General features: G+C 35.1%; 5 protein-coding genes across 7 annotated transcripts in view; 1 reads left to right on the top strand and 4 right to left on the bottom strand.

The window, feature by feature from the left end:
• Positions 1 to 13,431: 13,431 nt before the first annotated feature.
• Positions 13,432 to 19,307, bottom strand: LOC110790503 (ubiquitin-conjugating enzyme E2 2). Of its 3 annotated transcripts, none has more exons than XM_021995292.2 (6): positions 19,109 to 19,307; positions 18,349 to 18,482; positions 18,219 to 18,244; positions 14,774 to 14,863; positions 14,588 to 14,676; positions 13,432 to 13,939 (listed from the first exon to the last, which is right to left on the bottom strand). In XM_021995292.2, the coding sequence occupies exons 2-6, from the start codon at positions 18,471 to 18,473 to the stop codon at positions 13,811 to 13,813; spliced, it is 459 nt and encodes a 152-aa protein (XP_021850984.1). In that variant the 5' UTR covers positions 18,474 to 18,482; positions 19,109 to 19,307; the 3' UTR covers positions 13,432 to 13,810. The 3 variants fall into 3 exon arrangements, with proteins under 3 accessions (XP_021850984.1, XP_056684449.1, XP_056684448.1); XM_056828471.1 differs by having other exon boundaries at positions 18,349 to 18,497; positions 19,109 to 19,265; XM_056828470.1 differs by having other exon boundaries at positions 19,105 to 19,263.
• Positions 19,308 to 21,460: 2,153 nt separating this feature from the next.
• LOC110790478 (WRKY transcription factor 72A-like) lies at positions 21,461 to 27,250 on the bottom strand. Its single transcript, XM_021995269.2, has 5 exons — positions 26,970 to 27,250; positions 26,777 to 26,887; positions 24,331 to 24,927; positions 24,073 to 24,186; positions 21,461 to 22,571 (listed from the first exon to the last, which is right to left on the bottom strand). Exons 1-5 carry the CDS (start codon positions 27,132 to 27,134, stop codon positions 21,585 to 21,587), a joined length of 1,974 nt encoding a protein of 657 aa, XP_021850961.2. The 5' UTR covers positions 27,135 to 27,250; the 3' UTR covers positions 21,461 to 21,584.
• Positions 27,251 to 36,714: 9,464 nt separating this feature from the next.
• Positions 36,715 to 46,662, bottom strand: LOC110790502 (uncharacterized). Its single transcript, XM_021995291.2, has 8 exons — positions 46,617 to 46,662; positions 40,828 to 41,064; positions 40,657 to 40,728; positions 39,523 to 39,708; positions 39,346 to 39,417; positions 37,959 to 38,452; positions 37,207 to 37,590; positions 36,715 to 37,109 (listed from the first exon to the last, which is right to left on the bottom strand). The coding sequence occupies exons 1-8, from the start codon at positions 46,652 to 46,654 to the stop codon at positions 37,006 to 37,008; spliced, it is 1,587 nt and encodes a 528-aa protein (XP_021850983.2). The 5' UTR covers positions 46,655 to 46,662; the 3' UTR covers positions 36,715 to 37,005.
• Positions 46,663 to 55,357: 8,695 nt separating this feature from the next.
• Positions 55,358 to 58,713, bottom strand: LOC110790481 (uncharacterized). The gene is made up of 5 exons (XM_056829348.1): positions 58,490 to 58,713; positions 58,313 to 58,387; positions 56,921 to 57,414; positions 56,175 to 56,554; positions 55,358 to 56,071 (listed from the first exon to the last, which is right to left on the bottom strand). Exons 1-4 carry the CDS (start codon positions 58,711 to 58,713, stop codon positions 56,463 to 56,465), a joined length of 885 nt encoding a protein of 294 aa, XP_056685326.1. The 3' UTR covers positions 55,358 to 56,071; positions 56,175 to 56,462.
• A 157-nt stretch (positions 58,714 to 58,870) lies between these two features.
• Positions 58,871 to 60,948, top strand: part of LOC110790512 (uncharacterized) — a 4,200-nt gene continuing 2,122 nt past the window's right edge. The window contains exons 1-2 of the mRNA XM_056829347.1: positions 58,871 to 58,878; positions 59,853 to 59,910. Coding sequence (XP_056685325.1) covers positions 58,871 to 58,878; positions 59,853 to 59,910 — 66 coding nt within the window. The remainder of the gene's footprint in view (positions 58,879 to 59,852; positions 59,911 to 60,948) is intronic.

The following is a 60,948-nucleotide window of genomic DNA, read 5'->3' as shown; positions in this document are numbered from 1 at the left end:
AGAGAATGATATATAAATCTAGAAGATCTCAATCAACCAAAAATACAACACAATGGGGTAGAATACAGATCCACACCTAACTACAAACCCAAAAAAGTGCATAATAGTTCACTTCCACAATTTAAGCCTTCAAGGTAAATGACTGAAATCTATGGAAACATGAAGTTCACTTCTACCAGTTATAAATACAAGATTCTCAAACTTATTTGGAAATTTATAATAATTCACTTCCACAATTCAAGCCTCGTTGTGCGCTCGTTCCCCCTCGCCCTTGCTGCCTCGTGCTCGTGCATCACCGCACAACACCGCACACCCCTTGTGCTCTCTCTCGCCTCTTGTCGCACAGCCCTCGCACACTCGCCCTTGTGAGTGCTGCTGCTTGGTGTTGCTTTATCGCTGCACTCGACGCACACCCTCGTGCTCTCTCTCTCTTGCTCGCGCCCCTGCCGAGCCTTGTTTCCCCTATGTTGCTGTCCGTCTCACCTCACACACGCACACACAAGGTCGTGTGTTGCCGTGTGTTATACTCCGTTTATTTTTGATCTATTTTTGCCCAATGACATCTAATTCGTGATTTTACCGTGCTATATGCCGGTTTGGTATAGTTCTCTTCTTTCTTACCTATTCTATTTCAATTCCGTATTTTATATTATATTATTATTATTGGTTTTTGGATTGATTAAAATTGTTGGGATCGGTTATGAACACCGAATTTTGAGGATTTGTATGTTTGGATTATTGAGAATGATTTTAATTATAGTAGTTATAATTTTCAGATATGAAATATATATTAAAACTTCATTTTTTATTAGTTTTAATGATTTTAATTAAAAACTATGATTAGGGTTTTAATCTAAGCCTTTTGAGCGATTGATTAGCATAATTAGATGATGAATTTAATTATGGTGATCAATTATATTTTTCAGAATATTTTAAAGACTTAAAGTGTCAATTTATAGTGGTTTTAACATGAAAATAAATTAATTTCATGCTATGATTTTAACCGTTCAATTGAGACTAATATTTTATTAATAAACGAATGATTTATAATTAATTCAAGCGTTTTAAGAGTTAATAAAGTTGCTGGAAATTTAATGAACATGAATAATAATTAAATTTTTATTATTTTAATGATTGGAGGTGATTTCTAATCTAAAGCCTTGATTCACAAAGTGGCCCCGTACTTAGATATTCGAGGTACGTACATGTCTAGGGTGACCACCATTTCCATGAGGATGCTTGTGATACTTTATTATTGTGAATCATGTGATTTGGATTATTATGGATTCATGTTTGATGCTGTGAACAAACATGTTATGGATTATTGAATTTATGAATTCTATGTGAACAAGCATGTTGTGATTATGTAACACCCCCAATTTCCATACCTGTTTAAGACTTATAGCGGAAGCATAAAATAATGAATTAAGGGTATTACCGCCACATTTAGGCTACAACCCAAATGTAAGGCTATATTATCTATCAATAATCCAACCTTTATAATTAAACCAACATTGTCACAATTAGATAACTTAAACCAACTACCCAAAATGTCGTTACAAACTGAATTAAATAAAACTCAACTGATTGTCTTTAGTTGATCTACGTTATTAATAACTTGCTACTAATGTTGTGAAACGGTCGCTCATGATGTGCCATGCATACCTGTAAATTGGAAAAAAACATATACAGAAAAGAAACCACAAATCAGTGGAAATTGAGTAAGTACTACTTCACCATGTAAAACAATTTTCGAAAACCTTTTTCTTACTTTGGAAAACATTTTATCTTAAAAACATTTCATGCACAACTAGCACGTAACAAGCACACGCACTCAGTCCATAATTAACAGTTAATTAATTACTTAGAGGTAAGAGAACAAGATAATTCCACCATAATTGTAGTTCGAGACTACCACCCTAATGGGTGTAACCACCAAAATAGGTCTTAGTCCTTAAGTGTGCACACCCCCCAGTGAGTGTTTTTAACTCAAAGGAGTAGAATAAGCCTAGGTCGTGCTAGTTAGTTCCGACTAAAATATTAAGACACGTTGTGTCGTACCACCAATATGTTCATCACCTTAGGGGATCCCGCCTAAGATGTCTTACCAACCAAGTGTATTCCACTTTACGTAGTTACTTTTTAATTAGTCCCGGCGTGATCAGACACCCATACACCCATACACATATCATATATATATATATATATATATATATATATATATATATATATATATATATATATATATATATATATATATATATATATATATATATATATATATATATATATATATATATATATATAAGCAGCTCATTTACGTATTTATTTCGACATTTATGCAAAACTATTTTCATCAGACTCCCCTTACATTATTAGAGCCAAATGAATTTTGCTATTAACCAACTGTCAACTCCACCAACTATCTCATCATCATGATTTATATCGAATAAGCCAATAAACACGAGTAAACCATATATACTAGTTATCTTGGTTACTTCCATTGTTTATCCAACTAAAACCAACAAAATTAAACATGGCTATGATTCATGGAAGGACATATATACGAAGTGTAAAGAATCTAAATAAGGCATGGTCAAAGTTAGTTTCCAAAACATGTCGTACAATCATAACACACGTAAGGCACATCAAAACCATATTTTTTTACACGGTTTAACGAAACGGTGAACATAGTAACTTACCTTATTAAGCTTAGCTTCACAAATCAAACACACGAACACTATTAGAGATCTTCCCGCTCTACGGACTCTACAAACATGTATACATTGTATATTAGTAACTATCTGTCTAGGATTTCTAGTGTACTAAACTTTCGTATATTATCAATATTAGCGTCACATACCGTATAGTATGTATTTGCTAACATAATAATTCATACTGTAAACAACTTTGAACATCCTTTGTAATACCCAATATTTTATGATTTCGTAAAATATATTTTATGGGAACAAAAAGAAGTTATAAGTATTATTAAATCATTTTCCATTTTATTTAGTCTCTTTTAATATTTTTGGAAAGTTTAAAAACGCTATTTTAAAATTAGTAGGACTCTTATTACGAGCACCTATATATAACCCGTTAACCCTAATTATTTTTGAAAGCTTTGCCGTTGTTTTTCTTTATACTCTCTTGCGCTGCTCATATACAAAATGTTTACTTGGTTATGCAAATTATCATCATCACCTATTTCTCCATTTGCGTAAACCATGGATATATACCCCATGATCTTCATATATATGCTTGATAATCATTATCACCCAACCAAATTAACAAGCAGCAAATCGCTCTGGGTTTTTGCGACCAAGAATGTTGTCGATCAATTCGTTTCTTGGCTGCTATCATGATTATTTTTACTTTTGTTTTCCGAGAAGGTAATCACCCTTGTCCCTTTGAGATGCTAGTCTATATTAGGCCATTAGCTAGTTGTAATTAAGCTCAGTTATATTGAAATAGTAAACTACTTGATGTTTATGTGTTTATATGTATTCACGTCATTATATTACCATTATTGTAGTTGCGTGTTGTAATTGCTTTACGTGGCTTTATAATTACTTTTTGCTATGCTTGATCGTATTAGATCACAGTGGTTATATAAATTAGTTAATAGTAGTAGCAAATTTCAAGTGTTATTTCTTGTAGATTATATTCGCAGATGGATATACAAATTCAGTTATTAGCATGGTTTTCGTGTTTGTATTGGGAAATTCAATACTGGTATTATAATTAAGCTTGATCGTATCATATTATAGGATTGATAGATAGTTATATTTGGGTACTAGTTTACTGCAGTAGAGGAGTGAAATTATTATAGAATGAGTTACTCCGTATATGATTTTGGGATCTTGTGCCATTATTGATAAGTTTATTTTGAAATCCATTGTGGGTATATTGAACAAATTATGAGAAGGTTGATAAATTATCATATTTTTGGTTTGAGGCTCAGCGTTATAGACCTTAGTCCTTGGCATGTTGGTAATGAGATAATAACCATTAGTAGAGGAGCAAGATACAATCTTTATTATTTTCTTTATATCTCCAAAGTGGGATTTGGTGCAAAAGTGGCCTTGACTCAGAGAGTCTTTCTAGTAGCTATTGAGAGTTTCAAGTTTTTATACTTGTTGGTTTATTTATTCGAATTACCCATGTCCAAGGCTAGGTATAAAACAAAGAGCAAACATGGCACCTATTGGTTGAAGTAAGTTTAGTGGACGAAAGGATCATATTAAATATATTTGAGGTTCAACTGAAGAGAAGACTTATAGTATTTATAGAGTTTGGAGTTAGTTTCATCTTTGGGATCATACTTGAAATGTAGTTTCATACTACATTGTTTATATGAGCCTTTATTATTCTATATTAGTATGTTTCTGTTTGAAACAGGTGATTACTCAGCTTTTGCTGACGTGTGTGTTTATTTGCTATGTGTGTTTGCGGCCATGTCTTTTTCTTGTGGTGGCCCTGCGACGATCCTTTTGGAATTTGTCCTCTATGGTGAGCAGTCAAGATGACTGGAGCAGATTGATCGTGAAGGATTGCAGTTAGAAGTTAAAGGAGCTCAAGTTTTACCATTTAGTCTTTTATAACAGTTGTATAGTTGTAAATAGATCACCTAGTAATTGAGTTGTAATAGTTTGAGTTTTGTAAGCCTTAGCACTTGACAATGTGATCAAGTGTGGCGGTGATACCTCCGATTTAGGTGTAAGCTTCTGCAATTTATTATAAAGTCTTTTATATTCTTATTTATTTCTAGTTAGTAAATCGGGGGTGTTACAGATTATTTATAATCGTTGAATTTAATATACATCAAGCATGTTGTTCAAGTATTATTATGCATGTATGGTTGTTTCACATGTAAGGGATGATTATTATGCTATTGTACGTAATGTCTAGCATATTTTGAGCCAAGTATTCGTGCCTCGTTGCACTATTTATTCTACCCCGTCTGTAGGGTATGTTTGGGAAGTATATGTGAATTGAACTAAGAATTTTTCGTGCCTTGTGCACACCCCGCTTGTTAACTGGCATGTCGGGTTATCTCAATAGTATATTGAGAAGGAACAATGGTAGTAATATCATTTGAGTCTTGTATGTTGGTCACAAGTCTTAATGGATTAAAAAGAGTGTTGCTGGGTTGCTTTATTTTATGTCATGTTGCTGTGTTTGGAGTTCACCCTGTGAATAAAATATTAATTAACGTAAATTGCAACCAGAACAAGCTTCAAAACTCTTGGAACGTATATACCTTGAGTATGAACAATGGAGGGAGTCTTACCGGAAAACTTGTACTCCTACGAATGATCCAAGACGTTGTTTCATTCTTTCTTTTTATGCATCGGAATTCTGTCGGTATGGTCCGACAATTATTTACTTTTATTTTTTTTGGTGTTTGGTTGGCTCCCAACACCCTTCCTTTTATGGATATTTCTTTTGGGCCCGTTCGAAGCTTATTCTTAATTAATCTATGAGTCAAGAGTCGTGCCAAGAGTCGATTCTTGTCTCCATGATTAATTGTTTATTTATATGACTTTAATTGTTTATTTACATGGCTTTTTGACAGGCTAAATCGCACTCCTATCAAAGATAAACCTAACGTTCACCAACTAAAAATATAGCAAGGGAAGCAAGGATCGTATCCACAGGGAAACAATGTTCTTTTTACTATTAATCGGCAATTCTAGACTATTGGGAAACAAGAATATAGGTTGATTTGTATAATGAAACTAGGTTGATAATAAAATAGGGAAAAATCAGATATTAAAAGGTCTAGGGCACAGGTTCACCGATGAACAACATTCCAGGATGACAACAATCGATAATAATCAATAAAACAGTTAATTAGACTAGCATGCTCTCTCGAATCGATACTAATCATAGACTTAGAATTAACGGGCTCTCGCTACGTATTAATCCCAATTCTACCTATTGAAACAAGCCTAAACATCAAATTGCATCTCTCGAATCTTAATTTGATATTGCGAAACTAATACAATCAAACCTGCGCAAATCTAATTGCAAAGTAGATAAGGGCAATCAATAGGAATTAACAGCTAAACCAACAATCAACAACAATTAATCATCCTTTCACATTCGTTCATGGATTCCCAAAACCCTAGAAAATCAACTACTCACACATATTAACAATAAGCAAAGCAATTGGCATGATTGAAAACATAATTAAAGCTTAAACAAAGAATTGAAATAAGGAATAATACCTAATTGAAGAACAATGGCAAATGAAAGCTTCGATTTTTCTTTGATTGAAAATAAACTAAGTGTTTAGAACAAATTAGAGAGAGAAAATTAAACTTGGAAAAATAAACTAAGGGTTTAGTGCTGGAAAATAAGATATCCCTAAAAAATAAAACAAGTTTGCTTATATAGTTTTGCCAAAATAAGGCCTAAAAACGGAATTAAAAACGCGAAAAACTGCTGGAGGTTGGCGTCGCCCGATCGGGCGACGCTTCGCCCGATCGGGCTAATCACTCGATAGTCGGCCCGATCGGGCCAAAATCCGCCCGATCGGGCGGGTTGCGAAATCTCCACAAAGCCTCCAGATTGACCGCCCGATCCGGATCGGGCGAGCTGCGCCCGATCGGGCGCGCGTTGATGAACTTGGCTTGCTTATACTTCCGCCCGATGGTTGCATTTCGCCCTCAGCTTCCAGGGCGATTTGCAATCTTCAATGTATCTCGCCCGTATCACCAAGTCTAACTCCCGGGGCTCAACCATAAGCATCTCAGGCTCCCGAAAGTCGACGATGGAGGTCCCGAACTTCTCGGACTCATATAGTGGCCTTGATCAACAATGAAACGGGTCTAAAACGACCAATTTCTCATAATCAAACCTGAAACTCAAGGCACACTCAATAACACACATTAGTACTAGAAACGGCTCCTAAGAGCACGTTTGATACATAAAAGTACTAAGGGACGGGGGTAAAAATTCTATATAAAACGCATATATCACTTTTGCATGTGGATTAATTATAGTGAGTGAAGCATGTTAGACTAGGATTTCATTCTAGCTTGTTCGTACTCAGCTTTTGATGACTTCGTGATTCGTGTTTCTTTTGGTCATGGCCTTTGCCTTAATGACCATACGATGATCCACAATTGCATTTGCGTTGTTGGGGAATATATTTTAAATAATAGGTTTGTAGAGATAACTTGCGGGAGAAGTTATCGAGCATGGGATTGAGTTTGAGAGTTGTTTTCTCCTGCATTATTTCTCTATTTATTTAATTAGTCTAGACTATAATGATTTCAAGTTAGTTAATGCATTTTGATTTAAAGTATATTGGTGGGCCGTTATGGTTCCAACTTGTAGTAAGACCATTAACTATTATTTATTGTTTTGAAAGTTAGTTAATTCCGCTGCGTAATTCTGATATTAGTCTTATCCGTTATCACGGTGGCGGTAATACTTTGATAATTCCTTCATTTTAAGTTGGAAGTTAGTTTTATAAAGGCAAAGAAATATTAGGGTGTTACAAAACGGTATTTGCAGAGCTCTAGTTTAGAATTGTATACCAAGTCAGTTTTGATAAAGGATTAATAAAGTGTTTTTAATTTTTTTTGTAGAGAATTTAAAATAAATAATATAAGCTAAAAGAAAAAAGTTAAATAATAATAATAATAAAAATCATTTAACCCAAAAAAAAGTCAAAATAAATAAGTGGCCGATATTTAAACAAAAAATGAATCAATAAAATCACTTTAAATTTAGTGTTGTCGACGGCACGCTAGAAGCTTTGCTTAGCTCACCCTCACCGGTGACTCATTACTCAAAAAAACCGTTATCAACATGCATTGTTTTAGTAAGGTACGTACAAATTGAATAACATAATAGAGGTATTTAGAAGCACATGATACTTACTACATTAGCAGTATATAGCGATACATGTCATTTACTGTGTACGAAGTACATTTTTTTCTCTTTAATTTTTCCTCCATTTTCAGATAATTCCACTTAGAACCCCAATGCTCTTAAACTAAATTCATTGACAAATATGTTTTCCACCCATCTTAGTGAATAACGAACCTTTCCTTAGAACAAACATTGAATTTACTCACGAGCCCAAAAATCCAATTAGAAACATTCAACACTCACATTAACAATAAGCCATTTGTTTTTAAATAGTACATTAATTAATTGAGATAAAATAATGCAAATGACAACTCCTACTTCGTATTCCATGATTGGAAGGAAAGTCTTGATACAAGACAATTGGACATGTTTGTTCACATTGGTAAACGTTGACGTGCAATGGTGAGAGAAACGGTCATCAGTGGCTCGCTTCTATTTTTTTTTTATTTTTTTATATAAAAAAACAAACAAAAAGCAATAACATACTTTCTCGATCCCAAAACATTTATATTTGTATCATTTTGAGTAGTTTGTATGTTAATACATAACTTTAATTATCAATATTTATAATTATAAAAAATTTATATATTTAAAATATATATTGAGACAAACTCAAAAATACTTGACATAATATTTGTTTTTATTTATTGGTAGAAATTGCTTTCAAAGTGAGATAATGAATAGTGTCAAAAGTAAAATAGTACAACTATTTGGAAACTGAGGTAGTACATGACACAACTGAAATGAGTATTTTTTTTGTTTGGAGTGCGAGCCATGAGAAGTAAAGGTGTTCATAAATTTTTATTTATAATGTTCGAAGCAGGTTGTCATCGTTTTTGGAGTGGCTATTTGGGATTCACAACATGATTACCGAGTCACTTTTATTTATATTTTTGGTGATTAACAAGTCACTTTATGACTCTGGGTCTTGTGCGCTATTCACAAGTAGTTTGCAGTCAGCTCGTGTCATTTCTTCTCTTATATTCCTTTCTTTGTTATCTAAATTTCACTTGTTTTCAAGGAAATCCTCTGACGCTTACGAACCTAACCGTGACTCAATCTTTGTTAAGGAAATTACAAGCAAAAATGGATTTGACACTCGCTTCAATATGACGTTCTAAATAAAGTCATAACAAGCGAACAAGTGCGTAACGCGTGGGAATCTGCCGAACTCACGAGCGGTAGACGAAGACCGTGTTACCCCTTCGACTTTTAGGGGCTTGTTGGTAGTATGTTGTATTGAAATTAGAAAGTATGGGGTTTTTTTTTTTTTTTTTTTTTTTTTTTTTGGCAGTAATTTCAAACATTGCATTATAAAACAAAGATACAACTTCCCCCATTATTATCAGCCAACAACTGATTTATGGGAGATACAACGAACTCTATCAGATTCCCCGACCTTACTAGTATACGACATACAATAAGACTCTACACTACTTGCACCCGACTTGACAACACTAGAACAAGACTCAATACAACTATTTAGAGACAAAGAGGACTCAACACTATTACAAAAAGACACAGACTTATGCTTCTTCTTTGGTCGATTAGGGGCTTCCAACATAGGGGTGACAAACTTCCTCTTCATTCCCATTAGAAAGTATGGGTTATGTAAGGGGTTTTAATGACCTTAGTTTGTTTTGTTTTGTTGTATTATGTAACCTTTATTTTATGTGTTACTAATATACTACGTATGTCGGTCAATTTTTATGAAATCATTTTTTTTTGGATTTTTTTAAATGTTTATGTGGTTCCCTTTTTTTGGATTTTTCTAAATGGTTATGTGGTTCTCTTTTTTTTGGATTTTTTTAAATGGTTATGCGGTTCCCTTTATACATATGATTGATTTTAAATGGATAACTTTTATTAAAAGAAAACTTATCACTAAAAAGTAAATATTTTAAGCATTATATCATGGTAATTTTTAAGTAATTTGGAATAAATTTACATTCGACTTACACTATTTTATTATATAACGGGTGTAATTAAGAGTTCATGGATATTAGTTAGGATTGTGAATTTTGTGATACACTAGGATTTCGATTCTAATTTTAGACTAGAGTTGACTGATGACTTTGCTAATAGAAGTCAACAATTACCACTGAAAGTAAGTTTTGGTTGTCCATGTCAATATATGTGATGCCGCGTACAATATTTATTTATTCCACAAATGTTTTGCACTATATATATATTCTCTCATCAAACAACTTTAAATCCATCCCATTTTAACTTCATTACAAGTCTCCCATTACCCTTTACGTCTACAAGCCCTCTATTACCACTTATCTTTAAATTTCCTCCCACGACCACGTCCACGACCACGACCACAACCACGATAACAATGGACTCGAGTATGGATGCAAACTCGACCACCACACGGTCTGATAGAAGACGAGAGAGGTTCCTAGCCAAGGCGGAAGGCTACCTCCTTAAATATAAATCTTCACACTCAACTCCGGCGGCCATCGAATTGCCCCCACCAACAAATGGTGGCGGTGTTGGTGGTGGTGGTGATGGTGATGGAACCCGTCATCTTGACTTTTTGAAAAAGGCACAAGGGTTTTTGAACAAAAAGGATAAGAAGAATAAGGAGGATAATGGTGGGGATGAAGTTAGTCATGGAGATTCGAATAATGATACCGGTGATCATCAGAACTATAAAGAACATATAACATTGGTTCATGCCATGTTGAATAAAATAAAAAAGCATAAAGGAAAACATGGTAAAGGAAGTAGTGGTAATAATAATGAGGAAGAACAAGTCGAGGAGGAAGAGGAAGAGATCGAGGAAGAGGAAGAAGAAGAGAGTGGTTGGTTTAGTGAATTAATGGAAGGGATTCAAGAGTTCCTTGAAGAATTGAATGAAGGATGAAGAAATATGATAAGATTGACTATTTTATGGTTGTGTTTTGTGTTATTACTTTTTGTTATCTTGATTTGATTACAAGAATAGAAGTTTACAAATTTGTTAATTTTATATATACTTCACAATTTATGTTTAGGATTATGTTGGGATATATGAGTAACAAAAAGAGTTGCTATTTTGCATTGATCTAAATTGGTAATTTAGTTTAGCATTTGGGTTATCACTTACCACAATGCCATCTTGTTGAAGGGTCGTCAAATAGAGAAATTAGGTGAATAGTCAAGAAACCGATTTTACTAATAATCACCAAAAAAAAGTCAATATTTTTAATGTGTATGTAAGACCATTCAAACCACAATTATTTGAAAGCAAAGTCATACTCAAAGTGCACAAATTCTTATTTATTTGAAAACTTTGAGTGACTATAAATTGTCTAACAACGTAAGTGACTAAATTGCAAGTAAAGAATTGCACAAATTCTTATTTATAAGTGGTGTACAATAAGTATTGTACATCGGATTAAAAGTTGACTCAAAATGCTTAAAAGTTACATTTATATATGTAAAAGTTATCTACTCCCTCTATCCCTGAATACTCGACTTGTTTTGACTTTTTGCACTATTCACATAAATCACGTACTTTGACCCTATTTTTTTTCTAGTATATGAAAACAAATGTTAGTATATAATATATTGTTGGCTTCATCTTAATATATATTTTCAAACTATTAACATTTTTATAAGTTTTTATAATATGTAGTTAAAGAAATTGGTGGTCAAAGTTGTGCATTGACAAGCGTGTTCGGTTAAAACAGGTGGAGTATTAAGTGACAGAGGGAGTACTTTTTAGTGATAATTTTTTGTTATTTGAATAAAAATTATTTCTTCAAAATCACTATTTATAAATTAATCATTTAACCCTTAAAATGTTTATCTATTAACTTTTTATTTTTATAATATAAAAGTTACAAAAAAGTAAGTTAAAGTTACCAAAAACTGCATAAAAGTTATCTTGTTATTGCACACCTTGTGCGCGCAAGATCTTTTGAAAGAATTGTGGTGGATTTAAATTGCAAGTTCTATGTCATAGCGGGCCAAATAAAGATATAAATGTAAAATTCACATACCAAAATAAAATAAAGTAGAATGTAAAGAACTGGAATAAACTAAAACTTAAAGCGTTAAGGATTTTCATGAACGGATGTAAAGACCTTACAAAAGGATGCACAGACTAATTAAGTCCGGATAACCCTCCTTGACAAAGGGAATAGAGTCTCTACGTATCCAAAAGAGTTATCAATATGTATTTGTAAATTCCTAAACTTGGCTGTTGTGGGATTGTAAACACAGAGCTCAGTGTCCTCATCATTCTCATAAATTAAGAGCAGAAGATCACCATTTACCCGTGGTGTCCTAACTTCTGGTTCAAGAAATGAACGAATGGGTGCAGTTGTAAACAAGCATTGCCATGACAATGGTGTTGGAAATCCTAGTGAGAAAACAAAAGAAAATGAGTGGGAAAATGTGGGAATATGAAAAGTCTCACATGGGAAAAACACAAACCATATTCAATGTTTATATTTTGGGTTTGAGGGAAACATTTGTTTAAGAAAGCATGTGAGTGGCATGGGTGGTCACAACACACACGCGCGCGGGCCGGGCTCGGGCGAGGGCCTTGGGCCGTGGGCCACTTGGGCCTTGGTACTTGGTACTTGCGGTTCGCGGGCGTGGGGTTTTTGCTGTTGCAGTTTCCCAAAACCTCATTATAAATTCATCTTTTATTTCCACAAAAGATACAGAAACTTACAATCAATCTCTCTCTCAAATTCCCAGATATCAATCTCGAAATTCTGGAAATTCACACAGCGAGTAATGAATAATGCTAGACATTCTTTGTACAACCCAATATTCCAGATGACCTCATATCCTTCTTGCAGATCTAACGGTGGAACGACCACTTTCGGTGGATCTGAAAACTTAAAGGTTTCCGTTGTTAAATTAAATGATATGATCCGATATGTTGTGTGTTCAGAATTCGGGTCATAGCCAGTCCAATAATAAGTAGTATTTATGAATAGTAAGGCAAATAGTAAGGCAAATGATACCATTTGCACTTCCTTTACAACCATGCAAACGTACTGTTGGATAAACGCCGGTGAAAAGAGATAATATATCACGCTCAAAATCTGATGTCAAATTCAAAACAATGTCATCCCCTTCACCTTCACCTTCACTTTCACCTTCTTGTTGATAATAAAGATAGCAAAGATTATCATTTGAATCCCAAAGAAAGAGTGGCACATCACCACCACCACCACCACCACCGCCGGTGGCGGCTTTGTGAATGGCATATTGAGCATCGTGGTGTTTCCTAATGAAGCTACTGTCGTCAATCAGGGAACACCACGACTTACTAACGCATCTTAATCGCAACAAGTCTCTCACCGGCATCCTTAAAAGAATTCCCTCAAACAAATCATCGGGAAAGAGGATGTTGTTCGTTTCCGTACACTTCATTTGGAAAATATATCACACTTCCCTAATTTTTTGATTGAAAATTAACAATTCTTCTAAACGTATATATATAATACAATAATTCCTAATACTCCAACTCATAATAGGAAACATAACTTAAATACAACTCTACCTCTACAATTTATATTACGATAAAATTACTCATATATCGTAACACATCCTATTATCATTATGGAAAATATATCACACTAATATGTTTTTCTATATCTTTAATATCTCAGATCTCAGATCTTTTACTTGACAAAGATTCTTGTATTCAAAATTAACACCCATTTTACTTGACAATCTAGAAAATACGGCAGATTGACATTGTTCAACGCCATTATCATACAAACAAGGGGCAGCACTTTGATCATTCGTATACAGTTGTACATAAACGAAGCAGACATCCACAGATTGACAGAATGCGTAAAGTTAAAAGAATGCACATTGTTCTAAAATGTATACATTGAGATTAGAGATGGAAGCCATAGCAACATGCCTCGTAGCGTTTTAAATGCTGCTGTTGCACCAGAGGATGATGTTAATCTGCTGTCCAGCTCTGCTCCACGATTTCCCGGACTCTACGGTTGTACTCTCTCTTGTTCTCACTAAACAACCTTGCAGCCTCTGAATTCGCAGGAGAGTTGGGGTTCGGATCGCAAAGCAGTGACTGCAGTAATATGGTAAAACATTACCGTATTGGTTAGAGAAAAAATACCCATTAACGGATGACAATAATCTTATAGAGACACATCTAAAGATCTGTAAAACCAACATCTTAAAGATGGGAGCAGGCCAAATTCTAGCTATACCATTGTGAAGGCCAAACAGAAAAAATATCTGTCTCAAACTTTAGCATCAAGCTCAAATCATTTATAATCTATCCATGGTTCGGTTAATAATTCCAGCACAAAATATTAGAACCTACACCTGATTTGGACTATTATTAAAAATCAATAGCTTCTATATTAGTTTATTATAGCTCCTTCCGGGTAAAACTCTCAAGTCTCAATTTTACACCTCAACCTCCCCTACCCGCACCAAAAAACAAAGTTTCTGCGGAAAGGTTTAAAGAACCAAAACACTTTGAAAATTAGATTAATACCCACCGATGGACTCAAATAAGATTAGCGATAAAGAATTGGTTACAGGCTTACAGCACATACTAGCAAACAATTTACTAATTTCCACATCAACATGGCAATAATGTGAAGGCGACAAACTTGTTGCATCATCATTAAGAACACTGTAAAATGACGGTATAGTTAAGGTGGATTTGATTACTACTACTGTAAATGTATTTAAAATAACAACTAACCTGTATGGATGTAAGAATAGCTGCAACATCATAGATCGGACTCCACTGGTTTTGTAGGATGTCCAAACAGATACTTCCATCAGCATATACTGGAAAAATTACAGGAACATAAAGTTATTGCCAATTATAAATTTGGTACCTGCATGAAAGATGATCAATGAACAGGGAAAATGGCGGGATACTTACTATTAGGATGAAACATTCTAGAAACAAAACGAACAGTTGGGGGCTTATTTGGGTAATCCTCTGTAAACTGAAGCGCCAACTTAAACGTACCTGGAAAACTCAGAAGCTTTAGGTGGAGATATTTCAAACTACAAAAGAACGGTAAAGTGCTGACATTACATAAAGCAAATAGTTATTTTTTGCTATTATGACCTTTCAAGTTCAAAAGTTTTCTTGTAATGGTGAATATGCTCTTTCAAATGCAAAATGCACACCAATGCAGCAAAAATGGGAAAAGCGGTGTGACTCGATGTATGTGCTCTTTAGAATAAAAACTTCCACACAACTTAGGGGTAATTACTTATCCCACCCCTTCTTAATCCCCGAAATTCCAGCACAAATTCACACAGCTCTACTGGCAGCTCCTGAGGCCACATACCGTAAAATCACAATAAATGGAACTAAAATACTCTACGTATCTTAATTAAGTTCACACCTGGGATCGGCACAGAGATTAAGAGTAGTATTTAAAGTAAGGAAGGGGATAGAGAGAAGCAAGAAACCACAAGGAAAGAGATTGAAAAAGATTGACACGATGGAGAAAGTTAAGCTGAAACAAATAGAAAATGGGTAATCAATTATAAGATGAAAGGAATTCCAACCTGGCAAACAAATTTTACCTTCTGAACATATGAGTTGACTATCTAATACACAAGTAACCGAAATACCCTTCCATATATAGCCCGGTGAGTCTCATCCTCCCCTGAACGGCTCTGATCTCTTTCCCACCAGATCTCATAAATACAAAAGCAATTTATTCCTTTCTAAGCTCTTCAAAGAGTATCTTTTACCCAAACCAACCAAGCCATTTTCCCTCATGAAGAGAACTACCATCCAGCGAACAGACTGTTTTCAGCAGAGAAGCTGTACCTTACACATGGGGAACAGGTAAACAAGTCTTCAAATATTGGTTCCCATTGACCTATCTCTTCTGCACAGCCATCTGACTATCTGAGCAACTATGAAGCTCATGGGCCTATTGGCCCCTAATACATTCCCCATACCATATTAAACTTCCTTAATAAAATCTTCAAGGGACAGAACTAAGAAATTCTCAAGTGTCCACCCTACAATAGGGAAACCTTTGAAGTCATGATTATTCCTATGCTCATTCAACTTATTGCCAAACCCCATAATTTCTTCCAAAATACCCAGACTACAAGGATCCCTTGTTATGAACTGCCGCTGACTTGAAAACTCAGAAATTTGTGATCTACTTTACGGAAAAACAGTTAGCAACAGAATCCACAGCCCAAAAAACTCAGAAACTATGGTTCTATTTTCATTTTAAAGAGCTGTCATGTTCAACTACCTCCATCAGTTCAGCCTTTTTGTCACAGCATACTAGATACGAAGTATATACTAAGAAAAATAAAAGTCACTTTGCTTTTCCCCCAAACATAAGTTGCTTCTACCTTAAGAAAACCACCAGAAAGAACAGAGAACAACGGATCCATACATTTGAAAATTAAAAACAATAAATGCAGTCCAATAATTATTTAGAAATACCACGAAGGAAACCCATTTTGCACTACTAGATCTCCACAAATACGAATATGCCAAAGTGGAAAAACATAATTCCCTAGGCACTTATCCACACGCGCAAAACTAGTTGTTACAGAGGATTAGCATATCTGCCACTTTGCCAGTATGTCTGACACAGCAGGGAGAGACATAAGTCAGCTACAGAAATCTGTTGGAAACTTGGACTTAGCTGGTATACCCCAAGTGAAAAATTCATGGGCGTACTTCCAATTGAATATCCCCTCTGTCCCACAGTAAGATTCCCAACACACCTTTTTTGGTCTTTAAAATATAATTCAACTATTTGACCAATATTTTTTTTCCAAATTAATCAGAACACATTTTACACCAATAGTATCTCGAAATTAAAATGCATTTACTTTTACCACAATATTCAGTATCTCAACAATAAATGCCGGTGGGTTCAGGCGAGAACTACTGTCAAATTACTTAAGAAATGTCAAAACAGACTGTATTTCTGCTGAATGAATTCATAACTAATTAAACTTATCAGATAGTTACTAAAGGCAAGCATCTTGGTTAACACAAAGCGACTAACTTCTCAATATATAAATGATTCCTTAACACTAACATAACTATTAAATAAATGAGATGGCTGCTACACTACATGATTACTTGCCGCTGCCAATGCTACACCTATACAGCCCAGAACACAACACTAGCTTCTGTCTACCCAAGTGTCATGCTTACTTGCCCCTGAATGCACACTACAACAAGTTTCCTAGCACATTAAGGCACCCCAACAACATGTGCTCCTCCAATTGGAGCACTGCCATACTCAGTTCGTTCCCTAACCCAAGAATCCTTCCATAGACGACAACAACAAATCCAAGGATAATAAACACCCATTTGGAATACAAGTAAGAAAAACCGTCTTCTCTTTTGATTCTCCAAGGCTCCAGCAACAGACCTACACAAACTTCTTTGAAAAACTGCATCAGCCTAACTCTCTGTTATCTAAACCAGGCCTCTTGAAGTCCGCAATGGACACGTCTAATAACAGTTGGTTCTCCTTCATTTTATCCTCGTATATTGATAGCTGCCACTCTAATTCCACAGCAAATCTATCTATTAACGAATTCTATATTTTCTGATATAAACACCCACTCAACTCAATATACACATCTCAGTCACAATCATCCTCTGAATACACAGTTACCGAAATCTCAACAACTGTTTTAGAAAACTTTCATTTCACCTTTAATGACAATCTGCAATCATATAGTATTCTAGAGTCTTTCTACTTCAACCAGAAAACTTATCCCTGCGTTAAGGAAAGCATCTCGGTAAGCTCTTCATCTTATGGATGATAGATCCCGAAATTTTAAATCACTCACTTACAAAATAATGATGCGTTAAGGAAAGGCCATTAAAGAATGTTAGCGAAGGCTTTAATATCATTAAAGCGTGATGAAATCATGATGCTATCCACACCTCAACTATCCATTTTCACTAGCTGAATTATCCCCCTCCTCTAAACTTTTATTTGATTAGAAGGGAAGGTATTCCTAAAAGGAAACTCTATGCATACAAGAATATTAAGCCTCGTTAAGCTACCATTCACTCATTCTTATATATGGAGTGATTAAATTATTTTTGTTTTTCTTTGTCTTCAATAACAATCTTAAACAATACACATGGGAACATGGTCATCATGAAGATCTGAGACTCAACTGATTGTCAACAGTGACAGGCAAAAAAGAACCATCTACAGTAGTGTATGCCAAGACCAACACTCAGACCTCCACATGTACCACTTCAGCATAAATCATCTCAAACATTCATTGGGGAGGGGAGGGGAGGGGAGGGGAGGGGGAGGGGTGCAGTGAAGCTTGAAATTGAGTTTTTTATTCTTACTCACCTCCATCCCATGGAGTATCATCTGGACTGCAAAATCAAACCACAAACAAAAGAGAAAGATTGTTATACATCTATGTATGGATAAGAGATAACCACTATATTAAGACAGACATAAAATGGGCTATACTTACCCAAATATGACAGCATTCCAAAACATTATGTTGTTATCATGGGGTGCTCCACTAATTCCTGCAGGAGGGTCTTGTTGCAACCTCTTAAAATCCCTCATGAGCCTCTTTCTTGAGGGAGTAGACATTGTAACTACCTGAAAGTACCAATACTATTAGCTAAAATGAGTACAATTGGTACAGTTTCTTATGTACTTCGTAATTCATCAAAATTTAAACAATAACTCTATAATTTCAAGTAAAAACAAACGAAAACCCTACTCCCAGTCGGTTCATTCCATTCATCTCACCAAGATATCCTTGTTTCGACAATAGCACTCACCCACAATTACTACTTGTAATAACAACGTAGTCAAAGAAGACCGGAAATCAGCTCGCCGGAGTTCTCCAACCCATTATGATCAACTAAATCCCCATATTTCCACAATCACACAATTTCCAATCAGAAGCTCACATGAACAACCAAACATCTCCACTAAAAGAAACTAAAACATCAACCAGTTTAGCAAATTCAATTTCATTTTAACCCTAAAACCTAAAATCCCACTTCAGTCAAATTACGGAAAACCAGTTATTGATGTATAAAATATCAGCACAAATTCATCACTAAACAGCTCAAGAACACAAGATTAAACAAATTATTGCAAATCAAAAGAAAATTAAAGACGATCGGTTTTCAACGGATTCAGTACAAGCAGTTAATTGAAGTAAATTTTGACAAATTGAAAGCAAAGAGGAGAGAGAAAGAGAGAAGATTACTAACTCCAATTGAATCGAAGAGAAATGTTCTGCAAATTGACGACTTCTGGTCAAGAAAAAACGGATGAGAGAGAAAAAAGTTAGGGTTTATGATGAGATAGTTTGGTTTGGTGAAGGAGAGAATGATGATGGTATGATATTTTTAGCAGAATAATGAAAAAATGGTTACTTAATCAAGTAGGGCCTGTTTGGCTGTTTTGTTAATCAACAAAGATGATGATGATGTTTGGATATTTTTCATATGCCTTTTTTTAGTCTTATTATATTATTATTACTTTTATAAACGAGCTACAAGGATATTTTCCCCAACCTTCTAACCTTCCTATGATTTGGCTACTTAATTACTCCCTCCGTCCCAGAATACTTGACCTATTTTTCTTATCGGGTTGTCCCTTAATACTGACCTGTTTCTAAAAATGGAAATATTCTAACAATATTATATTATTTCTCACTCCACCCATATTAACCCACCTACCCCCTACTCCATACAAAAAATAATTAAAAATTCAACCCCTAATCTCTCCTAACCCCACCTCTTAACCCACCTCCACTAACTACATTAAAATAATACCCCACTATCAACTACTACCTATTAAATTAAATAAGTCAATTCAAGTCTCTTAAACTCTGTGCCGGTCAAACCGGGTCGAGTATTCCGGGACGGAGGGAGTATTAATTAATGTTTGTCTAATGATTTAGGATGTTGATGAGTTTGTTGAATTTTGAAGTTGTTTGATTGAAAATCTGAATATATGTTTTACTTGGTTTTGCACATTTGATACGAGATTTCGAAATTTCGAATTTCACATTGTAACTCTTAAATCTATACCTAGTATTTAAAAAGGATAACCATAGATTATTGGAAGCCATGTGTCACCATAGATTATTGGAAGCCATGTGTCATCTCTCATTTCATTCATTAATTCATTATTAGTTTTTTTTTAATTGTTTCTATGTTTTACAACTTTAAATTAACTCCTCTTCCACTTCATCTTCCTTATTCAACATAAATTATCAATAGTCTAATATACACATTAATCTCCTCCACTTCACCCCTTTAACATTCAATATTAATTAACTCAACATATATTTTTTATATTTTTTCAACCTTCAAATTAGGGGTGACAATTTCATCAAAGTCCGACGGATATTCGAACAACCCGAACCGAATATATGGTTGAAACCCGATAAAACACTGATGCATGTTAAACGGGTGGCGCGTGGATCGAGTGATGGGTCGGGTTGGATTCGGGTGGAGCTTAACCCGTCACCCGATCCATCATTTGATCCATCCATCCATCCGTTAAAATTAATAATTTTGTTTACTACAATTACTTAATTATTAATAGAATCATGTATGTATTACCTAATAATTTTTTATTATTAGTTTTCGGTTATTTTATAATGTAGATGTCAAAATTATAATTCATTGTCCACTATATTAACACATATTACTTTATATTGATTGATATTATAAATAAAGTTGACGATACTTTTAATTACTATCGTTAATCATCCGACCAACCCAATTCATCCGCGGATGCATGGTGGATGAGTCGGATGTGGATGGAGGGTAAATGGAGTGACAGATGGGTTGGATCATGGATGAAAAGTTGACGGATGGAGGCGGATGAATCTCCACCCGATCCACCTCCGATCCATTGCCACCCCTACTTCAATTACATCTCTATTTAATTCATATATTACCAAAAATCACAAGTCATCACTAATTAAAACTTTAAAAGACAACTGAACAACCATTATACAACCGCCCGTTCTATGAACGGTATAGAACGGGCTCAAAAACTAATTAATGTTTACATATGTGATAATTTCTTTAACTTTTAGTTTTCTTTGACTTTTAGTTTTCTTAAATTGGGATTGAATTTCCCCACCCCCATGGTGGTGTAAGTAGTTATGGTGTAGGTGGAAGTGGTGTCACGACGGTGGTGATATAGGCCGCATAAGTGTGACCGTAGTAATTAATGTAGGTTGTGGCTTTTTGTTTCAATTTGTCAAATACTCTGTATAATTGTTAGTGGATACTCCGTATAATGGTTAGTGGATAGGGGTCTTCACTAAAGGACAATTTTATGCTGAACAAGATTGTTTAGGCCTTTTCCGCATCAATCTAGAAACAATACTATAAATTCTTTATGTCATAGTTGTATTTTGTAATATGTTTTTCTTAAGATCAATAACTCCCCCTTGAGCGTATAGACGTAGCTAACACATTATTAGTGAATCACGTTAAATCTCTATGTTCTTTATTTACGTTCGTAATTATCTTCTCTATGTTCTTTATTTACGTTCGTAATTATCTTTGTTATTTCTGTTATAACAAAGACCAAAGAAATTTAATACCCTAGATAGGGAGAAATTATTTCACTAACCACTAACAATGTACTATATACAATTCAATCCTTGGCCTTGATATATCTAAGAGTACATGTTACAATAAGCTATATATAGCTTTAATTCTAATGGTCAAGTTGTGTGGTTTTTGTATTATCAGGGGAAGGAGATTTCCTTTTAGTAGTAGAGAAAGGCGGCAATGAAGACGATTGGAACGTCGAATTCGTAGTAGAAGATGTATGAAACCCACCCCATTTGGTAGTATCGCCGTAACTAGTAGTGTTGTTGTTGTTGTTGTTGTTGTTGTTGTTGTTGTTGTTGTTGTTGTTGTTGTTGTTGTTGTTGTTGTTGTTGTTACGTTCTCCTCCATGGTGTAGTACATTGTTATTTTCGCCGATTCCATTGTTGTTACTAATGAAGGATGACAAAGTAGCCGTTAAAATTGATTGGAAGTTTGGATCTGAAGTAAGGACTTTGGCTGCTTGAGCAAATGTATCCGGTAAAGTATTGAATTCGCGGTTATTAGGAGGAATAATACTCTTTTGTAGAAGATTAGTATGGTAATTATATGTATTATTATCATTCAATGATCCAATGTTTAGAGGATTATTGTCCTTTGTTTGGTTGATGTAAGGTTGATGAGTGTTGTAGCTAGGTAAGCCTTTAGGCCAAGAGAATAAAAGGGGATTATTATTATTATTATTATCTGAAAAATTGAAGGTAAGATTTGTTGGTGAAGAGTATTTTGTACCTAGATTTGGAGTTAATACTTTGTTGAATTGGTTTGTGGATGAAGAAGGAGAAGTAAGGTCTAGGGTTACTGTTGGGTGTGTAGGAGTAGGGTAAAATGTATTATTAGGTGAATAAAATGGGTTCGGTTTAGAGTTATCGAGGATGTCGAATTTATGGCCACCGTGGATCTCAGATCCGGTGGGTGTTGTCGTGGAAGAGTCCGGTCCTGGATTCGAGGATGTTGAGGATTTAGACATTAACATGTAGGCGGCCGCCGAAGTGGTGGAAGCCATTGCACTTGCTGAGACTGGGAGGGGATGGTTGTGTGCTCCTTCATATGTGGTGATTAAGATGGACATGTCTTCAGCACATCTTTGTACCTAAAACATGATACAACATGCAATATAATTTACCTTAGTTAGAAAACATGAAGAAAAAACATAATAAAAGGTAACATTGGTTCATATATATATCTATCTACTAGATTATGTCCCGTGCATGCACAGATATTTTAAAATTATTGTTTGACCATATTTTTTACTCCCTCTGTCCCGGAATACTTGACCTGTTTTCCTTATCGGGCCGTCCCTTAATACTTGACATGTTTCTAAAAATGGAAATATTCTAACAATATTATATTATTTCTCACTCCACCCCTATTAACCCACCTACCCCTTACTCCAAACAAAAAATAATTAAAAATTCAACCCCCACTCTCCTCTAACCCCACCTCTTACCCACCTCCTACTAACTACATTAAAATAATACCCCACTATCAACTACTACCTATTAAATTAAATAAGTCAATTCAAGTCCCTTAAACTCTGTGCCGGTCAAACCGGGTCGAGTATTCCGGGACGGAGGGAGTATAAAATATTTCTTCTCTTAAACATAATGCATAATTAATAAATCTTGAACATATTCATATTTAATCATTTGATGTGAAACTTTACGTATTACATATTTTATAAGCATAATATGCTAATTTGATCAAAATATTGACTAAATGTATTTTCTATTATTGATATACCGATTTGACAAAAATATTTCAATATAATGTTAATCAAGTTATTATGTGGTATTTATTATTGTCTTATTTAGTAAGCCAATATTTTGTTTCCATACATAAATCATTTATAAAAACTGTTAAAAACTAAATAAATTAGATATATTTTAGGAAATAGGCTTTTGGCGGGAAAAAATTGCACCAGGAAGTGACACGTGTCATTCCTGGTGTCTCTTTTAATATATAGTAATAGATAAATGATTGATGAAGGTCAGTCGTGTCACAATGATGACAAAACATGTTTATGTGTTATGATTTAAATTGAATACTAAAATATTTAACTTATATAACCTATTATACATGTTTCAAAAAAAAAGTAGGATTAATATTCTGATTTGTTTCCTTCTTTATATCGACTACCTTATTCACAAACTTTCATAGTAAAAATATTCTGATGATGCATATCCTACGTGGCGCCTATATGTACCAATTAAACTCTGACATGTAAGATTACGGCAAATAAATATTTTCGCTAATTTTACAACCTTTATCATCACCCTGACAATGTGTCATGTCGTGCGCACACATTACTCAACATGCAATATATAATTGAACTTAGTTAAAAAAATGAAGCGAAAAAAAGTAGCAATGATTCATATACTTTCATATTGTACTTCATTTGTTTCTCTTTAGGTGACATGTTTCAATTAGGCACACTAGTCAATACATATTACATTAAACATTAATGCAACAGTTAACGACATATACAGTCAAAATGGATTAAAAGTCAAACATTTCATCTAAAAGCGAACAGAGGAAGTATAACAATTATTTTTTGTAACACTTGCAAATTACATGTACTCCAAAGTCCATACCTGTTTCCTTACTGGACAAGATGGTGCAACGGTGCAACGATAGTACGCTCTAGGGCACGGATTTCCCTTGGCAATCTTCTGCCCATACTTCCTCCATTGGCATCCATCATTCATCTGCACAATTTAATTAGCAACCATTTCATTATATCGATCAACTAGCTAGCATGATATATTATTAATTAACGGTCAAAGAAGTGCATTGAAGATCGCGCATAATGCAAAAGTGAGAAACTGTATAGAACAGGGCCATGCACTTACAGTAGGGGTGTCACATCGAACTCTTACAGAAACTCTAGCCTTCTTCACAGGAGGTTGATGAACCACTTCATCAACTCCATTACTATTACCATTACTATTCTTAAGAGCTTCCCCGTCTTTCGTCTCGTCGAGGCTATGCTCATCAACACTCGAACCAGTCATTAGGGTTTGTTGGTCGTGATCTATCGTACTCGAACCCTTAAAGTTGCACTCTAATCCAAGATCCAAGCTTCTCTCATTTGCTTCCTTATCATCATCATCATTATTGTTATGATTTGTTGGTAATTTGCTTGGTGATGAACTTGGCTTTCCCTTTTTGGAATCAAGACTCGAAGATCGGCCTAGACTAAGGGAAACAAGCTCAGCTTCTTCACCATCTTCATCACTAATTAAAGGTCGAATTATAAGAGGGGGAGCTTCCATTTGGTTATGATCATCTTTGATGAGTTGTTGTTTCGAATCGTGTTGAGAGATTTCATGGAATTTCTTCTGTAATGTTTGATAATCCTTCATGGCTTGGTCTAGGTATTGCTTAAGTCTCTGGTTTTCTTCCATTACTTCACCCATTTCAGCTTTTGTTGACTCAAGTTCCTTGCCCTATATATTCATGCAAAATAAGTAATTCAGCTTAACTATGCAATATTTACAATTTTATATCTTTTTTTTAAAGAGGTACAAGGAAGAGTTTGTAATTAGGATACCCTTCTCTCGAAAGAGAATTTAAAGTAACGATGATTTTCTATACTAAGAAAATCCTTATAAACGGTCCATCTGATACATGATAACGGATATTAATACTGGAATTAAAATTTATGCAATTTTGTAAGGAAATTCTAATGTTTACACTCCTAATATATATAATGGCCATGATAATGTTTGTTCAGTACTAAACATTTGTTTTTCTTTACAAATTTTCACCCATTCATTTGTATTTAGACACCATATTAAAAAATCACAAACTCATTTAACTTAAAATATTAGGAAGAAGTTATTCTATTTTATGTACTTTATAAGAAGTTAACTTCTTTTTTTTAACTTTACCGATATTTTATTTTATTTTTAAAAAATCATTCCTACTAGGGTTTTTTTTTTTTTGACACATAGGACATTTCTTACTATTTCTCTTTAGTAAAACAAAGTTATTTTTGTACTACGTAATACTCCTTATATTTTCTAAGTACGTACCATATATTTTCCCTACTCCTTATTTTTTAAGGCTGAATTACTCATCCCTTTCTCACCCAATAAATGATTCTTTTTGTTGTTCAAATGAGCTACAAATGCAATAATGAATTATAATGAGGATAGAAGATTCGAACCTATGACTTATTATACTAGACCCTTAATTTTAATTATTAGACTAAGAAAGCTAATAAATAAGAGTAGATTAGATTAGATTTTTTTTTTATTCTAAGTAGATTAGATTAGATAATATGGAGTAAAATAATTTACTACGAGTAGTTCGTACGGAGTATTACGTACTTGGTAAGTTAGAAGATGAGACATCGATATTGATGAGTACCAGAAATTAAATATAGGAATATGGATAATAAATAAATGGGAATTCCTAATAAATGAGTAGATTAATATAACAATATCTAAGGAGATAATTACTGTCTATCTATAAAACAGGAGAGAATCATGTTCAAGAGTCAAGATAGATTTAACCCATAGTAAGCTAATAATCCGTAGTCAGTAGCGGATCTTGAACAATTTTATGAGGAGGATCAGTAGAAAAATTAAGTAATATAATATAAAATTTATACAACTATATTCAAATTTTAGGGAGGCAGAACTAAAAAACACTTTACATATTTTTTTTCATTTCGAAGTCGGGCCCACCTAGGCATAATTAAGAACCGTTATTGTGCGCAGTACTGCTTCATAACCTTTCTTTTTGTTTAGGGCGTGTTTAATTTGGCGGTAGCGTTTGAGGTAGCGGGTAGCGTTTTGATCGAGTCAAGACGCTACTTGTAAAATTTGTAAGTGTTTGGCGAGGTAGCGGTTTAGGTAGCGTTTAGCGGTAGAGGTAGCGGTTGAGTAGCTTAATTTTATCAAACGTTAAAATTAGTAGTGTTTAAAGTAGCGGGTAGCGTTTGGCAATTTATATTAAAGTTTTAAATAATATTTCAATTTTTATTTTATTTTATAATATCAACCACTACTTTTACCGAACACACATATTAGTTACCCGCTACTTTGACAGCTAATCGTTACCCACTATTATTCACCGCTACCCGCTACTCAACCGCTACCCGCTACCGCTACTTTTGCCGAACAGGGCCTAACCCATACTATAGAAGTCATATAATAGCAACGGATTTGATAATCGGTCGTAAATTATGTCAATAGAATGAATAAATTTGTATGTACATTTGTAAGTAAAATCACAAATACAATACGTAGTAAATCACAATTATGCGATGATAGTCAATGAATTAATTACCTGTTTACAAACGTCGGTTTCCTTGTAATTTTGGTCAGCCGCCGTATGTTGTATCAAATTTCCATCCCCATGGCCATCATCATCATCCTTGTTATTATCCTCAACTCCATTCTGCAATCGTACAAATTAAAACCATAATTATTAATTCAAGATTAATCAACAACACCTAATTAAGTAGTCTATTTATACGCACCTTATGCGTTTCATTGATGAAACTAGTAGTAGGAGACGATGATGATTCAACCATTTTACGACGATTATTACCATCTTTATCTTCTTCCTTGAAGTTTCCTTCTTGATCATGAGTAGAGTTGCAGGTTCCTCCTCCTTGTTGATGTTTTTGCTCCATACTCGTCATATCTTGCTTAGAGATCGATCGAGATATGACCGGTCTCTCTTCGGGATTTTTTTGTTTTTTGTTTGTTTCCTTGTTCAAACTGATGCAAATTGTGTGTTTGTAACAGTCTCTTTAAATTAGAGAAGGCAAGCTAAGCAAGGGAGCCTCAACTGTTTGACTTCAACTGTTTTTTAATTTCTAAGTTGTAATTAATTACAACTTAATTAAAAACTTGCAACTATGATCGAGTTAATTAATTTACTATTTAATTACCCTATTCAACATTTTCAAGCATATATAGTTGTAGTATTATATGAGTTCAATGCCTTTGAAAATTTTCCTTCCAATTTGATCTTTTTTTTTGTTAGATTTTAATTACTATTCCCTCCGTCAGTTTCTTTTTTTTCCTTTTTTTTTTCTAAAGTTTGATACGATGCACGCGATTTAACGGCTAATTAATGTGTATTGAGATTCCTTCTATTTTTAATTTAAATAATGCAAATTACGTGTATTTATAATGTTTTCACTTTTATTCAAAATCTGACATTGAGAAAATGTGAAACATTTAATGCCATAATTAAAGAAAAAATATAGTGTGTGAGATAACTGAATGCCCCAATGAATTTAATTAGCTAAAATAATCATTTGAAGCAATTTTTGACAGAATATAAAGACATTTATGTGATAATATAAAAGAAAAACATTTCAATGTATGTAAAGAATAAAAACGACTCACTGAATAGAACACGTATAGAACAAAAAGGAGCGGAGGGAGTAGTAATTAGTTATATTTCAATGTATAATTATTTCATTTGTTAAACCAAATTTTTCCATTTCCAAAGGACGAATTAATTACAAATTGTTTTCCTCTTTTAAAAATAAAATTAATATAAAGTGCAAGAGTAGTAAATTGATTATCTAAATCAATCTCTTTTACATTCACTAATTTATTGTATTAGTTTTTTTTTTTTTTTTGGTGCGAATGAGCCACTAGGGCAATATAAATTACAAATGGGGGCAGGGGGATTCGAACCTGAGACCTATTGTACACAGGATCTTAGTCTTAACCACTAGGCCATGACATCATTGGTAATTTATTGTATTAGTTAGAAAACAGATATTACGCTTTCCCCCCCAAAGTTTAACGAGAAACAACATTTTTACGTCTTTCACCATAGAGGGCTAGGGCTAGGGCTTGGTAAGTGGTAACGTTACGTTGTGTACTTGTATGTACAACTACATCATGTTCTCGTTGTTGACTTTTGTAGGTTTTAAAGTTTCATATCGATCAATAAGATGCTCATACTATTAAAAAAATAAAAATTGAATGGTGTATTAGCAAGATATATTAACATTCTTTTAACTATAAGAAAATTATTCAAGTCCAATTCAACAATAATAATTAAAGATAAATTAACATAAAATTCTATCATTTACATCAAGAGTTGAAATTTTGTCAGCTGAAAATTTGGTTATAAAAATATAAATAAAAAGAGTGGTACAAAGAGGAGACTTTTGTTTAGGGAGAGCGTTGAAGTTTCGTACAATACAGAGGTCACATGCGGCCGAGGGAGAAGGAGGTCGGAATATTAATTTCTCAGGTCAATCTTCAACGATATATTCCGTTTTGCTATTTTTTTAAACTCATTTTGCATTTATATTTTTTTTATTATTATTTTCAATTTATGGCGGCCCTTCTAAATTGGAAAAGGGATGAGGTCTTCAAGATCTATTAGCTTAATCAATTACTTAATTAACCTTAATTGCCAAGGATATTCTTTTGATTCTTTTCAATACAAGAAATTGTGCCATTAACGACGGAAAATCCCGTCGTTAAAGGCCAATAATCGTTGATTTACGACAGGATTTTCTCTCGGAACTCGTCATAAAAGGGGCTGTCATTAACGGAAAAATCTCGTCGTTAACCATCGTAAAAGACATTTGCGACGGTTGTTAATTCCCGTTTTTGTTTGGTTGTTAGCCCCGTCGCAAAAAGCTTTTGGGACAGGATTTTTGACCCGTCGTTATTAAGTTGTCATTAAAGATACAAATTCTTGTAATGTTTGCAACTCACATTATTTAACCGGTTATACTTTGGGTTAATAAAGTATTAACGAAGGTCAAATTAGCTAGTAAGATAGTACTTGTTAGGTGTACTTAGAAGTACAATTTTATACGTACGATAAGTTGAGATTACTCGTGCAAATTTAACTCCTCGCGTTTTGAGACGATTTGGTGCAGCAATTGGCTCTTAGATAGCAACATAGGTTGCTCCATTTGCTTAATTGCTTAACAAGTTGGCACTAATTAATTAAGAAAACATTAACAATTTAAGAAATTACTATAAAAAGTAAATAGTTAATGTATAATTTTGTTCCCCCTCGCATGACACATTGAACCTTCCATGAGCAATTATGAAATCTAATGCTTTAATATGTTGTAGTTGAAAGAAAAGGGTCAAACTAACCCTTAATCTATGGGGAATTTAATGCAAAAGTACATTAAATATTGGAGTATTAATCATATGCTCCACAATGTTAGCACCCATTTACCAATATCTCTTCAATAAGTGGTGAAGCCACATTGTATCATGGGTGGTCCATCAGCAACCCAAATAAAAACATAAGCTATAGAAAGTTAAAAACTTGGCTAATCAACGACAATCCAACTTTAAAATCATGACTCCACTGCTGCCCTCAATTGTCCTACAAGTCTACCAGTTTCAAGTTTAAACTGATATACTAACTACTTGTTGAAACCCACTTGTAGCTATGCACGATCAAGCTTCTTTCACGATGGAGAAAGAGGATATAAATGAAAATACTACGTAGCACTTTGTATTACCAATTGAGTTTAGAATGAAACATTAACTTATAAGACGATTGAACCATACTCTTCATCAATCTTCTTATTGGATTGTCCAGGCACATATCAAGATACCGAAAAATAATATGTTATGATTGACTAAGACCACAAACATTGATAGACAATTAGACATCCATAATATATACATTCCATATTACAAATGTATGACAAAATCAGACATTATTCAATTTGTATTTCAACTCTTTAACTTGGTACGGAGTATAACTTACTGAATTTACCATTTTCCTTAATACTGGAGTATTTTGGAAATATTGTTGTTCGATCTTAAATTTCTTAATTAGAGATTTGCAAGATTTTTGTTGATAAATTAACAATAGTGCATGTCAAGAAATAGACAATAATGTAGAGAGCAAGACGTGGTTGGTTAAAGCAACTTAAAAAAGAGCCAAAGGTAAGCATTGGGATGTAGGCCGTTGACGCCTGAATCCTGATCGATAATTGACTCCCAACTCCCAACTCCCAAACGTGGTTTGATCCGAAGATATTGCTCTTTTCTGCCACTTATACTATAATATTCCTCCTACTTTGTGGTCCATTTTTTCATTTATCTATCAAATTCCTTTTAGATTTAAGCATGGATTTATACATTTAATTGCATGCATGGATTTTATAATTGCTACAGATTTTCAAGGGACCCTCCTAGTGTTAACTGCTTCGACTTCAACTTCATCCTCCATAAAGAAATCACTGCCAACCATGGAAACAGAACACTGAAAAGCATAGGTCATATATATATATATATATATATATATATATATATATATATATATATATATATATTTTGTAGGCGTGACACCAATCACTGCCCTAAAGTTGAATTTGCCCCGCTACACACACGCGGACTCATGGCAATCAACCCCCAGGGTTACACGACTCTTCATCTCCGGTGTGGACGGATACGAAGATTGAGAACACACTTAAGCAATGCCAGAACAATGGTCGATTTTGTGTTTGTATTTTCGGAGAAGATGAATAAGGTTTTCTTTTCTCTGTGTCTGGAGGAAGAATCAATTGCCTTTTAAGTAGGCCAAAAGGATCAACAAATATGGAATGCTATTAATTGATCATCAATTAGGCCATAAATGGAGGGAACAATTAAGGTAATAATGGTCAACAAATCAATTAGTTGACATTACACAATCAATTCAATAATTACGCTCCAAAATTGATGATTCATAATAGGAAAAACCACATTGTATTTACGGGAACTTTAATTCTTTTGAAGCAACATAATTTGGAGTTTTTCAACATAGACCGAAAGGAGTAAAACTCCAACATATATGCTAGTCTTATATGTAAGCGAGACGTGCGAATATAAGAAACATATTTGTGTTATTACATTTAAACATGACATAACATGTAAAAAATATAATATAAATGCGATGCTTGCGATTGTGCGATTATAAGAAACATATAAGTTAGATAGAGCTGAACGCATATAAACAAATTGATTAAAATGGTAGGAATTTATTTAAGGGGCTAGATATGATTGATTAAAATGCTTCTTTGGGCTTTCCCTATTGGGTAGATTGTCATTATATTCTCTTTCTATAAGTGTGGATGGTATTTTAGTAATCCAATGGAGACACCAAAGTAGATTTACTAAGGCTTCGTTCTATTGGACTTATTTTGACTGAACTTATATTATCTGAACTTAACTGAACTTATCTGAACTTATTTTATCTGAAAAAAACTTATTTTGTCTGAAATAAACTTATTTGTGTGTGAAAATGTCTGAAAAAAACTTATTTTTGCTGAACTTATTTTATCTGAACTTATCTGAGCTTATCTGAACTTAACTGAACTTATCTGAACTTATTTTATCTGAAAAAAACTTATTTTGTCTGAAATAAACTTATTTGTGTGTGAAAATGTCTGAAAAAAAACTTATTTTTGCTGAACTTATATTATCTGAACTTATCTGAGCTTATCTGAACTTAACTGAACTTATCTGAATTTATCTGAACTTAACTGAACTTATCTGAACTTATTTTATCTGAAATAAGTCAAAATAAGTCGAACAAAACAGGGCCTAAAGTAACCTCACCGCTCACTTATACGGAGTATAATAGAGATGCTTTGGTACGCTAGCACACCTCTCTGGTGTCGTAAGCAAAGTCTTATCATCAATCAAGGGCCAACAAAAGAAGAACGGATATTTCATGAAATGCCCCCGAGTTTTGCTGTAATTCACCAAACGCCCATCAAGTTTCAACAATTCATAAAATACCCCTCACAATCTATACAAATACCTACCATACCCTTACTGATAACGGGCGTTAAGTCGCCGTTAGTGTGAATTTACCTTTATGCCCTTATTTTCTCTTTTGATGTCATTTACCCATCTCTGGTCGATCTTCCTCCTGTTCTTCCTTATTCAACTGACTTCTCTCTCCCCCATGTTCTTCCTCCTTCAACTGCTTCTTGTCCACCATAATAGCATCCATTAATCACCAAAAAACACAGATCTAGAGCAAAGGTACCCCAAACTCAGCAAATCTAGAAGAAACTAGAAAACGAGTATTCGATTTCTTCAAATTAGCCCGCATGTCACTTCCTAAAGTCATGGATATCTACAATCTCGACGATGTCGCCACCATCTCTCAGCTTCGAACCACCATCGCCTCTCAGCTCTGTAAGAATGCCCACATCAAAGACCCTAAGGTTTCCCCTCTAATTTATCCTTTTTCTAATTTTTATTTTTTTTTGGAAATCTTGTTCCTCTAATCGTGTAATTAGGGTTAATTGTACTGTTTTTTCATTTATTTTTATGCGGTATTATTTAGCACTAGTTGTGTTTGAATGTTAATTTGACCACCTTTGTACTTCATCCGTGTTTTATGTTCATTGATTTTGTTGTTGTGTTCGAAGTTTTGATGATTTTCGGGGTTTATGTTTATTTGGAATTCTATCAGAAAGACAACTGATTGTGATTTAGTTATTTGTGGATATGGATTGGTTGTGGTATTTGAATGTTCGATGATTTTCATTCTATTTTGGGGTTTTATGTTTAGTAAAGAGAGATTTTTTTTTTCTTTTGGCAAATAGTAAAGAGAGAAGAATTGATTGTTGGTAAACAAAATGAACTTTAGAGATTGAGTATAATCAAATATTCAAATGTGATTAGTATGAAATGAATAGATGAGGAGTAAAATTTTGGTGGATACTTGAGCTATGATTATTGTTTATTCATGTGTTTTGTTGTCCATTCTCAGCTTGATAAATTGCTTCAATCAATCCTTACACCTTGGGAAATGTGTAGCTTCTGCTAGTATGGTGACTTGGTTATCTGTATGATATGTACTGTGAGCTTGATGCAGACATATTGTTGTTAACTTAGCTATCACGAGTCCTGTTATAATGTTAATATTTTTCCTGTTGTTGTTGTTGTTGTATGGATTAGACTTGATGCTTGTCTGTTGTCAATGCAAGTCTTATAGTGTGGGATTCAACTTCTTTAGTTGCACTTCTTTATGGGTTGCACCCTGATTCTTCTGCTCCTAATTTCTATGGATCTGACCACTATGATTAATTATTTGATTCACCAACTATGTTCTAGATTTGGAAATGTCAAAGTGTGTTGTGTGCTCATTGGTTTGATTGGCTTTGCTGAAACGAAACCTTCTTTTTCCTATTCAAACACTTCAAGCAATGAGAGTTGAGGACAACTTAGGCTCTTATTTGCTTCCGATTTTAGGGTTTCAGCCTTGCAAATGTGAAAAACTTGCTTTAATGTGATGTATTTCTGATACAATTCTGGAACTGTAAGCTCAAAATGGTAGAGCGACCAGGTAACAACCTGGTAGGTTGGTGGTTCGAGTCCACTCAGGTCCAAAATAAAATGAAACATTTACACAAGGATAAAAGTCATAAATTTGAATATCTGATGCAACACTGGAATTACAGTATCTAGATTGCTGCAATAATAACAAAACTCATGACAAAAATCTTAAAGCAATCAAAACAACATCTAAATTGCACGAACAATCCAACAAATTAAAGGGGTTTTTAAGTTTGGGGCATTTGGTGAAATAAGTTTTCAGAATAGGGGCGTTTGGTGAATTAAGTTTCAGAATAGGGGTATTTGGAGAATTGGAAACTTGGCTAACGGCGGACTTAACGGCCCGTCATTAGTAAGGGTATGGTGGGTATTTGTACAGATTGTGAGGGGTATTTTATGAATTGTTGAAACTTGATGGGCGTTTGGTGAATTACAGCAAAACTCGGGGGCATTTCATGAAATATCCGAAAGAAGAATTTACTAACTTTACGACTTTTATTACCATTTTTTCAGTTGGTTATGAGGGATTTGAATTGCCCTAGTAGTTTAGTTTGTTTTAGTTAGTTTAGTTTGTTTTAGTTTGTTGTTGTAATGGGTGAACTTAAGAGGAATTGAGGTATAACGGTGGGCAGTTGTGCATCCAGAGGGTCTTTAATCCCTGGCCAAAACGTCATGTAAATCACTTCCATATATCTAAGTAACTGAATTTCCAATATTATATTTATTGTTTGATAATAGATGGAGTATGTATCCTTTCTTCATTAAATTGAGAGTGTGAGATATACGAGTAAAACTTCCACATTGGTTTTTTTTTTTTAATGAAAAAATACAAGAAGTTAGGGTAGCCTTCTTTCAAGACTGTACCCTAACTTATCTAAAGATATAAAATAAGAAAATTTACTGTCTACATAGGGGTCAAAATCTTGATGAGTCTGGATGTTGTGACCTATAGCGGCAGCATAGTCTGCTGCGCGATTGACTTCCCGATAAAAGTGGCGAGATGAAGAAGTGTCAAAATGTTGTAAAAGCTGATTAACATCTTTCATTAGCACCTGAATCTTCCATGGGCATTGAACTTTACCTTGTAAGATATAATTGGTATAATAACTATCCATTGTTATACTCCCTCTTTATTTATTTAAGGGATACACTTGCCTTATTCGACCGTATTTATTTAAGAGATATATTTGTCATTTTTAGTAACTTATCAACTCCACCATCTAATTAAATAATCTATTTACACCACACCCTCACCCCCATCCCCTAAAATAATATGATCCTCACTTATTTTACTTATTAAAATATCTATCCAACCCCACTTGTTTTATTACTTTATTTCATTCAATTCTTTTTCTTAATACCCGTGCCAGACCAAGTGTATCTCTTAAATAAATAAGGAGGGAGTAATAATTATCCATTGTTACAAATGGGTACAAAAGTTAAAATTGCGCTAAATTTACCCTTATTTCTCACAAAAGAGATCACGCTAGATACAATTTCATTTTTTTTTTCTCCCCTCCATATCTTATATTCTTATGGCATACATCAATCCTAAAATAGTTGTAATTTGACTTTTGTTTATTTGTAAATAGATTGAACAATTCATTGAGTGAAATGATAAAAAGGATAAGCCAACTAGCCAGGTGATGTAGGAGACTTGTGCGGCTAAATAATGTTGCATGACATTATTAAGTTGCCAATATTAATTTTCCATATGGTCAATTAATTTTTAATGTAAATATAAAATGAGAAGTTGGACAAAGAAAGACGAAACAAGAGAAAAGAAGTAGTCAACAAGTCCACAATTTTGCAAATTGTTTACAAGGATTCATTTGTTCCATGTGAAAATGAGCTTCCAAGATTGAATGTAGTTGTCAAATTCGAAGCCAACTAATTGCAAGCAATGTGTATCCATTGACCCTAATATTTCATCAATTTGTCAAACTAAGATCTTAAATCCAACTTTTCTATCTTAATTTTCTCATTTAATAGTGGTCCTCCCATATTTAAAATCTATCACTCGAATAATTATAATAGTAAGTATGTTTAAAGGATTATTTCTCTTTAAAAGCCCATTTCAAATATGACTTTTACTTGTCTCATTCTATCCTGGACGTGCCCGTTAGATATGTTTGTATTTGATTGTCAAATTTAACCATTTAGAGGTAGATAACTATTCATAATTCTAAACCGAATTGAGTATGGAATATCAAGAACTCCAGTTATTAAGCATCACAAATTCATGAAATGTCTATGTAAACTTATTCATACTTCTATAAAACTTTCCCAAAAATTGTACCAAGGGTGCTATTGCGCTAATGATACGAGTTGAATTCGAATTTGGCTAAACTCGACTCGAAATCAAAAACCCAAGCACAAGCTCGACTCAGCTCGACTTGAAACCTCGTGAGCCTGTAATCTTCAAGCTCGATTCGACTAGGCTTGAAAACTCGCGGCTCTTGGAATATTATGTAAGAGGCTTGCTAACTTTTGTTTAGCAATTTGTAATACAAATACCTTTCTTTTTCTTATTTTTATTTCAGTTCAAACCCACAAATTCAGAAACAAAAACCATTATATGTCCATTAGGTCCATTAGTATGGATATTTTATACGAAAGAAAGATGCTTAAAAAGAGAAGGGGGTTTTTATTCGACGTCCTATTCCGTTAAAAACACGGACGTTATTAGCGTATGAGGACGTCGAATAGCGATACACAAAGAGAATGACAAAGCTAGAAGATCTCATTCCAACGAAAGTACAACATCAATGGCGCGTATAATACAAATTCATAACCTGGTCAACTATACACCAGCCTGAAAAGCCCAAAAACCCATTTGGCCAGAAAAGCACGTGCCAAGTTTATGGGTTTGGGGCATGTATTTTGTATTAAAGCCTGACCCGGCCCAAATTTTGATCACCTTGGACCAAATAATGTAAAGCTGTTTCTATTTCATAGAAGTACTTTTTAAGTTCATTGCCAAACATTCAGTAGAATGCCAAACATTCAGTAGAAACATATTTCGGATTCTAATTCTAACTCTTCTAAGAAACGGAAGTTGTTTTTCAGAAATTGGCCAAACAAACCCATATTTCTGATCACAGTTTCAACTTTCAGGTCAGTTATTTACACTAAAACACATAAGATTATAAATACCAGCAGATCCAACATTAACACTAGCTTCACATCAGCAGAAGAGGGAAGAAGTTCTCCACATTGCATGTATCACATACAACCACGAGGAGTGGCCGGAGTCGGAGTTGTATAATCGGCAGGATGAAGGATACCCTGTCGGCAAATTGAGCAGTGATCATCCAGACCTTCCGTAGCTGAAACAAGCATCAATTCAAATTAAAAACATGAAATAATAATAATACACGAATCACAATAGCAAGACGGACAGAAAGAGTCAGTAAATGATCTTACCATCCAAAATGTAACAGTCCCCCTCCCCCTTACTGAAGAGAATAGACTTCACAATAGCGCCAAAAAAAAGCTTTGGAGAAGCATCAACAGAACTTCCTGTGGGGTCCTCGAGCTTGGCCTTAAAGTTGCAGTGGAACTTGTAAACACCGAAACTTATCGGAACAATATTGCTTTTCAAAGGTTTTACCAGCTTATACATTGTGCCATGCTTCTTGTTAAAAATATCCAAAGCCATTTCTGCGTAGAATCCGTTTTTTCTAGCCTCAAATACCTTTGGCCTTGCATACTTCACTGCCAGCGAGTACATCATATTATGATATCCATGCTCACTGTGCGCAAGATCTGGGGGGCAATCCTCACAGCACATGAAATATGCTTTAGCAGCTGAAACACCATCAAACAACAAACATAAAATAAGACTTAAAACCTGGATTCTATTGCCACATCGTCCCAATCTCCCACAATTAAGGAGATTATATCTTTAAAAAAATCTTTTATAATAACTGTTGTATCATTAGACCGAGTTCCATCTCCACATCACTTGATTCAAGTAAAGCCATATTAAAAAGTTCAAGCACCAACCGTTACTAATGTAGAATACGTGACAACTAATTCCGGACATCCTAATATGTGTCTAAGCAACTTATGTTCTCATGGGGACAGACTATTTCACATGAAAAAGCACTCTTGTGAACAGAAAGCAGGCAAACAAAAGCACATTGATAACAGTTAGAGGAAATCAATCAGCTTACGGTCAATGATGCAGCACCATATATTACGGATTTTCTTATTGAAAGACTCAAAGTTAGCGAAGAAGAGCTTTGGTTGAGCAGTACGAGAACCATCCCTTTTAAGCTTGGCAGCAGTGAAGTTGCAGTGAAACCTCATTCCACATTCCACAAGCCGACCGCTAGACAGGGGTTCCACAAGCTTATATTTTGTACCATGCTCATTATTGTAGAATGCCAATGCAGTTTTTGCACAGTAAATACTTTGAGCAAGAAGAAGCCCTTCTGGTAAAACATCCTGAATCAACCTGCTCGGATAAAAATGTTCACATATATCTTCAAAGCCATTATAGGAATACTTAGATTTCTTGCTGGTCGAGGATGCAAAGGCAGCATTAGTTGTAGGCTTCTGACATGAACCCTTGGTGCTATCACAGTGTTGATTATCTTCAAGATGCCCTTCAGTTTTCGGGGTTCTTGGTCCTTTTCTGTACAGGTATTCTTCCGGTGACACAAGGCTGATTTTGAGTGGACAAAGGGAATATCACAAGCAGTCAATCATACAAAATAGTATTGATTAATAAAACACGAGTTCAAATATTTGACAGAAGTTAAAGGAAGAAGAACTTTGGACATCAATCTGAGAGTTGAAGCATGAGTTTAAGACCAATAGAACAAATCAATCTGAAAACAGTCACATTCACAGCTGTCTAAGATTTCTGCACTAACTGCAACTTTTTAACTTAGCACTCGTCTATTTCAGAGTAGCTATCATATTGTCCATGCCCTCAAATGTATGACTCTAACTTGGTGCACGCAACAAAATCCAATTATGACTTACATCTATTTCTGGGTTTAAGGTAATAGCTTTATCCTCACATCCCAAAGAAGTAGGAATGACTATTATTCTCATTTTGAAGAGTTCTAAATTGTGATTGTGATGACTGAATTCATTAGCAGTTTAAAATTTTAACTAGCATACGCTGAAATTGTGCAGAAATTTAAAATGATTGGCAGAACAGATAAACTTGAACTCTTAAGATGTACATGTATCCTTGGAAATAAATAAAGAAATCAAGAGTGGAAAAACAGAAAACGCAAGGGGAAACAGGTACTTCAATTATCATTTTAGAAGGGTATCCAGACTAAACAACAAGAGTCCACAATTTTCTAAGACTAAGACAATACAATAACGATTTCCAAACCCAACTCCTTGATAAAGGAACAACATAGGATTTGAAAGCTTGATAGTCAATGAAAGTTCAACAGAAGATTTAACATTCCCACTTTAACATTACCTAATCTGAAACTGGAAATTGATACAACATATGAGAATGATTAAATGAAAGAGAAAACCCTAGTGTTAAGATAGACAGCGAGGGATTGAAGCAAATTGAAAATAATCTCTGACCTTTTGAGACAAGAAATAATCTTTTTTTTCCGTTTTGGTGTGAGCGCATTTATAATTGCTCCCAAGATGTAGCTTCAGAATCGTAGTAAAGACAACAAAAAAAAGGGAGAGGAAATCAGATAACAATTAAACAAGATAGATGATGAACAAAAGAAAGGAAAGAATAAAAAGATTCACCTAAAAACAAGCTCATTGGCGCTGGTTTTTGTACCATGCAGAAACAGATGTGAAGGCACAGATACATCATGTCTAAAATCATCAGTGGAGTCACAGTGTTGAGATTTATCTTCAAGAAGCCCTTCAATGTTGAAGGCGTTTGCTCCTTTGATGTTCAGGTACTCTTCATATCCCTCAAGGCTGATTCTGGAGTTGACCAAGGGGAGCATTACAAGTAGTCAATCATATGGACTTGTAGCAATTAGTAACACATTTATAAAAAATTTAAAAAATACAAATTTCTAAGTCCAAAACTCAAATGAAAACCGAGAAAGGAAATTAAAATATCAACTGGAGAGCATGTTTGTTTTAAATCCTATAACACAGAATCGGCATGTTCTGGTAAATTAAAAACCCATTCTACTACAATATTACCCCTATTTGGTTCGACATGTTTTGAAACAAAAAACATGATCTCTCTCTCTTACTCCTTCCCCTCGTCTCTTCAGGTTCTTGTTCTCTTTCCCTTACTCCTTCCCCTCGTCTCTTCCGGTTCTTGCTCTTCTCGCTCTGCCTTTCTCTTCTATCCTCTATTTGAGTGTCCCACCTTCCTCCACTGTCATGACCAAGACCAAGCAAATCATTGCTTCTCTCAACACACATATTCAGATTCAACTCCTTCCTTGTCCCATCCACATGGGCGCAACATTGTTGATTATTCGGGGGAAAGTTTTTTTCCCAATCAATAAACTTGGGAAAATATTCTACTTTATCTAATTCATAGAATATTTTATTTGTTTGTTATAAGCCCTTTTATGAATCTCCATATCTACCCGGTTATACGGCAGCAAAACAGGTACTTCAATTGTATGAGAGTATCTAGACTAAACAACGTCCAAAATTTTCTGTGTAAGACAATACAATCATGATTTCCAAACACATCTCCATGATAATCTAGGCACAACATAATGGATTTAAGAGCTTGATAGTGAATGAAAGTTCAACAGAAGGCTTAACATTGCCGCTTTAACATTACCTAGCCTGAATTGTGAAACTGGAAATTGATACAACATATGAGAGTCATTTAATGGAAAAAGGAAAACCCTAGGCTAAGATAGGCAATAAAGGAAGGAAGGAAATTGAAAAACATCTGACCTTTTGAGACAAGAAATAATCTGTTCTTTTCCTTTTGGTGTGAGCGCATTTATCATTGCTTCCAAGACGTCGCTTCAGAGTCGTAGTAAGACAAAAGAAAGGGGAGAAAATCAGATAACAACTAAACAAGATAGATGATGAATAAAAAAAGGAAAGAATAAAGAGATTCACCTAAAAACAAGTTGGGGGCCTTTGATGTTGTCGACAATGTTAGTGTGGTCCTCGGATATGATTTTTGCACCTAACAGAAATAGATGTAAACATGCAGATACATCATGTGTAGGAGGTCTCTGTTTAGACTCATTGGTGGGTTCACAGTGTGGACATTTATTTTCAAGAAGGTCTTCAATATTGAAGTCGTTTGCTCCTCTGAGACTCAGGTACTCTTCATATGCCTCGAGGCTGATTCTGGAGTGGACCATGGGGAGCATTACAGTTTACAAGTAGTCAATCATATGGACTTGTATCAATTAGTAACACATTTACAAATACTACAAATTTATAAGTGCAAAATTCAAATGAAAAACTCCAACAGAATCGGCGTAATCAATCCACTACAATGTTACCCCTATTTGGTTCACACTTTGTTGGTTATTTGGGTGAGTCTTTATTATCTCTCTTTTTACCCTCTTTTTCACTAAATTTAAGGTGCAAATTAGATGATGGATAGAGAAAATCTTGACGATGGGTACAGTTTATAACAGTTCAGTTATGCAATCATCATAAGCTAAAGATCATAAATCTTAACGAGCCCAAACAGAAATCAGATATTTTTTTTTTTTTTGGCAAATAAAGTTAATTATTACCAAAAGGAGAGGGCTAGTAAAAGAACTAGCACAGTGTTAGGCACAAGCCACCAGAACACCAAAAACAACAAGCACAAAGCTAAACACTAGCAAAAAAGGACACCTCTAACACAAACTCAGCATAGCAGCTTCTGACTGTCAGTGGCCCTACAAGCCACCCTAAACTGGATATCATGCACTAAATCAGCAGGGCTTCTGCATTGTTGGTTAAACACCATCTCATTTCTCTGAAGCCAAATGCCATAAACACTTTCAGAGAAGAACATCAGCAGCAATTTATATCTATCACCAGTTCTTTTAGTAGCTTTCAATATCCAAGCAAGTTCCTGATCAAATGGAGCAGGATTTCTGTGAAACTGCAACTGTTGAAGGATCTTTCCCCACACAGCAGCAGAATATGAGCACTCAAAAAATAGGTGACCAGTAGATTCAGGCATGGTTGAGCAAAGTGGACAACTGTTAGCAGTGACAATCTTCCAAGCTAGCAGCCTATCTCTGGTGGGAAGTCTGTTCCACAGTGCAAGCCAAGTGATAAACACACTCTTAGGGGAAGCTTTATTATTACAGACCACTCTTTTCCAGGGAACTTTGTCATGAACACCAAGGAGATGTTTATACATCAATTTAATGGAGAATTTCCCTTTCTGCACAACAGCATCCCATCCACCAACATCATCAATCAGAGTGTGAGAATCCAGAATCTTCCTCAGTGACCAAGAGATTGTAGCTGGCCATTGAGTGGAAAGAGGCCTGTTTTTAATGTAATAGGTGTGAACCCATCTGCTCCACAATCTGTCTTTTTTGTGAGTTAGAGCCCAAAGCAGCTTAGACACAGCAGCTTTATTCCATAACCCCATTTCCTTAAGGTTCCACCCACCAGCACTTCTAGGAAGACAAAGAGAGTGCCATGCCACCATGGATCTTTTGGAAGGATCAGTAAGACCAGTCCAAAGGAAAATCCTACAGAAGTTCTGGATTTCCTTTAACACTTTCTTAGGTAAAATAAAGATTTGACACCAGAAAGCTTGCAAACTAAGCAAGATTGCTTGAACCAACTGAAGTCTACCAGCATAAAAGAGATGCCTAGCTGTCCAAGACTTAGCTCTAGCCACCACCTTGTCAATCAAAGTTCTGCATTGGTTATAAACCAGTTTTTTAGTAGAGAGTGGAACACCAAGATACCTAAAGGGAAATTGCCCCTCTGGAATATGAACTGCATCAAGAATAGCAGCTTTGGTAGCAGCAGAAACCCCACCAATGTAAATGTTACTCTTGTCCAAATTAGCTTCAAGACCTGAAGCTCTTGAAAAATTATTGAAAGCAGCAAAAAGCATCTCAACTGACAGAGTATCAGCTCTTGAGAACATAAGAAGATCATCAGCAAACATCAAGTGTGTGAGGGCCAACTTCTCACACTTAGGGTGGAAATTGAAATCTGGCAAATTCTGCAGCTGTTGTAAGTGTCTTGTAAGATATTCCATACCAATAGCAAAGAGAAATGGAGACATTGGATCACCCTGTCTCAAACCCTTCTTTGCTCTGAAGGGTTGTGATGGCTTCCCATTGATCAAAATGCTATAAGAAACAGTAGAGATACAGGTGAAAACCCACCTCACAAAGCACACAGGAAACCCAAGTTCCACCATAACACTTTTCAGATAAGACCACTCAATGGAATCATAAGCTTTCTTCAAATCCACCTTTATGAGACACCTTGGAGAGATGTGAGTTCTGGTATAACCTTTGATCAGCTCAGTTGCTAGGAGAATATTATCAGAGATTTGCCTGCCAGGAATAAAGCCAGATTGAGCTTCATTCACAACATCACCAATAACACTCTGCATCCTGGTTGTGAGAATCTTTGCCACTAGCTTATAGATAACAGTACAGCAAGCTATAGGCCTAAAATCCTTAACCTTAGAAGGGTTAGGAACCTTAGGGACAAGAGTAATGGAAGTACAGTTGAATTGAGGCAGCATAGTGTTAGTTCTAAAAACTTCAAGTACAGCTTTATACACATCAGCCTTAATAACATGCCAAGTTCTTTTAAAGAAAACAGCATTGAACCCATCAAGGCCAGGGGCTTTGTCATCACCAATCCCTTTAAGAGCTTGGTCAATTTCTAAAGTGGTTACCTCTCTGGATAGCCATTGTTTAGCAGGAATACTGAGAGTACTACCACTTCTCAAAGTAGGAATGTGAACTGCAGGCAAGGACTGAGCAGCTGACCCAAGCAATTTTTTATAAAAACCAACAATTTCACCCTGAATAGCATCAGCTTCAACCAATTTGTTTCCACAATCATCAAACAGAACTGTAATCCTGTTTTGCCTATTCCTTTCCTTGATAGAAGAGAAGAAGAAATGGTGATTAGAGTCCCCCACTTGGAGCCATTGAATTCTTGATTTTTGCCTCAAAGCAATTTCATCCACCCTAAGCCATTTCCTCAAATTATCAGTGAAAGTTCTCTCTTGTTCAAACAACTCAGGAGAAGGAGTAGTTTGAAGAGAGGTTTGAACTATCTCTAGCTGAGATCTAGCCATTTCAATTCTCTCTTTGATGCCAGCAAACTCTTCAGAATGCAGAGCTTTCAACTTGTGCTTCACAAGGTTCAAATTAGACCACAAACTAAACATAGCAGAACCTGTTTTCCCTCTGGTACCCCAACTATTCTCTATCAGAGAAGCAAACTTACTATGATCTGCAAGGTAATTCAGGAATCTAAAAGGTTTGCCTCCCTCCATTTTATCAGGTAAACAGTTCACCAAGAGTGGAGAGTGGTCAGAAATGGAAGAGTTGAGATATTGAACAGGAACACCACTAAACTTATGGATCCAGCCAGCATTACCAAGCCCCCAATCAATTCTACTAGCTGTTTTCCCATCACCAGAACCTTTATGCCATGAGAAATAGTGACCCACACTTTGTAGGGGACAAAGACCAGCTGTCAAAATGAACTCATTAAAATCTTTGGTTTCAGCAATAGAAACCTGAGAGCCATTAATCCTATCAGTGTCAGACAAGAGGGAATTAAAGTCACCAGATAAGAGCCAAGGGTGAGAACCAACACTAGGGAGAATAAGCACAAGGGAGTGCCAAAGATCCTTCCTAGTTTCAATGGTATGCAAACCATAGACTGCTGTAAAGAAGAAAGAAATATCACCAGTTCTATCCCTAATCACACAGTGCAAAAACTGCTCATGAGTATGCAGAATTGACAGATCAACTTCTGATTGTTGCCAACCCAACCAGATCCTGCCTCTAGGATTCAAGCTATAATTGTTCTCCCAACTCCAGTGTCTACCAAGTTTAGAAGACAACCTAGGAAATTTAGCTATTTTTACTCTAGTTTCTAATAAAGCAATGATATTAACATTGTTAACTTGCAACAGATGCTTTACCTCAGAAGCTTTAACAGGATCATTAAAGCCTCTCACATTCCAAGTACATAAGTTAACCTTCTTCATGAGGTTCATGTGAGGTATTCTGCACAATCACACCATCACTATCCATTTCTCCAGATATCTCCTTGAATCCCAAATCACCAGAAAGCACAGTGAAAGGATTACTAGGGCTCAAATTCCTCATCCTGCTAGGTCCCCTAGTTCTCCTTGTTACAATGTTCCAATCTTGACCACTAGTTTGAACTACAGGTGGATCATGATGGGGAGTAAGGATCCCCCCTGTCTGTTGCTGTGGGGCTGAAACATGCTGCTGAGTTGGCTTAGCCACCCAAATCTTCTTTACAGCTGGTTTAGGAGCTACATTAGAGGGCTTGGTACAATCATGGCCTGCTGTATTGCACTTTTTACAATAGAGGGGTTTCCAATCATACACTACAGCCTGTTTGAACACAACTCCCCTAGCATCTTCAATCCAAACATGGTCTGGTAACACAGTAGTAATATCCATCTCAATCAAAACCCTGGCAAATGAAACTCTCTCCTGCTTTGTTGTACACTCATCAGCACACAAGGGAACCCCCAACAAACTACTGATCCTACTGAGAGAATCACTCCCCCAGCAATGCAAAGGCAAATTAGGAAATTTAACCCACAAGGGAATCACTTTGAGAACCTCCTCATAGAAGTTGAAATCTGCTGCCCATGGCTTAATGATCACTGGCTTACCATAAAAGGTGTAAGGACCCCCTGCAACAATGCGATTCTTATCCTCAATGCACTCAAATCTAATGATAAAGTACCCTTCATCATGAAAAAACACTTGAGGAGTAGAAACTTCACTCCACACAGCAACCATAAATCTCCTTACAGAGGCCAAAGTTGGTGATTCTCCTACAACATACATAACTAAAGAGGCTTGCCATTTATCAGCCATAGTGGCAAGCTCAGATTGCTGCAGTTGTGCTACTTTTTTCCCATCTTTAACCAAAGGTGTCACAAATTCCAGGGGAGCTCCTTTGGAAGCAAGCTTAGCCCCAGCAAATAGATTCACCCATGGTTCCTTAACAGTTCCCCCCTCCTTAGGAACCTGTGTCGAACCACTAGGAGAAGCTTGATGCTTCAATGGTTGACCAATAACACCCACATGACCAGAGTTTCGAAAAACAGAGTCCGTACTACACTGAGGAATCAAATTCCCCTCCCCAGTGAGCCCCAACGATTGATTCAAAGCAATAATGGTGTCATGAAGAGCTTTAGGAATCATACCAGCCGAGGAGTGCACTAGATTGGAGTAAACAAGTTCTTCATTCTCAGAGTTCGTCGCGCTATTTGCAGCAGCTGGGTTCGATTTTTGGCCCCCTTCTGGAACCAAAAGAGACTCATTTCTAGGGTTAGACTGAGCGGAAACATCCTCCGAAGCCATTGGTGAAGTTACAATCAAGCTAGCCTTCTTCTTCTTCGCCATTGGTGAAGGTGGCGCACGTTAGTAAACACCCTTAACGTACACCCTCTCAGCTTGGGGGAGAAGAAAGCTTTTTCCATCCATCGAAATCAGATAATTTGACGAGTTTAATCAGAGATCAGAAAGCGTAACAAATAATTTCCAAACAGTAAACCCTAATTTTGATAATTGATACACAATAAAACAACAGACCATTGAATTAAGCAAAATTGAAGTAAACCCTAATTTTGAAAATTGCTGCACAATAAAAACAATAAACCATTGAATTAAGCAAAATTGAAATAGTACCTTTGGAGAAGAGTGACGTAGTTTTCAATGCTTCCCATTTTATGCCTAACCCTAGGCATTAATTCGCTTCAAAAAAAAAATCAGATAAATTGAAAAGACGATGAAAGAAAAAAAAATCAAATAAATTGAAAAGACGATGAAACAAAATTAAGAGTGTGGGATCGAGAAATTCACCTGAACACTAACTTTTTGTAGTGAATGTTGATTTTATTGATTTTATTGGCCATGAGTATTAATCTGCCGGCGAAATCTCGGGAAGTTTTCAGTTGGACACTGTCGTAAATCCCCAAACCTACAAAATTCCTGATATTTTGGTAGTTATGGGTTAATCTGTACGCCCTAAAGTTTTTTTTTTTTTGAGGGACCCTAAAGTATTTATTTGAGCATAAATTCTTATTTATATAAGGGTTGTATAATGGGCGTGTTTGGTTATGAGAGGTTTGAGGGAAAAAGAGCTTTTAGGAGTGAATTAGAGGTTTGACTTTTAGAAAAATCTAATTGGAAATGGTTGGTTAGGAGAGGATTGGAAGAGAGTTTTGGGGTGAAAAAGCTAATTTTGAAAAAGCTCAATATAGGAGCTTTTTGCAATTAGAGATTTGAGAAAGTGGATGAAGATGACTATTTTGTCCTAATATTGCCTATTATTACAATCACTATCAACCTTGGTACCCTACATATTTTTCTCCTAAAAACATTACTCACACTTTCTTTTTCATTTCCCCATATTTACTAGATTAGTTTTTTGTTGTAATAAATTTTATATTAGTACTTTGAAACAATTGAATTATATTGCAATCATGCTTAAAATTTCATTAGTAATATTTATCTATTTGAAAAATATATATTAAAAAATTTAAATAAAGAATAATTTAAAATAAATGAATTATTTAGTCAATGTTTATTAGAAAAATATAGAGAGAAAAACTTAACACAATAAAATATTTGTCTAATATTAATAAGAAACAAAGTATGTCAATGTCCTTAATGGTCATTTTACATATTAAACAGATAACGTCTATCAGCTAATTTACCAAACACTTTTACACAAACAACTAATGCAACCGGCTAGTCAAATAAGCTAATGCAAACAGCTAACAGCTAGTCAAATCAGCTATCAGCTAACAGCTAATGAAAATCTTGACGTTGGGTACAGTTTATAACAGTACAGTTACGTAATCGTCATAAGCTAAAGATCATAAATCTTGACGAGCCCAAAAAGAAATCAGACAATTTGACGAGTTTAATCAGAGATCCGAAAGCGAAAACAAATAATTTCCAAACAGTAAACCCTAATTTTGATAATTGATACACAATAAAACAACAGACCATTGAATTAAGCAAAATTGAAGTAAACCCTAATTTTAAAAATTGCTACACAATAAAAACAATAGACAATTGAATTAAGCAAAATTGAACTAGTACCTTTGGAGAAGAGTGATGTAGTTTTCAAGGCTTCCCATTTTATGCCTAATCCTAGGCCTAAATTCGCTTCAAAAAAAACAAAAAATAGGAGGGAAATCAGATAAATTGAAAAGACGATGAAAGAAATTAAGAGTGTGGGATCGAGAAATTCACCTGAACACTAGCTTTTTATAGTGAATGTTGATTTTATTGGCCATGGATATTTCTTCAAGATTTTTGGGAAGAAAGTGAAACCCCCAGCTTACAAAATTCCTGCTGTTTTCGATTTTTAGGGATAATCTGAACGCAGTAGAGTACTCTCTTGTAGCTCATTTAATTTCTTTAAAGTTGTTTTTCGTGGCCTTTTCAAATAGAGAGAGAAGGTTTGAAGGAACCCTGTTTTAATCCGTATTATGGAGGGAAACATCATGTCGTGTCCAATCAGGTTCATGTTTTGACTCAAAACCTCAATTCCAACTCTCGTTCACCGACTAAATTAGGAAATGTAATACGAAGTAAATTTTTATGAAAAAAAAACAATAAAATTAACTTACCTGTCTTTAAATTTTAAAATTGGAAACTTGAATAACAATAAAACATATGGGTTGGAAATTTTTAAACACATTTTTAAAGTTGCTAAATTTTAATAAATCTAATAAATATAGATAATATGACTCATCCGAAACCCGTTCTCCCCTTCAAATAAAAAAAAAGTATTTTTGTATTACCAATATTACTACGTGCTTTACCAATATTCCACTGTAGCCATTTATAAAAGATGTATTGTTATGAAAAACATGTAAGAAAGTTGATAATATTATATTTTCATAAATGTTAATTTTCTAATTTGGATCTCGATTCGGTTGAATTTGACCTCCACAAACAAACTTAGCTTGCATCTAGCTTTTTAGTTCTTTCATAAATGTAAATTTTCTAATTTGGATCTAGCTTTCTAGTTTTTTTAGAAGTCCCGTGCATTAGCACGAGCACAAACTAGTTTTAAATTATGGGAAAATACTTAAAAGAAGAGATTAGGTAATGTGTCAAGAAGGTATGGTTATTGGTAAGCAAATAAATCAAGTGGAGTCGGGTTTTTGTGTGATCGAGCTAAATTTGATAAAGATAATTAGGATTCGAGCTCAAAGGAGATTTTAAAATTCGTGTTTGAGCTTTGCTAGTTAAAAAACTGGATTATTCAAGTTTTGTCAAATCCTTTATAAAACTAATGATTTGTTGTAGTCGGAAAAAAAAAAGGATTACTAGAATATTACCGTTATCGTTATAAAGGTTAAGGTTTGTACAAAAATAACGCAGTGGAACTAATAACTAACTTTTAAAACTCAACATAAATTATTAATGGTCCCATTACCATTCAGAACCATTAAAAACCCTAATTAAAATCCAACTTTAAATCCAAAGTAATAAAAAAAAACATTAACTATTCAAACATTGTCTACACATTTAGTAAAACGGAATTTATAAATTCATGCAACTAAAATACTCTCAACATTCTCAATCCCGAAATATTGTCATTACTTCACATGCAAGTCCTAAAAGACTTGTTTAAAAGTCGCTCACCAACAAAGCAAGTGTAATGATGGATCGTCGCATGGTCATTAAAGAATAGGCCATGACCAAAATACAACAAGAAACACGAAATTCGCAAAGCTCAATACATACAAGCCATATATATTAAGTTGGCTAAAACTAAGCATGCTTTATTCTAGGGTGAATAATAAAGGTCACATGAAAAAGTCACATTCTTAACATCTATTCAACATGAATAGAAATATTAAATGACAAGACTTGACTCTTGACACGAACCTAACTTTACTTATTCAATTCAACCTTGAATATTTGTATTAAGCATCGAACGGGTTTCTTACCTAGTTGTGTCCAAAATTGACTAGCATTCTGAAGCTACCCAAATACTAATTAAAAATAAGAACCTTGTATCACAAAACGTATGCATAATAAATAGTACAAACGTCTTGTATTACAATAGAGTCACAAACTACAACCGAATGTTAGGTTATGAACAATCTAATCGCATTGCGGAATATACCTATAATGCCAGAATCCATGTAAAATTCACATAGTCAATCAACATAATTTGGGATACATACTTTATGATGCGTGTCTACCCTTGCTGCTCCTGAACCGAACAAGAACAAGTATAAGGACTCCAAATGCATGTCGCCCCTCCGTAGTAATCCACAATATGTTCGAATCCGCCTTAATTCGATTAGCTTAGAATCTCAGTATAAGGTATAGATTAATTCGGGATCTCACTTTTGATGATAGAAAAAGGTGTGAAACTCACGTGTGAATAATATGGCCATAGGCCTATATTTAATTATTTATAGCACACCAGAAAACTCTAGAATTTCCAAAACCCTAATAACATTAGGTTTAGGAAACTAACACTTTAGGTAGATTAGGAAACTTGCATAGATCCCTAACAGAAACAACCTAACCGATTGGAATTACTTGTAGCCCAAGTTACTTGCACGGCAAGTAAACGTGGCGCCCAAGTTTGCTAGCGGGTTGTTGTGCCGATGGGATGGCTCACGCGCGCGCTGCATTGTTGTGCGTTTGCACTGCGCTTGGTTGGCCTTGCGTGCCGCGGGCTGGCGTTGCTTGCTTGCTCGCCGGCCCATGCTCGCTGGTCAGGCTTTTTGCTGGCCCTTGGTTGGCGCTGCTCATGGCACGCCCATGGGATTGCCTTGCGGCGAGCTCGTGGGCTTGCTTCGTCCATGAGTTGTGATGCACGCGACTTTTGGAGAGTGCTTCCGGCTCATAGATAGAGCTTCGCGTTTCTAATTCGTTCTTTAATTCCGGTAATATTTCTGATTCGAATAATATTTTCGTTTTCGACAATATTTATGATTCCTACAATATGTTCGATTCCTACAATATTTCCATTTCCAGCAATATTTTCGTTTCCGACATTATTTCTGTTAGGTTATGAACAATATAAACAATATAATTCATGCAGAAAAACCATAAAGCCAGGAATCCAAATTAATTGTCACATTGTCAATTAGCATAATTTAGGGTATATACAATGTGATGCGTGCCTTCCCTAGCTACTCCCGAACCAAACAAGAACAAGTCTTTAGAGCTCCAAGTGTCGCCCCTCCGTAGATAGTCAACAGCACGTCCGGATCCGCCTTAGGTTCAACCAACTATTCACTAAGGTTTTATGCACTCGGGTTAGGCTATGAATTGTGTTCTCCCTTGAACACAGTCTATGTAAAGTATATTTTATGAGTTGTATAAATTGTGAATGCTAATCACATATTTATAGAGTAGGAAATAGAGAATTAGAGTTCTACTAGGATACCAATTACTAATCTTATCAGGATTATAATTAATTAGAATCATAGGATTAATTAAACACCTAGTGTTTGAATCTAATCCTAACTATCTAATTTTAGTAGAAGTAGGAAAACTATACTTAAGGTCCAAATTACTTGGCACCTAAGTAATCTTACAAGTCTTGGTGCACAAGAAGAACGCCACCAACGAAGCCACGAAGGCCCACGCTGGCGCGCGCGCCTGGCCAGGCCCAAGAGAGCCTCACTGTTGGCCTTCGGCCCGCTGTTGTGCTGCTTGTGCCTTGCCGGTCGTTGCTGGCCCATTGCTTGTTGCTGGCCCATCGCACAATGTCAGCGCTGGCACTGGCCGCTGGGTCTTTGTGCTTGGAGTTGGCGATGGGCCTTGTGCCTAGCGTTGTGCGTACAACCCTTGCTCGTCGAGTGATGGGCCAACTCCCTTGCCGGCTTGTCGCTCGTCGTGCTTCCGATTCATTTTCCGATTCCGGAATTTATTTCCGTTTCGAACAACGTTTACGTTTCCGTTAATATTTCCGATTTCGGCATTTCCTATTCCGACAATATTTATGATTCCGGTAATATTTCCGTTTCCGGCAATATTTCTATTTCCGATAATATTTTTCGATACGAACCATGTTTCCGTTTCCGGCAACATCTACGACTTGGATAATATTTATATTTCCGTCATGAACCATATTTCCGTTTCTAGCAACATCTTCATTTCCAGAATATTCTTTACTTTGCCTTTTGACAATTTCAGCTCCCACTGGAACCGAGATCCGTCATTTCCGAATGATCATAAATAGAGTACTTTAATGAATAATATATTCACTTAAATACTTGGTCTGTTCACGTACTTTTTGTGCGACCCTACGTGTTCAGTCAAGAGTAAGTTGTTGATTATTATTATTAATTCCACTTGAACTGAAGCGGCCTCTAGCTAGACATTCAGTTCACTCGATCTCACTGAATTGTTAACTTGTTTAATTAACACTGGACCACATTTATTAGACATAGCATTAAATGCATAAATGCAAACTTGGACCAAGGGCATTATTTCCTTCAATTTCTACTTCCAATAATATTTCCGATACAAACAATATTTTCTTTTTCAGCAATATCTTCGTTTCCGGCAATATTTATATTTTCGATACGAATCATATTTCCGTTCCCGACAATATCTTCGTTTCTAACAATATTGACTTTGCCTTTTTGATGATTTGTTTATCTCATACTGAAACTAACATCCTTCATTTTCGAATAACCATCTATTAGAGTATTTACTAAGTAGAGTATATTCACCTAAACACTTGATCCGTTCACATACATTTTATGTGACACGGCGGGTTTAGTCAAGAGTAAGGAAGCGACCTCCAGCTAGGCATTCCGATCATTTGATCTCAGTGAATAATTAACTTGTTAATTAATCTGAACCGCATTTATTAAAACTTCGTATTAAGTACAGTAAATGCATACTTGGAACAAGTACATATTTCCTTCCCCACACACTCCCCTCATATGTTCATACTCGAGGTGCATATGTTCCAATAGTTTTGAATCTTATCTTTTTTCACTTATATTATTAATATTTTATTTAAAGGTCAACTCACGACTCAATGAAATAAAACAAACAACAACTAAACAATTAAACATTTCTATAAAAAATATCATTTAAAGAATTTTGATCAAAAAACACTTGACTCTAATTAATTTATTCTCCTTGGGCCTTCTTGATTGAATTAACATGAGAGTTATGTCACAATAGAACATATCACATGCACTTGGGTGTATGATGAGTGACATAAATGACACTCATAGGGTAGTAATATTGGCATTATTTGAGTCGTTTTATTCTAATTTTAGTATTTTAGTCTTTATTTCCCTTAATTTCTTATTTTGAGTATTTATAGCTTAGTTCAGTGTAATTATCAATTCTTATTAGTGGTTCAGTCTTATTTTCTTAATTTATTTAGATAAATTTATAGTTTGATTATTTTAGTTTTTGCTATTAATTTTCTCTTTTCTATTTTTATTTATTTATTTATTATTACTATTATTTATTTTATTTTTCTATTTCTTGTTCTCCTAGTTTCTATTTTTATTGTGTGTAGGTGCACCGTGCACGTGCTCGGATTTGGGCACGTATTTCAAGGGCCTAAGAAATGGTACAATATGGTCGAGAAGTCATCTTAAACCACACCACTCTTCTCCTATCCATCACCACACCATCATAGCCCATCAAAGCAACCATCTCCATCTCCTTCGTCGCTGCACCACCTCATCCCATTCAGCCCGAGCTATCCTTCAACAACACCAATTCGCACAATCAGCCCATTCATCCCCGCAACTCCTTCCCCACCACTAACACCGTACCCTATCCTCCACTGTCAGCGCCTCCTCCCTCCATTTCCTCATCCAGACAACAGCAACACCGTCGCCCAACCACCATCGCCATCAACAACAACTACAACAGCTACGCAACATCACACAACAACAAGACCAATACCAGCTTTAAAACCAAAGCTAAGAAACAAAGCAAAAAGCAGAGTATTTATGTTTGGCCGAACCTAAATTGAGTTCGTCCGAACCCGAATTTTGGAAAAGTTCCTGCAAATATGAGGTTCTATCGAACCTGAATGAAGTTCGCCCAAACCACAATTAAGTTCGATGATTAGTGAAGACGGATGAGCGATGGACGGTGAGGGTCGTTGATAGTAATTAACCGGTTATTGACATTTATTGTAATTGACCAACAAACAGTTTTTATTCAATATATTAACACTACTTCGTGCATCGCATAGGCTTCAAACTAGTTATTAACAATTCTAAACTAAGATAAATATGGAATATAAAAAACTCCACTTATTAAGCATCACATATTCGTAAAATTTCTGAGGTAAACTTATTCATACTTCTATAAAGTTTGTCATACTAAACAAAAATTGTACTAGGGGGTGCTATAACAAAAATTGTACTAGGGATGGTATTGCGCAATTTAGAAGGTGGACCATGGTGCACATAGAGCATGGTGCACCTTAAGAACACTAGTATATAATTGAAAGAACATTTGGTTACGAGAAAAGAACATGAATGTTTTTTTTATTTAGGTTTTTATTAAATAGTAAAATACTATATTATTTTTATAACAAAAAAGTGAAATATCATATCGCATGTTCATGTTATTTTCCTTATGCACATATGTTCTTTTGGTGCACCATGCTCTATGTGCACCACGGTCCATAGTCCACGGATTGATGATATTGTACTAATGATGCAAGTTGAATTCGAATTTGGCTAAACTAGACTCGAAATCAAAAACCCAAGCACAAGCTCGACTTGAAACCTCATGAGCCTGTAATCTTCAAGCTCCATTCGGCTAGGCTTGAAAACTCGCGGCTCGTAGAGGTTTGCTATTGTTTAGCAATTTGTAATACAAATACCTATTTTCTTTTCTTTTTTTTTAAAAAAAAAAATCAGTTCAAACCCACAAATTCAGAAACAAAACCCCATTATATATCCATTATCTGATCCTTAATAGGGATATTTTATTATTTTATACGAAGGAAAAATACTCAAAAAGAGATTGACAAAGCCATGGTTGTTAAACTCCCGATTCGGATCTTACGATCCTACGATTCTACGATTTAAAAACACGCCACCGATCCGGATCTTAGGTAGGATCTTAATGTGTGTAGGATCTTACGATCCTACCTCGATAAGAAATTTGAGTGGTGGGATCTTAATACGATCCTACGATTCTACGATCCGATCCAACGATACGATCTAAGATACAATATTTCAAGATACTTCTTTAACAATTTTTTTTATTACTAAATAGTTCATAATCACATATCATTAGTAATATCATACTTTTATATCAATAAATTGGTTATAAAAAAGTATCTTATTCACTTAAAAGTAGAGAAATTCATATAATTTCAACAACCTTGCACATATCTTATTAATTGCTCTTGTATCTACACAAGTATTAATCTTATGTGAGCAAAAACTGATATTTATGTCTTAAGATTACATGAATACATGATTGTACATTTCATTTTAATAATATAACCATTATTTTTACTATGTAGTAGGATCTTACGATCCTACGATCCGATTCTACCGATTCGATCCTACCCCCCTTCATCGATCCAAAGTAGGATCCCGATCCTGACAACCTTGGACAAAGCTAGAAGATCTCATTCCAAGTCCACCGAAAGTACAGGATCAGTGGCGTATAATACAAATCCATAACCAGATCAACTATAGCCCAAACCGAAAATCCCAAGAAAACATTTGGCCAGAAAAGCATATGCCAAATTTATGAGTTTGGACATGTATTTTGTATAAATCCCGATCCGGCCTTAATGTACAGCTGTTTCTACTTCATAGAAGTACTTCTTAAGTTCATTGCCAAACACTTCATAATTCCGGATTCTAATTCTAACTCTATTAAGAAATGGAAGTTATTTTTCAGAAATTGGCCAAACAAACCCATATTCCTGATCACGGTTTCAACTTTCAGGCCAGTCATTCACACTAAAACACATAAGACTATAAAAACAAGCAGAGCCAACATAAGCACAAGAGGAAACAAGTTCTCCACATTTTATCACACACAACCACGAGGAGTGGCCGGAGCCGGAGTTGTATAATCGGCAGGATGAAGGATACCCTGTCGGCAAATTGAGCAGTGATCATCCAAACCTTCCGTAGCTGAAACAAGCATCAATTCAAATTTAAAACAAACATATGAAACAATAATAATAATACACGAACAGCTAATCACAATAGCAAGACGGCCAGAAAGAGAACTTACCATCCAAAATGTAACAGTCCCCCTCCCCCTCACTGAAGAGAATAGACTTCACAATAGCGCCAAAAAAAAGCTTCGGAGAAGCATCAACAGAACTGCCTGTGGGGTCCTCGAGCTTGGCCTTGAAGTTGCAGTGGAACTTGTAAACACCGAAACTGATCGGAACAATATTGCTTTTCAAAGGTTTTACCAGCTTATACTTTGTGCCATGTTTCTTGTTAAAAATACCCAAAGCCATTTCTGCATAGAATCCGTTTTTTCTAGCGTCAAATGCCTTTGGCCTTCTATACTTCAATAACAGAGGGTACATACTAAGAGATCCCTGCTCACTGTGGCAAGATCTGGGGGGCAATCCTCACAGCACATGAAAAATGCTTTAGCAGCTGAAACACCATCAAACAACAAACCAAAAACAAGACTTAAAACTTGGATTCTATTACCTCCTTCCAATATTAGTTCAATCTCCCACAATTATGAGATTATATCTCAAAAATAATCTTGTATCATTAGACCGAGTTCCATCTCCACATCACTTGATTCAAGTAAAGCCATATTAAAAAGTTCAAGCACCGGCCGTTACTAATGTAGAATATGTGACAACTAATTCTGAACATCCTAATGTAGTATAACTGTCTAAGCAACTTATGTTCTCGTGGGGACAGTATTTCACATGAAAAATCACTCTTGTGAACAGAAAGCAGGCAAACAAAAGCACCTTGACAACAGTAAGAGGAAATCAATCAGCTTACGGTCAATGATGTAGCACCAGATATTACGGATTTTCTTATTGAATGACTCAAAGTTTGCGAAGAAGAGCTTTGGTTGACCAGTACGAGAACCATCCCTTTTAAACTTGGCAGCAGTGAAGTTGCAGTGAAACCTCATTCCACATTCCATGAGCCGACCGCTAGACAGGGGTTCAACAAGCTTATATTTTGTACCATGCTCATTATTGTAGAATGCCAATGCAGTTTTTGCACAGTAAATACTTTGAGCAAGAAGAAGCCCTTCTGGGAAAACATCCTGAATCAACTCGCTCGGATAAAAATGTTCACATATATCTTCAAAACCATCATAGGAATACTTAGATTTCTTGCTGTTCGAGGATGCAAAAGCAGCATTAGTTGTAGGCTCCTGACATGAACCCTTGGTGCTGTCACAGTGTTGATTATCTTCAAGATGCCCTTCCGTTTTCGGGGTTCTTGGTTCTTTTCTGTTCAGGTATTCTTCCGGTGACTCAAGGCTGATTTTGAGTGGACAAAGGGAATATTACAAGCAGTCAATCATATTGATTAATAAAACACATGAGTTCAAATATTTGACAGAAATTAAAGGAAGAACTTTGGATCTCAATCTGAGAGTTAAAGCATGAGTTAAGGACCAATAGAACAAATCAATCTGAAAACAGTCACATTCACAATCACAGCTGTCTGAGATTTCTGCAATAACTGCAACTTTTTAAATTAGCACTCGTCTATTTCAGAGTAGTTATCATATCGTCCAAGCCCTCAAATGTATGACTCTAACTTGGTGCACACAACAAAATCCAAGAATGACTTACATCTATTTCTGGGTTTAAGGTAGTAGATTTATCCTCACATGCCAAAGTAGTAGGCATGACTATTATTCTCATTTGGAAGAGTTCTAAATTACGATTGTGATGACTGAATTCATTAGCAGTTTAAAATTTTAACTAGCATACTCAGAAATTGTGCAGAAATTTAAAATGATTGGCAGAACAGATGAACTTGAACTGTTAAGATGTACATGTATCCTTGGAAATAAATAAAGAAATCAACAGTGGAAAAACAGAAAATGCAAGGGGAAACAGGTACTTCAATTAATCAATTATCTTTTTAGGAGGGTATCAAAGACTAAACAACAGTCCACAATTTTCTAAGACTAAGACAAATAGACAATACAATAATGATTTCCAAACGCAACTCCTTGATAAAGGAACAACATAGGATTTGAAAGCTTGATAGTCATTAAAAGTTCAACAGAAGATTTAAAATTGCCGCTTTAACATTACCAAGTCTGAAACTGGAAATTGATACAACATACGAGAATGATTAAATGAGAGAGAAACCCTAGGTTACGATAGACAGCGAGGGATTGAAGCAAATTGAAAATAATCTGACCTTTTGAGACAAGAAATAATCTTTTTTTTTTTCCGTTTTGGTGTGAGCGCACTTATAATTGCTTCCAAGACGTAGCTTCAGAATCGTAGAAAAGACAACAAAAAAGGGAGGAAATCAGATAACAATTAAACAAGATAGATGATGAACAAAAAAAAAGGAAAGGTTAAAAAGATTCACCTAAAAACAAGCTGGTAGGCGCTAATTTTTGCACTTTGCAGAAATAGATGTAAAAACGCAGATACATCATGTGTTGGAGGTCTCTGTTTAGAATCATTAGTGAAGTCAAAATGTTGAGATTTATCTTCAAGAAGCCCTTCAATGTTGGGGGAGTTTGCTCCTTTGAGGTTCAGGTACTCTTCATATCCCTCAAGGCTGATTCTGGAGTTGACCAATGGGAGCATTACAAGTAGTCAATCATATGGACAGTATCAATTAGTAACACATTTATAAATAAAAAATACAGATTTCTATGTGCAAAATTCAAATGAAACCGAGAAAGGAAATCAAAATATCAATTGGAGAGCATGTTTGTTTTGAATCCTATCACACAGAATCGGCATGGTCAGGTAAATTAAACCCATTCTACTACATATTACCCCTATTTGGTTCAACATGTTTTGAAACGAAAAACATGTTCTCTCTTTCTCTTACTCCTTCCCCTCGTCTCTTCCGGTGCTTGTTCTCTTTCCCTTACTCCTTCTCCTCGTCTCTTCCGGTTCTTGTTCTTCTCGCTCTGCCTTTCTCTTTTATCTTATATCTCTTTGAGTGTCCCAACTTCTCTCAACACACATGTTCAGATTCTACTCCTTCCTTGTCCTATCCACATGGGCACAACATTGTTGATTAAGAGATTTTTTTTCCCAATCACTAAACTTGGGAAACTATTCTACATTATCTAATTCATAGAATATTTTATTTGTTTGTTATAAGCCCTGTTCTGAATCTCCATATCTACCCAGTTATACGTCGAAACAGGTACGTCGATTTTTTGAGGGTATCTAGACTAAACAACGTTCCACAATTTCCTGTGTAAGACAATATAATAATGATTTCCAAACACATCTACATGATAATCTAAGCACAACATATTGGATTTGAAAGCTTGATAGTGAATGAAAGTTCAACAGAAGGCTTAACATTGCCGCTTTAACATTACCTAGTCTGAATTCTGAAACTGGAAATTGATACAACATATGAGAATCATTTAATGGAAAAAAGAAAACCCTAGTCTAATATAGGCAATAAAGGAAAGAAGCAAATTGAAAAACCCCTGACCTCTTCAGACAAGAAATAATATGTTTTTTCCCTTTTGGTGTGAGCGCATTTATCATTGCTTCCAAGACGTAGCTTCAAAGTCGTTGTAAGATAAAAGAAAGGGGAGAAAATCAGATAGCAACTAAACAAGATAGATGATGAATAAAAAAAGGAAAGGATAAAGAGATTCACCTAAAAAAAAGCCGGGGAGCATTGATGTCGTCGACAATGTTAGTGTTTTCGGATATGATTTTTGCACCTAACAGAAATAGATGTAAACTCGCAGATACATCATCTTCAAGAAGGCCTTCAATATCAGGGGTGTTTGCTCCTCTGAGATTCAGGTACTCTTCATTTGCCTCGAGGCTGATTCTGGAGTGGACCATGGGTAGCATTACAATAATTTACAAGTAGTCAATCATACGGACTTGTATCAATTAGTAACACATTTACAAATACTACAAATTTTAAATGCAAAATTCAAATAAAAAACTCCAACAGAATCGGCGTAAACCCATCCACTACAATGTTAACCCTATTTGGTTCACACTCTGTTGGTTATTTGGGTGAGTCTTTATCTCTTTCTTTACCCTCTTTTTCACTAAATTTAAGGTGCAAATTAGATGATGGATAGTGAAAATCTTGACGTTGGGTACAGTTTATAACAGTACAGTTATGTAATCGTCATAAGCTAAAGATCATAAATCTTGACGAGCCCAAACAGAAATCACACAATTTGACGAGTTTAATCAGAGATCCGAAAGCGCAACAAATAATTTCCAAACAGTAAACCCTAATTTTGATAATTGATACACAATAAAACAACAGACCATTGAATTAAGCAAAATTGAAGTAAACCCTAATTTTGAAAATTGCTACACAATAAAAACAATAGACCATTGAATTAAGCAAAATTGAACTAGTACCTTTGGAGAAGAGTGACGTAGTTTTCAATGCTTCCCATTTTATGCCTAATCCTAGGCATAAACTTGCTTCAAAAAAACAAAAAATAGGAGAGAAATCAGATAAATTGAAAAGACGACGAAAGAAAAAAAAAATCAAATAAATTGAAAAGACGATGAATGAAATTAAGAGTGTGGGATTGAGAAATTCACCTACACTAACTTTTTGCAGTGAATGTTGATTTTATTGGCCATGGATATTTCTTCAAGTTTTTAGGCCTTATTTGCAGTGAATGTTTCCTGTGTTTGCTTTTAAAAGTTGTATGGGAAGTGGAAGGAAAGGAAGGGAATTCTAAGGAAAGCCACTTAATAAATGTTTCACTTTCCTTTCCTCCCAAAATTGAAGGAATTTGGAAGGAAAGAAAAACCTAAAATCTATCAACAAAAATATTGAGCGGTAAAACCCACGTTTCTTCCGCC

Source organism: Spinacia oleracea, chromosome 5, assembly GCF_020520425.1.
Source record: "Spinacia oleracea cultivar Varoflay chromosome 5, BTI_SOV_V1, whole genome shotgun sequence".
Classification (NCBI taxonomy): Eukaryota; Viridiplantae; Streptophyta; class Magnoliopsida; order Caryophyllales; family Amaranthaceae; genus Spinacia; species Spinacia oleracea.
This window is presented reverse-complemented; position numbering and strand designations above follow the sequence as displayed.

Coding starts and splice junctions, on each gene's coding strand:
- LOC110790503 (XM_021995292.2), bottom strand. CDS start 18,473: ATGTCTACTCCCTCAAGAAAGAGGCTCATGAGGGATTTTAAGAGGTTG. Junction 14,864..18,218: donor TGATACTCCATGGGATGGAG/GTGAGTAAGAAT, acceptor TGAGTTTTCCAG/GTACGTTTAAGTTGGCGCTT. Junction 14,677..14,773: donor TAGAATGTTTCATCCTAATA/GTAAGTATCCCG, acceptor TAATTTTTCCAG/TATATGCTGATGGAAGTATC.
- LOC110790478 (XM_021995269.2), bottom strand. CDS start 27,134: ATGACGAGTATGGAGCAAAAACATCAACAAGGAGGAGGAACCTGCAAC. Junction 24,928..26,776: donor AAACCGACGTTTGTAAACAG/GTAATTAATTCA, acceptor ATGAATATATAG/GGCAAGGAACTTGAGTCAAC. Junction 22,572..24,072: donor CTTGTCCAGTAAGGAAACAG/GTATGGACTTTG, acceptor ATCATGTTTTAG/GTACAAAGATGTGCTGAAGA.
- LOC110790502 (XM_021995291.2), bottom strand. CDS start 46,654: ATGGGAAGCATTGAAAACTACGTCACTCTTCTCCAAAG. Junction 37,591..37,958: donor ATGGTGCTGCATCATTGACC/GTAAGCTGATTG, acceptor ATGGTGTTTCAG/CTGCTAAAGCATATTTCATG. Junction 37,110..37,206: donor GGACTGTTACATTTTGGATG/GTAAGATCATTT, acceptor TGCTTGTTTCAG/CTACGGAAGGTCTGGATGAT.
- LOC110790481 (XM_056829348.1), bottom strand. CDS start 58,713: ATGCTCCCATTGGTCAACTCCAGAATCAGCCTTGAGGGATATGAAGAG. Junction 57,415..58,312: donor ATTATTTCTTGTCTCAAAAG/GTCAGATTATTT, acceptor ACTCAAAATCAG/CCTTGAGTCACCGGAAGAAT. Junction 56,555..56,920: donor CTGGTGCTACATCATTGACC/GTAAGCTGATTG, acceptor ATGGTGTTTCAG/CTGCTAAAGCATTTTTCATG.